Here is a 72089-nt window from a genome sequence, read left to right on the forward strand (position 1 = left end):
AAGTGAAAATGTGATTAATGCTGGTTTCATACTTCCACTTGTGCGTTCTATGCTACGATTTTCGTTGAATAAGCTGCATTACGTACGTGTTGAATGCCGTTGGTGCGTATTGCTATATCTGTAAAGCATGTTTTGGTGAGAAGATTTGTCATAGCTCGAATCCGCATTACTTTTCGTCTGACTCTTTTCAAGAGCCTGTCGTGAGAACAAAATTAATCTAAATGTGATGGCAAGCTTTTGAAGGGCAAGTCTGACGAAAAGAACAGCAGCTTCTAGCAATTAAAAACCTTCTCTTCGCCATGTTCAAGTTCTGTACCACAAATCAACTCTTCAAAACAAGTTTTAGTTGTTTGGTGTTTGATGCTGCCAACAAAACTTATGATTACGCCTTGCAACATTGAAACGACGTAAAGACGATAGCTTCTTTCAGCTGTGTAGTTGCATCTGTAAGTGATTTGCTTTTAATGGGGAAAGTTTTAATTAAGCATATCGACTTGACGACGTAAAAAGTCTTATATGTGTCGCAAGTTTGCGTTTTTGACCCCAAAATACTTGACACACTTTGAAGAACTGCAGCTTTAACACGCCACTTGAAGTAAATTCATTCCATAATGACCAGTTCTTTTTGCACAGCAACATGGTACTGCCGATAGTGTAGCCAGCAAAACATAACAATTGTCCCTTTTCTCATAGAAATTTTCAAAAATATTCCGATTCTGGATCGTCCCCAGCAGAGCCCGGTACCACCAGCTCGTGCCCATGCGTCGTGTTGTAAGTGACGGGGACTGAGGCGTTTCTAACCGCCTACAACTTCTATGTGGCAGTTAATTCCCAATGATACCGGTCTATAAATGCAATAGCTCACTCAATCTGCTCATGGAAGAACCTACTTGGCTGCTTATTATCATCGGCGAATGAATACCGATGACAACGAAGAATCACTCCGCCTCCATGCTTACGTTGTTTGTCTGCTGCCTAGTGACTAGTTTAGTTGAATTTGGTGAAAGGTCTCTGAAGACTTTTCATGACCGTAAGCGCTAGATTTATTTGCAGCTATCATCAAATTTTCGCGACGTATTTCTTTTTTTTCATCGTATTGTATCATGTTCTATTAACCAATTTCTCTTTGTGTTTAAGAATTTTATCTATAAGTGCATGAAGTCAATTGTGGCTTTTTTGTGCATCGTATTTTTTCTATACATGTATATTTCACGCTCTTTTTTTAACCCAACCCACAGATCAGCCCGTTTTACATTGTAAAAATATAAAATGCAAAATAGACTGATTTGCAGACTGAAAAACGTCGCAATTGCTTTGATTTGCATCTCACGCATCATCTCACATACACCCCAGACAGCAAAATCCGTCATTTTTATTTTGTTATAGTCTGCAGATGTTGAATCAATGTAAAAAGGACGTATGTTGCTGTCTGGGCTACGGTCTCCTGATCGGCACAAAATTTTTGTTGAGAATTTTTAAAGTCCAACTCTCAGCTGGTGTTGTGATAAAATACTAGCATGGTGTCTATTAAATTAAAAGCTGTAGACCTTTTCTCGAAGCAAGGATGCCACAGTCATATCTCCTTGTTTTCAAGCGAACTTACCACCAAAACTGGTAATATTAAAAATCTGCAGTAATTTTGCTGGCTTGAAACTAAGCACATGCCCAAGGGTCGTTATTATTACTTGAATTCTATTAAACTGAAGTAGCAACACAAAGGTGATTGCACTAACTTTTTTTCCGATTTATGATGCCACCGTATATTTTTAATAAATATATTTCAATTAGTCCAAATGTCTTTTGTTTGCATGTTATTAGCGGTTTCTGCTCATATTGAAAAGGAGACTTCAAACAAATGAGCAGATACTCATCTGCAAAGCAAAGTTGTTCTCGATTATTTTAAAGCAGTCAGAGTTGCGGTTTCGAAACCCTCCATGTTATATTTGCTTCAGCATGAGTTCGAAAAAGCTCCGATTCAAGATCATGTGTCATAACTTGGCATTCGTTTCTTAGGTACAAACATCCCTCCGGTTTATTTTTTGTTGAGGTCGTTTGTTGATGAATATCACGTTCTAGTGACGAAATTTTCTATTAATTAAAAATACCCTTTTGACTTGTTTTCCTACTTCTGTGATAGTTGTTCGAAGTTTCGTCCAGACGTAATTAATCCAATAGACAAATCAAAGCTTTTTTGCCTTGATTCAACGTCTGCAGACGCTAGATCAATGATAAAAAGCACTGATTTTCTTGTAGGAAGTTTTTCCTTTACGTCATGATTAACTGAAATTTCGAAACACTTTGGTTTGAGTTGAATCTCAGACATAAAAAATCCGATGCAAAACTCACACGTTTGCGTTTCTTCAACGTGTGCAAACGTTGATCCTACAGAAAGTGAACTTTGACACCTCGTTAACGTATATTCGGTTTAATGTCTTCATCCCACACAGCAAATCAGTCGTTTTTTACATTGATTTAATGTAAAAAGCGACTGCTTTGCTGTCTGGGGTTCCACGCACAAGTTCCACTCTCCATTAAGGGAACGTTCAAATATTACGTAACGCTTTTTTTCCGAATTTTTGACCCCCCCCCTCCCCCATGTAACGCCAACGTAACGTTTTTTTCAATCCCCCCCTCCCCCATGTAACGCTTTTTCACTACGAATTCAGCACAAAAAACTACCATTCCGTACTCGAAAGCGTTACGTAACGTTTTGCTTGAACCCCCTCCCCCCCGATGTGACGCTAACGTAACGCTTTGCATAAACCCCCCCATGGGCTCTATCCAAGGGGGGGTGATCACCCCCCCACTAATTGGAGTGGGGGGGTGATCAATGCAAAATCACCCCCCCACTCATTTGGCTTTGAAAAGGTTTTGTGATATTTTATTGATCAAATTTTGAAAAATATATTTTCGCTGTTTAGCACATTTTGAATTTTTTATCAATATGAATATATATTTCATTTCAATATGATTTTTTGGTTTGGCAACCCTGAACTACGAGCCAGGCGTTTACACTGTGTTTTAACTTAGTTTGCTTGGTAGCCACTTTAACAAAAAAAAAATTCTGCCACTGCAAATGACTAGAATGACACCGCCAACCAATCAGAACATGTTGTAAGAGGCTACCGTCCAATTGTGACCTTTCTCGCACTTAGCCAGAGACTTAATCTTTGTTTTGAACTTCATTTGGTAATTACAGAAGAAAAAAGAGCAATAGCAGTTGTGAGAATCGAACCCACGTCAATGAAATGACTACTTTCTAACCCTAACCCCTAAAAAGCCAACCAGCTGCCAACTTAGTCGGCAGCAGTGGCCGAGTGGTTAGCGCGTTGGGCTCGCAGTCGAGAGCCTGCATGTTAGACTCCACCCCCCCGCACTTGCTGTTGTTTCTCTGGGGAACAAACTTCACTATAAGTATAATTGCCTCTACCCAGTGATCGATTTCGAGTAATGGGTAGTACCAAATTTAAGTCATAAGTAGAGTAGACAACCGAAAACAGACATTGCCGTCGGCTGCAGCGTGGGTCAGGTGTACGTCGGAAGGCGTACACCGATGCATAGCGCTCAAGTCCGCTTTCTCGCAATGCAGGGTTGAAAAACAAATAAAAAAACAAACAAACAAACAGCTGATAGAAAATCCAGCACTTGATTTGCTTTGTATCATCTTCTTTTCGCCCTTTTTCACGTCACGGAAAACGTAGTTTATGATTGGTTCGAGTTTTCATTTGCAGTGCCAGAATTATTTCTTGTTAATTAAGTGACTACCAGTTTGCTTACCCAAAAATGCGCTTTCCGAAACATACTTTGTGAAACGACTTCGAAACCGAACATGCTGCGGACAGAAAGAAGCTGATACTGCGATGGGGGGTCTGGGGGGCGCAGCCCCCCAGAAGTTGAAATGACTATGACGATTTTAGCCCACTGTTCAAAAATCACCCCCCCGAATTCTAAAAGTGGATAGAGCCCCTGAACCCCCCCCTCCCCCTCGAAGGCGTTACGTAATATTTGAACGTTCCCTAATGTAATTTCCACGTGGTGTGACTTCCCACTGTATGTATGCTGGTGAGGTTTGTCTTCATATGTTGATGCTACATGTGGTTCACCGGCATTACTTTTATTAGAGTCGTGGACCTCATTCGATCGTGTGTAACTGGTTTCAAACTTCAAATTTGTCTGCTTGAGTGAAGTTTAATGTTTTTCGCTTGGTCTTAACATTGAAGAAGAAATATTAACAAAACCAAAAGTTAACGTTTACTGTGGTGGGAAGTCGGGATATGAAACGTTTGGAAAAATATGTTTTTTATCTTTTGTTAACTCTCTACACCAGAAGGGGGTCATCTCACCTTGTCATTTCTACATATCGGTAACTCGTGCGGTGTTGTATATTAATGCCCAATTAGCAAAAGTTGCCTTTTTTAGATTTAAAAGTGTCCTTTTTAACTTTGGCGATGTTGAAACAACGTAAAGAAGTCGGATTTTCTTCGTTGGAATACACACAAAATTTCCTCGTTTGACGCGAAGGTTACAGTTCGTGTGTGTTTAGTGCTCATGGTCAACGGGTTGTGGAACCTATGTAAGATTCAGAGTGGAACTTACTTTGAACAGGTCACGCAAATTTGCTCCTTGTCAGTAAATGCTTCATTCTAATTGACACTGCACGGTCTTGTAAACCAGAAAAGACTTGTAACTTAATGTTATCGTCTTCTTGAAACTGCACAAACATGCTGGAACGCAATAACATATCTAACAGGTAGAACCTTTGAAAGCGTTGTAAGAAGGTTGTACCAATACCACAAGATGCCGTTTTTATTCCGGTAAGGCGACAGAACGACTCTGATATCTTTTCACGGGCGTGATAAGTTATTTCAAGACCTTGGCTACTTTTTAGTGTTGGTTCATGGCCACCTGAAGATGCGGCCTGATTTGTCACATTTTGCAGATTTTGATTACAGCTACTGCTAGTGCTTGACTGACATTTTTTCAAATCAAATTGTCTTTGTTTTTCAACATGTGAGAGTGTTAAAACCTATTGTGTCATCTGGGGAAAAGAATAAAGAAAGCGTAAAAATCTAATTTTTAGAAAAATTTATTTAAACGTTCGCCCAAAGTAAGAAAAACCTGGAAATTTCTGCAAAATGTGACAAATCAGGCCGTATCTTTAGGTGGCCATGTGTTGGTTTAATAAAGAAAAAAGTAAATTTTCGGGACAAAAACTTCCAACGTTGCTTCGAAAGAATTTTGATTCGTTTCGAGATCTTTCAACAGAGAACACCTTGCTGTAAATTTGACGCCATGTTAATGGAAAAAAAGTGCTTATTATAAACGACCTCACAGCTCTATTTCCAGCGCACCGATGCCAAGCATATCTGTGCTATCTATACACAAGCTTCCGGCTTTTGCTTGAATGAGTTGTGACTGCGATAATTCAATGCATCATTCGCTCATGTTTTCAATTACTTACTCATTTTACAGCCATTTCGTTAGGAAACACTTTTGATGACATCACACTATCAATGTATGCGGTATACCGATGGGATAGCACAAACGAGAGTGGTGGATGTATGGTATTTTTGTTTTCATGGCCAACCTTAGCTATGCTTGCATGCAGTTCACCTATTTGTAGCTAAATGTATTTTGTTGTTTTGGATCCCAGTTTTTTTTGTGCAATTTAATAAAATCACATTTCCTCATGCTCTTTTCCAGCATGTGACAGCAATTCTGCTGATATCGCTGCGAACAAATTCGAGATATAGAATTTTTTGCAGTTTTGTGTTTCGTTTTCACATCGAAACAGGTTAAATAAATATCTCGGCTTACAAAAGTGCAGGTTTACGTCAGTTCAACTTTCCTGGCGTGAAAAAGTGACTTTTGTCAGCTGAGATAACAGTTTTTTTTCTAATGACACGTGTTATTTTCACTTGTCTTTCACTATTACAGTTTCATAATTACTGGAATATTTCTCATGCAATTTAATGTTTTATAAAAATATTTCAATTTACGTGAAATTTTTAATCCAAATTATATAAAGCCAACTTATTGGCCTATCTAAAAAAATTGCATGAAGTGCATGGATGATATAATCAGTTCAAAGAATATGCCAAGCAGCAAAACGTGGCTCTTTTACATTGATTCAATGTTTGCAAACGCTGTATCATTGCAAAACAGACAAATTTTTGAGTTTGATAGGATTTATAATCTGGATGAAAAAGCTTCTGAAGTTTAATCCTGAAATGTTTTGCAACGTTTTCTTGCAAGCTTTAAACCATCAATTTTATTGACCCAATTTGTTGAATTTTGTGGAGGAAAACGACATTTTTAAACATCCTCTGTGGATAACAATTTCCAGTGTATTGCGCAATGCGCATTCATCACCCATTCACTCTTGTGCTTCCATTCCCAAATCATAGCTGTTAGTTTTTTTCGAGTTTCATGCAGTGATATTTTTATGACCGATTATGACGAAACTTTTACTTTATTCCCGTTGATTGAGCGTTGCTAGACGTTTTGTTTGACATCACTGTTAATCACAGCACGTTGAACGCAAACAAAGTTGATTCTAAATGTCTCAGTAGTTTGATGCTTGTGTTTTTATTTAACATTGTTTTACTATCATGTTTGGTCATTTTTTGCTATTAGAAACTTTTTATGCTACGTGAGGATACGTCCAAGGCACTGTATGCAGAGCTCAACCGCAACTCGATCTCAATCCTAAAGTTTTGCGCTTCAGGCCTGAGCTAGCTGTTTTTTGACAAGAAACTGTGGATTCGTCAGATCAAACCGACTTACAAGATGATGGAAGTTATTCGTTTGAAACTTACACACTGTCTGCAAGCCTATTTTATTGCATTCAATTAGGAAACTCTGGTGCCTCATATCAGCTGTGTGGTGAGGTCTTGCGTGCTTTTAAACATTGAACGCAAATATTTTTGTATATTCTACGAAAAATGTTCTGATAGAAGCACATTAAAAATAACTGACATATTTGATTGTACGTACGTACTATGAAAGTTTACTGATGAGAAAGACATTGTTTCAGCGCATTTCTGGTGTTCTACTTGAAATTCCTTTATACGCGAGATGGCTTCAATTACCATTTGCATCATTACCCACCACAGCATGGCGAAATTGTTGGACACAACGCGCAATCTTCTTCAGGCAAATGCAGGGCCGGATTAAGGGTTTATGGGGCCCTGGGCTGAGCTGAAAGTGGGGGCCCTTTATCAAGCGACATTTTTCGGTAAAAATGAATGGTGGAGTGGGGTTACTACACGGGCCCAGTTGTACTGTATGTATTCTGTGGCACCGAGCCCCAAACAGCGGACCAGTGGCGTAACCAGAAAATTTTTTTTGGGGGGGCCAAATATTTGATGAATTGAAGAGAACAACACAGTGTTTGATTTAAAGCCATTGCCACTTGATGTGCAGTGGCGTATCCTGGTGGGTTGAAGCAATAAAAGTGGTAGGGGGGTTAGAGCGTGCCGAAGGCACGCGTATTCTAGGGGGTCCGGGGGCATGCTCCCCCGGAAATTTTTTAAAAAATTACACTCAAATAATGGATTATGGCGCTTCCTGAAAACACTTTTAGGGTAATATTTGCATGAAATTTATTAGCAAATAAACAGCTATTAACTTATTAAAGATAGCTCTTACACACGAACGGGCAAAAACTGCGGCTAAAATTAGAGAACACTAAAAACTCAGCTACACAAAAACTCAATAACTACACAAAAACCCAACAGAGTAAGAATTCTGAAATTGCTTCCACAAATTAGTTCAAAGAAACGTAAATCGCGTAAATTTTGCGCGATTTACGATTTGCAAAATTTATTGGTGTCTTTCTGTGTGTCTAAAACAAGTCCTTGGGGGTGTTAATAGCCAGATGTCTTGGAAAACGATATAAATTTCTACAAACTTTATTATATTTTCAACAAAGGGTTCAATTTTGGAATCCAAACTTGGAAAATTGAGGGGGGCATGGCCCCTTTCGCCCCCCCTGGCTACGCCTATGCAGCGGATCACCTTCTTGTTTGCCCTCGGCTTGCCACCCGGTGCAGTAGGTGGGACCCGTTAGTGTAAACTCCGTTGCGGAAGAATGTGTCAATTTGTGGTGTATCAACGAACTTTATAGAAGACTCAATAGAAGAAGAACTGCATCATATCTAACTGACCATCTTGTATTAGATAATGTCTTCATAACAGGCAAACCACCTAGGAATTTTCGATGGACTTGCCAACGATGAGTAGACGAGACGAGCCATGAATAAAGGCTTTGCAACAATTCAAAAAGCTCAGCGGTAGAACGGCATGTTTCTAAAGGACATTTAGGCTACCGATTAAATTAAGTGAATGTGCTGTGCAAGGGACATAATGAGCTACACTACATTTCTCGCGCAGAAGAGCTTGAAGACTGTTATAGCCTACTTGCCACTCACATTGGCAGCATTATCATAACTTTGACCCGTAATCCGTACCATTTTCGGATATGAAAGTATCAAATAAATATGTTTTTTGTAAAAAAAAAAACGAAGAAGAATTGAATAACTGGGGTTGGGCAGGGGTGCTGCAGCACCGCAGCACAAATGGGTGAGCCGCCCTTGCTTGTTTGAGATACGAATTAAAGCAGTAATCTCCAGCTGTGCAACTAAAAAAATTAGTAGATTTTTTTCTTTGAGGTGGGGGCCCCCAAGTCCGCCCCTCCTTAATCCGGCACTTGGCAAATGTCACTGAAGGTCGTTCCAACATTCTCACTAGTGTGCGAGGTTCTGTTGGTTCGGTTTAGGAAACTTCACTGTTCACTGTACGTGCCATACATTCAGCTACGAGGAAGGATTACAACAGTCGACGTATCGTAGGTTCGAGACACGCTATATGGCCCTCTGAAAGTGGTTGTCTCGTACAAGAGCACGAGGCTGTGTTTTTGGTAAGACACTAAAAGTTGGTTGGATATCATTTTCGCGGACTATTTTTTTCCTCATGCACCAAGCGTAATCCTATGTAAATTTTACATTAACTTATACGCAAACGCATATCCTCGATTAACTTAGCTTAATCGGCCGCTTGAAAGATCCGCTGTTGGCGGATCCAACCCTTGATGACATGATTGAAAGTGGACACTGGACAGGAAGATTGCCTTCCAATCTTCTTGGTCTAATCAAACTCTGAAACCAGTGGACGTAATCATGGATACGACGAGTGACTTGTGTAACCCATAAAAGTGTCTAAAAAGGTGCAGTTCTGTGCGATATTTTGAATCAAGTTAGAGAACCAGCACACGATCAGATTTCTAAAATGATTTAATTTGTTCAATATGATCATATAGCGTAAGAAAAGCAGTAAAACTTTAATAAGAATACAAGCATGTGCCAGTGGCGGAAAGTGTGATACACCGCCAGGTGTAGATGCAAACAAGACAAATAATGCAGTAAAGAATTTTCCGTCGATCCGGCAACGTTGAGTAGACATCAGAGGGTGTTCAAATATATTACGTTGTTTCACTTTTCTGTATGACGCTTTTTAGTAAACCAATAATACGTAATATGATGGCTCAGACAACTCCGTCAGCTGTCACGTGTTATTTGAACAGTCCCATGATAATGCTGCGCCAAGCAATTGGCAATAGTTGTGACATGCGTTTACGGTCTCTCAATGAAATAAAACAAGATTCTGTAGATGGAAAAACAAATGATTACCTTGGACTGAGTCTTGCTGACGTATTGTACCTATTGGAAAACCAAACATCCCGTCAAAACAGAAAAAATACGACGGCCAAGAACTATTCAAATCGTTTATCCGATAAAAGGCCTTTAATAAACCTTGTTCTTTTTTATATATAAAATCTATACTTTTGTTTAACAAATTACAGCAGTCGTTTGAAGATAAAAGTTAGTTGTACTCTTCTTGACACTGGTTTCACATTTGTTCTTTTCAATAAGAAGTTACGTCTTTCCATGATTGAACAAACGTCGGGTCAATTTAGTGAGTGAGACAAACGTTTAGTTTTGGGATGAGTTCTGACAAGCAAGAGATGCGCGTTGTGAGCGGACTGAAGTGTCTCGGTCAGCAAATACATCATTTTTACGTTGATTCAATGTAAAAAATGACTGATTTGCTGGCTGGAGATGTGGTGAGCAAGGCACTACTGGCAAGTGGAAATTGCTTGTCCAGCCGAACAAATGCTGAAGTTTTTACATCGTTTCAACGTCGACGTAAAAAGGACAACTTTTGTTGGCTGGAAACATGGAAGCTAAATTACAAGGGATTTTAAGGCCACAAAACCTAGCATTTTTTATTCAACGTCTATTAGACATTGAAATAATGTAAAAATAACCGATTTTATGACTTTGTTGATAAACCAAACAATAATAAACGTTGTAGGCTATTGACATCCATAGCCAGACAGCAAAATCCACACAAATATTGCTGTCTGGGCAGATAACAAACCAAAGAGTCAAACGCCGACAACCCAAAAGAATTTCACAACAAAGAATAAAACATGATTTTAGATTTTTTAAAAACACAATAAACAAAACTAAGATAGTTTCAAAAGATATGTTGTTGTTGGAGAAAAAACTTGGTGCAATTTAATGGTTTGCACCAATTCTGAAACGTACTAACAATACTCTACGTACTAACATTGAAAGGGAAATACACGAATCGGTACTGCAATGAACCTGGAGTGGAGGTTTCACGAAAAACGTGGTTGAAACAAAACTTACGACGTGCTGCAGCATTTAAGTGAGTGCCTGTTGAGAGATGTAACAACAAGTCAAAAATCTCGTGTTTTTTCGAGGCTTCAAAACACTTTCTTCATGTTTTTAAATCACTGGAGTGTCAGTCATATCACAGCTAGAACAATCGGTCCTTTTTTTACATTGATTGTCGGCATGCGTTGAACCAATGCAAAAAAATACTTATCTGCTGTCTGGGATCAATACCACTTTCTGGTCTCTTCTTTTGGAGCAAAGCATAGTAACAAACGAGCTAACAATGGCAGCATTTGAGGTCTTCACACACTACACGTTTTCAGAAACGTCTCAAAAGTGTACACTTAAGCCTAAACTGTAAGCCCTTGTATTTTTGTTGATCCAACATAAAAATGCAATTCATTAACATCAGGCTTTTGTGTACTGGCTGACAATCTATCATCTTCCATCGCTGAAACGCTAAGTTCCCGTAAAAATAATGAAATTTGCTGAAAGGAATAGGGAAGTGGAGTCCATGCAGAAGTCGCAGCCAACGAGCAAACCACTTTTTTACATTGATTCAACACCGGCAAATGTTGAATCAATGTAAAAAATGGATTTGCTCGCTGGGAGCATATTGGCAATGGGAGAGTATCACAGCCACCAACATGAGCATAAGACGGACACTGTGATCCGAGTATTGTGAAACTGCTTTGTCGTTGGCCAGATCAATCAGATGTCGTTTCTGTAACCGGCATCTCCAAGCGTACCATTTCTAAACTGTTAAAAATGTAGTTAACAATGGCTGATCAGCCGTGTCGAAATTGAGTGCTTCCATTGTGGCGCGCTTGCTATGCTAGAACCATGCAACATGAATCATGCGATCAAAGCAGTTGGAACGATCCGATACTTAAAACAAGGCCACCGATATACAGAAATTCAACCAATTGTTCATAAAACGTTTCCTGAAGCAAACTACTTTCATCTTCATTGTATTAATTTTACCAGTTTCGTTTTTGAAATGTGACTTTAATTTTTGCATTCTGGGATTTCATTTTTGTTGCTGGACTGTTCGTTGGTCCGTGGCGTCGCCATTATAGCATCTGGACTGGAAGCCAACGCTAGGTCTCATCTTGCACGGCAAACAGGATTTCCATATTGCCGGTTTTAACGCCAAATATTACAATTTTGAACGTTTTTTAATGCGTTTGGCAGGCTATTTTGAATTTAGCATTTTCTAAATTTTTTCAGCATTGTAAATAGTTTAAAAAACTATGTTTTACCAATGCGCAGTAGCCTATTTACAAAACATTAGGTTTGAAAAGGCAACGTTTTCCGAATCTTGATTCTTTTCATAATATTGCATTTTGGGTTGATTTTGTCAACAGCATGATTACTACCATAGCCTAAGGTGTTGCGACCGTGCCACATTTTAATCTGAAAATGTATTTAAAAAAACGTCAAGTTTCTAAAATTTGTCGTTAAAACCGCTAATATGGCAATCCTGTTTGCCGTGCAAGATGAGGCCTAGCGTTTGGCTTCCAGTCCAGATGCTATAATGGCGACGCCCAAGGTTGGTCGAATGAAGAAACACTCTGCGAAAACAAACCAAATGCAAAGACATAAAAAAACTTCTTAAAATGACATTCTGCGAATAGAATTCATTCAACTAGTTTCTGTGTGATCACACGTAGTTTCTAACAAATTCGATAAAGCCAGAAACACGACATATTACTGTACGAGTAAGGGCACCTGGCAAAATCCGTCATTTTTAATGTCCGTCAAACGTAAAAATGACGGATTTTGCTGGCTGGGCGTGCGGCAGCCCCTGTTGCACCTCTGCAACAAACGAAGCGCGACCGGTGGACCTCGTCTGTTCATCATCCTCACAACATCCAATCGGAAGATCGCTCTCACAAACAGTTCGTTCATTTTTTGATGAAGAAGGGCGTGAAGAGCACTCAGCCTATCGTCACCGAGTGTGCAAAAAAGAAATTTCACTTTGACAGCTTGCTTATGACACGGATCAAGGCTCCATTTTCATCTTTCAAACGTTGATTATCCGTCTTAAGTTCTGTAAGAGCCTGGAAGAACAACACTTCTTTAGACTTTGATCTACCAAATTGTCAGCAAATTAGTCCTTCTTTACATTAAATCATAAAAAAGGTAAAAGTACTGGTTTGCTGCCTGGAAAGACATATTTGATCGATTCAAACAATTTCTGATTATACCTGTTTAAGTGTTTTTTGTTTAAATAATCGCAGAGTTTCATAAAAATGCGTTAAAATAATGTAAAAGAAAACACCATAATGAAGGTAATAATAACAAGTTTCAAAAAACGAAAAGAATTTCGTCATCAACAACATGTCAATCAATGTCCAGTCTGTTCTCTATACCACCATTGGTTTCAATGTATGTGGGTGTTTCTGTACATCGAATCAACGTTGATACAGAAAGCTGTTGCAACTGGGATGCAAATATCATCCAAACCTGCAAGATTGTTCCTTGTTACGTTGATGTAAAAAGGAACAATTTTGTTGGCTGGAATCAATCAACCTTGTTAGTTGAACGAAAACAGCAAAATCATATCATTCAATGAATAAATCACGAAACATTGCAGACAATTCTTGATTAATTATTGAACAAAATTTCAACTTTCAAAAAAAGTAGAAAGTCTTGATAAAGTTAACTGAAAAACAGACAGCATCTCCTATTACAAAACTTGCTGTGCAAAAATTTTGTTTAAAGCCCGAGAAAGATATATTCTAACTTTCACCCAAACTTCTTCATCTTTAACAGCTTGACCATGCTTGATCAGCTGTGACCTCCCGTATGAACTGCTCTCCTAAACTATCACACGACAAAAAAAACGGTGTCCTCAAACATCTTCCACGATCATCGACATGTTTTGGAACCGCATTTAGCAAAATGGTTAAGCCCTAGAAACTAATACGGAGGAATCACGGCATTTGTGAAGCTGGAAATGCTTTATGAGCAAAACCGTTCTACTAATGAAATGTATTCATCACAAAAAAATGCGCAGTTAATAATTTTCTTTGATAGAACAATGTAATTCCGTTAATAAATAAGCAAAGGCCGATTAACAAAAAAGACTATCTTCAGTACGTTGGATCAATGGAGAATAAAACCAATGCCATAGCTCACTCGCGGAAATTTAGTTTCTCGCAAGCGATTGTTTTGGGGTTGCAGGCGCTAGCATCAATTGTGACGCGCAGAGTGATTAATGAGATGTGCCTTCGAAGCAAAAAGTGAAAAACTTTTATCAGATGGTCATTTCCTGACCCCGATAGATGAAGATATCATTACGCATGCATAATTTGCCTTTCCCAGGCCCATGCAAACATCAGAAAAACTTTTAATTAATGGATACAAAACGTACACAAAATGGCTTCCATTGAGATTGTGTTGAAGATCACTATTGAACGCGAACTCCCAACCGTTTTACTGCAGCTCCATGCAAAAATATAAGTTGTCGCTTCTTCTGAAGACTGAATTGTGCGTCAAATTGGGAAAATCAACGCAATTGACACCAGCTATTGGTAGAGGTACCCAACAAATTGAACAAGCAAAACGCGGTTCCTTGTTAAATAAAATCGCCAAACTCATGTCATGATTCTTGTTGAAATGAAATTCAAAGCTCACAAAACCGATGGCCATCGAGTGGATGGAAAACCCTCGCTTTTACATCCACTCGATGGGGTGCATGCTGATGCACAATTTGCGGTTCTTTTGTGCTATTGATCAAGATAAACCCAAAATGAAAGAAATGAATTAACTCTCCACACTGAACCGATGCGAGCATATAAGTAACTGGTCACCTTCGTCCTGTTCCGTTACAATAAGGGCGGCTGTTTGTAAAAACGGCTGATTCCAAACAGCCGCCAAATGTCTGACTGCTAAGGCTTGATAGTACCCCGGTATGTGTCCATCAAGTTACCAACGCGCTTGGATCCAGCGGAGGAGAAGGAAAGTGGAGGACGGTTTTTCGAAAGAGGATTAGACTCATAACCTCGACTTTTATACGCTGGCGATGAAAAAGTTTGTTTTTTGTTGCTCGCTTCTCCTACAAATTTGTCAGATGCTCGACTCGGAGAAGATGGGAGTTTACTCCTGCTGGAAGACGGAAAAACGCTGAAATTGCTGCGAGATGAAGGTCCAGGAACAGTGTTAAACTTGGAAGAATACGAAGGGATTGATGAAGAGACTGAAGATTTTGATTTGTTGCCCTTCAAGGAGCCAGAATAAGAGGATATAGGACGAGATGGAGACCAGTCATGATGCTCAGATGATCTTCCACTTGCTTGGAGTCGATCAGAAGAATCAGATTTGTACGAATAAGCCGATTCAGGAGGATATGCAGCTTTCGTGAAACGAGAGGATGACGAGTAGGATGATGGTTTTTGAAGACTGGGATATGAAGACTTTCGTTCAGAATTGTAATTTTTGGCCAACTCTTGCGAAGATCTTCTGACTGACGTTCCCATATCCTCTCCTCTTGGAGTTATACTATCCTCCTCCTCTTGCTTATTGGAAAAACTGATGTGTTTTTTAGCACCTTTAAGCCCATACTGTTCAACGGGGGCTTTTTTATTACTGTTCAATTCAGACATAGACGAGGTGATGTTGGACTTGGAAGAGTCAGTTTCACTTAATTTGTTTACAAGTCTCGTCAAAGAGAGATTTTCTTGCATCAGAGTCTTGTTTTGAGAAAGAAGACTTTCTCCTTCTTCACTGTTCGCCTGAATGAAGAGTTTGCACAGTAAACCACATTAAAAAGTGTAACAAAAACACGAAGATCCTTTTGTAAGCAAAAACATAGGAGTCAAGTGAAGAGCAATTTGGCAAGCCAAAAGTCGCGCAAAAATTACATGGCAATAGTTATTCGTAGGGTTGTAAAGGGGTAGAAAGTTTCCGGGAATTTTGAAGGACCCGGGAATATTGGGATTTTTCATTTGGCATTTATTATGTTTAAAACATTTGTCAAATATTTCATCAACCAGAAACAATATTAAAAACCTATCTTAAGCATTTCTTATTTTCTTTAATTATTATAAACACTAATTTGGTGTTAATTAAGAATGAGGCTTATGCATACTTTTTCAATATTTAAAAAAACACTGATCATATTTGGGAACACTCACACCAAGGTCCGCAATAGGCTCGCAAATGAAAGGGTGGAAAAACTAATATCAGTCAGGTCAAAGTTGGCATTGTTGGAGCCCTGTGAAGAAAAGTCAACTAAAATTGAAGTTGACTCTGGGGTCCATGACGCTGCCAGCACAGTAGATGATGTCGATGACGCTACATCCTCTGAAGAAGCTGAGCAGGAGGAGATGGTAACTGGCAGCAACTAGAACAACGACTTTGTAACTGACTCAGTATTGTTTTTCTTTGTAAAAAAACAGATTGGTGATGATTCATTTTTGGAGTTATTAAACTAAACAATGTGTTTGTATGTTCTTAAGTATTTTTTTATACATATTTTGTTATACTTTTAATCTAAACAGTATAAGGCCATTATTTTCCTGTTTCAACATCAAATTAAGATTGTTTTGAAAGTTTCCGAAAATTCTCCAACATTCCCGTTAATTCCCCAAACTTCCATAGAAAGTTTCGGCTTTGAAAATTCCCGGAATTTTGCAACCCTAGTTATTCGGCTCTAATAGACAGAGTCACATTGAACTTTTACGAACAGGCTCAAAGTAATTTACAAAAAAGTCAAATAGAGAGAAACAGTGCAGCTCATGTAATTATAGTAACAAACAATTCAAATTCAAAGCAGTATCTGTTATATATTGTGACGTTATAAAAAGATACACTGGTTTGAGATATTCAAAAGATTATTAAAAAGTTTGAGATATTCTATGAAATTTACTATAACCAATAATAATATGTAGTAGAAAAATAGTTAATACAGTAATCACATACTACTAATACATACTGGTGTATTATCAATTTATAGATGACACACAGATATCTATTAGTTTGGAATAAAATATAAGTTTAGATGAATAAATCTCTTTAGTTTTATTGTAATATACTATTTTATCAACAAAATTCATACAAAATACACAGAATTGTGGGTCTGACATACTGATGAAACAGAACAGTATACTTTGGTGCAAATCATATAAGTGAGCTTGATGCTTTGTGAAATTGGCAAGTCCGCAAACGTTGCCAGTCTTGTATCGTTACAAAAGGAGCAACATTCATCACCTTCGTAATGTTACAGCAACCAAACGATTTTTGACAAAATCTTAATGTTCACTTGCGTTGTCAAGCACCCCAACCGAGATTGAATGAGCTAAGCCAGTGCTTCCCAACCTTTTTCAGTTCGCGACCCACTTTTAATGCAAGTTTTATTGTGCGACCCACAATGAGATATGACGTCTTTATTATGGCATCTTTGCTACTGGCGTACGTACTGAAATAGTTAATGCGACACCACGCATCTAATTGTTACATATTTGTTACATTTGTTGCATAATTATTACGTAATGATAATGCAATAATTTCTCAATCTAATAGAAAACAGGGTGCACAATTCATGAGAATGGAAAGTCAACAAATGAAGTGAAGATAAGAGTAGCGAAGGCGCAGTACTGTTCAAGAAAAAACTGCGGCTTGTAAGATCCATAGTAATGTCGGTATTTTTTAGAAAATTTTAACATTCAGTAACATTTAGAAATGCTTCGCGACCCACCAGTTAGGAAGTACTGAGCTAAGCTATTTGCGTCCGACCCTTAGCTAAAGTTGTGTTAACATCAATTGCAGAGAAACTTGTTCAGGGCGACAACACACAAGATATATATAAAGTAAAATCATACCATTAATTTTTTCTCGACTTCGGCGAGTTTTCGTTCCACGGCTCTTCTTTCTCTGCGCTCGCTTTCAATGGCTCTCCGCTGAGTGGTAACGTCATCAACGCGACCGAGTTTGACTTCAAGTTCGTCAATGAGCCGTCTAGCTTCCGACAAGTCGCTTTTTAGTTTCGTGGTTTCGGTTATTTGTTCGTCATAGAGCTGAAATACATCTCAAAGCAGATATTTTTCTGAACCTATGCCGATGCATTGGTAAATCGGATGCGTGGCCGAGTGGTGAACACAACAGAATGACGCTAGTAGCAAGGTCGACGCCTCTTGAGAGCATGTGGCTGACTTTCAAAAGACATTAATGACATGCCTAAAGGTGGAAACGGAAATGGCTATTATGTCACATACTGTAAATACAAATCGAAGCACATCTGATATATGCATTGCAACCAAGGAGCACTGTTCATTAACAAACAAAGCGTAAAACTCAACGTTGAGTGCAATTGTGAAGAAAGGAGCGTTCTTCCCGGCTATCAGCACAAGGCTGATCAGTGTGATCACTCACTAGTACAGCGAGCAGTTGCGATTCGCTAACCATAACGGTGTAGCTTCCACGCTAGCCATTTAGACCATCCAATCAACTGTATGTTTCTCGGCAACCGATTGTAGCAAGAATTGAGAGCGGTGTCTATCGCAGTCCAATCGGCTGCCGAGGAACATATAGTTGAGTTTGTGAAGAAAGAAGAGTCTCGTCTGGAGTTTTCCACTAAACTGCAAATCATCCACCTCTTAAAAACACAACCACACAAGGGCGATCACTTTCAGATAAACATCTTGTAAACAACTCACTTTCTTGTAATCTTTATCATCTTGTTTCTCAGAGGTAGTGGTGGAGTATCTGGAGAGGTCAGAGTCGCTGTTCTTAAGCCCGGAACGAACCTTGTAAGTAAAAAAAAAACTTTTAACGCACTCTGTACAAGATAAGTTATTTTTAGTGATATAGGAACTACACCGCTACCAAATGAAGTCATCCAGTTTTTAAAACAAGAACTAAATTTAGCTATTTCAGTTCTGTTGATTAAACGGTGCCGCTAACGAGCTTCTGACGGTAAAGTTACCTTCAACAACATGTTCTCATCAGAACTGGTGGGTTTTTCAAACAGTCCATTTTTGTTGCTGCAAAGATTTAGTTGATAATGGTATCCAGTATAGGCCTATAGGGGGTAACCCTACTTTAAACACTTTCTTAATTCACCTATTAACTCTGGCATTTAGCCGACTAGGATCCGCAGAGCGGCCACAGTGGTGGTCCCAGGAGTGATATTACATAGTAAGTGGTAATCGGAACTAAACCTCGTGTTCCATTAAATGAGAGCTTTCCATCAAAATGTAGCCAAAGCAAGAATCATCTTAGTGGCTGATCGTAAAAAGAAAGGGACCAACAAAAGTGGAAACCACATATTTGTGTGTGTCTTTCATTTTTCGAGTTTTGTCTTAATTTTTTTTCAAAATCATGCAGAATATGATGCATTGGTTTCTTTTCTTGAAAAAGGCACTGAGTTGTGCCGAAAGCGTTTCTATTTGTCCTCTTGTTATTTTTATCACATGTTTGAATAATGTTATTCTATACAATTATTGTCTTTTATGACACTTTTTTTTCAAAGATACAGAATGTGAAAGTCATATCAGCATATTTCAATGCCCCGGATTCCAAAAACAATCCTGGTTTTTACAACTGCAAATAGCCGCGTTCCACTTCTTGAAAGTCACAGCAATGGTCACATGAAACACATAAGATTGTGACATATTTTGTACAGCACGTTGTTTTGAATGCCAACAACTACATTGAAACTAAAAATGCTGAAAGCTAAACAAATGGCTGTTAACTAAAAATCACCTATCAATTATAAACAATTGCTTTGCTTGATAAACACAACAACGACTGAAGCAAAGAGAAACAGTACGATAATAATTACAAGTACATGGTGCAGAGTGCATACCTTGACAGGGTCTGTTGTATCATTGTTGCTTTTCGGACCATCCTCATCGCTTATGTTCTAAAAAAAATAAAGCATAAAAATATACGACAGTGAAAAAATGACAAGCAAGATTTAGGGTACGGCAACTGTCTAACTAAAATTGCTTTTTTTGCATCGTTTCAACGTGTGGCAACGTTAAAACGATGCAAAAGAAGTAGCTTTTCCAAGTTGATGATCAATGGGAAAACCACATTTCACGTGTTCTGTTTGCTTACGGATCGTGCAGTCTTTGTAACGAGATTAACCTTTTGTACTTGAGTGTGTTGAAATGACAAACACTGCCTTTTCACGTTTGATAAACGTCTGACAACGTAAAACCAACGTTGAAGCAACAGTGTTGAAGAAAGCAAACAGTGACAAAGTCAAGTTGTAAGCTTACAAATTAGCGACAACTGAATAAAATGAACACGGTAGTTGGCGATAGGGCACCACAAAAAACTTTGTCACGAACTAAAAAAGCGCGGGCACGGTCATGCTCTGACTGATGCGAATGCAACGACCCATCTGACGTCACTTCCTGTCCTAAACTCCATCGTAGTTTTCCTGTTTACATTTACTAAAGCTTGCCATTGCGATTAATAAGCTATCTGTCTTATCAGTCGCCAGTACAAGTCCGAAGTGGACATAGCTCACACACAGCTGAGGACTAAACTGTCTCGATTATTTTGCATGAAAGTACGTTGTGTTATTGAAGTCCACACTCAATTGGCATGTTTGATCAATAGAAAGTATAGATGTGGTATTGACATGAACAGTCTGCAAAACTGGCTTCGCGTCATCTATGGTAGTTGTGTGAAAGTTTAGAAAAACATTATGTTTAGGTCCAGTTATTCAGTTGTGCAGACGCAATAATGAAAAGTTTCAACCAAGTTGGAAAATAATTAGAAAGTATATTGAAAAACGAGTGGCCACCATAGAACGACTCGTTACCGCAGTCATCTTTTGGTTCAGTGGAAGCAATTGCAGTTATTGTCGAAGTTCTATTTGTGAGAGTTGAAGTTGGCACTCGCCTTGTTCTTCCTGCACGAGCAGGCAGTGACGTAGCCAGACAGGCAATAACAGGGAGGCAAAAACAAGATTTTGTGAGGAATATTTTCATAAGCGATAAAAGTACCAAAAACGGTGGATTTAGGTAACCGGATCAGGATTACAGTAAAACATGAGTTTCTGAAAGTGTCAATTTTTTTTGTATTGGCTTGTCTGTTTTTTGTATTGTCTATGTTTACGTCGTCCACCACTGTAGAGTAGCGTACTTTTTAATTAGACCTATGTACATGAAACCCCAGGTCAAACAGCAGTACACCAGCGCTGTTCTCAGCCGAAACGTGTTTTCTAAAGCCGATAATAATTGAAGTCGGTGTAGAGAAACTAGAGTATGTTTACTCTGAGCGTTACTATTTCCCACTAACATTGAGGATTCAAATTTGAAGTGATTTGTATTCTAGAGTTTTTATGTCATTACAGATAGTTTTGTTCATTCATGTGGGTCTATTGTCATGCCAGTATTTCAATTCAATTTGTTTGCTTTTGCAGCCTATATAGCCACCTGTCTGGGTTACTAAATAAAGTTTATTGATATGAAAATTCTGTACACAACCTTGGTCCAAAATGCAAGCAAATAATGTTTGAAACAATGCGTGTTCTTTGGAACCGACCAAAGAAATCGCAGCTACATTGGAATCGGGAAAGTGTGAATAAGGTTGGCTTGGTTACAAGAGAAGAAAACGTTGTTCCGGTGACTGGATGGTGCAAGAAAAGACATGCAACTGCTGCCAGTATGAGCGAAAACAATCTGGCTACCACGTTTTCATCATCAAATCCGCACAGGCGAAGCAAATGTTAAGAACCGGATTATGTATCAACCAGAAAGCTTGATGTGCTCGGTGTACGGTACTCATCATGTTCTTAAGGTTCCCAATGGTGTTAAAATCTCAATATATCATACAAGTCCACTTTGAAAGTATGATTGGTAACTTGGTCTCAAATATATGCAAATCTTTCGTAAAGAAACAAAACACACACAATTAGCAAGACTTGCTAATACTAAGCGCTGATTGCAAAAATATTGCAATTGTTTGGTATGCAAAGTTGAAAATTAAATCCCTGCCCATTGTCCAAGAACCGGGGTATGGGTTGTCATAACTGATTCGTCAGAAGACACAAACTGAAGGGTGGTAAACAAAATCAAAGTGGTTCATTTGTGGTAATACGAAATTACAAAATCTAGTATACTGATCTGAATAACATTAAAGATTTCAATTGCTGAAGAGAGAAGTCACTTCACGTTTGCAGAAGAATAAGATCAACCAAATGTGAAGTTATTTGAACGCGGAAGAACTTGGTTAAGATCTCGAAGCTCACAAGTACTTAAGGAAGTAGTACACCGTATGAAAGCTTTCATTGTTGCTTGATAAAGCATGCCTGGGTTAATGTTTTGTAAGGTGTGTTTGCGACATTGAATCAACGAAAAAAGATGTTATTTATTGTGCTGGTGAAGTGCAATGGGCGGAAATGATTTATTTGTGATTAAACCACACAATGAAAAAGCTCACTCAGGCAAGCTTCACAGAAAAGATAATTTCGAACTCATTTGACTGATGCAAGGCCAAAGAGCTGACAGTGCATGTTTGTGATCGACTCTACCTCGTTGTTTGTGAAACAAAGGCTTGAAAGATATAGGCTGCTTCGCGTTAAGGTTCCAGCATGTAAACGAAGTAACATGTTACTTGATAATCATAGTTTTCACTCGTCACAGAAAGTTTCAGTGTAACTACAACGTCTTGCAACGGTATATTAACATAAAACTGCAGGAAGATTGGTGTATGACGCGGCTGTACGTATCCAGACAACAAAATCCGTCATTTTACATTGATTCAACGTTTGCAGACGTTGAATCAATGTAAAAATCACGAATTTTACTGTCTGGGATATGGATAAAGTCTGCTCGATCAACATTATTTCTGTTGCTGCATATTGCCACCAGCTCACATCTGTTTGGTCTTGCATGACAGCAAAATGCACATGTTAAAGTTTACACACAGTTTAAAGCACAAGCGCATCTAAGTATAAGATAAATAACAAAACAACCTGATTAATGTGGCGGAAATTACGTCGGCAACATACTCCAAAGAAAAACTGCGTTAATTTGGGAAGATCACATTTCAAAAACGTTAAAATTACTGTACAGTGAAGCAGTGAAGAAACTAGCAATGTATTAAATTTACAAGGTTCTCATATGATTTTATGCAAGGTGCAAATACAGCATAGATTTCAATCGATCACTCGCAGATACGTTTGGTCACAAACTAAAAATGGATGCAGATGGAATTTGATTCAAACAATTTGAAATAATAACTACTTTGTGTGTTATTTTCATCAAACTGGCTTTATGGTGCGCATAGTGGGCCCCCGTTAATATGATCATTAGCATTAATGCCAACAAGTTATAGACCAATGTCAATCATTATCACTTTTGAACAGAAACAGGTTCATTTACAATTTTCCAATACATTTTTCACCAGTTGGTCATGTTTCAACCAATGTCTTCAGAAACCATGTCGCAGCAATTTGATTTGAACATAATGAAGAGATACAGCAAAAAAAGATCATGATACTACCAACACTAATAATTTCTTCAAATGACGTGCTGCAACACACATATGACATCATCAAATGAACAACTACTGATGATGATGCATATCATGAACCAGGCAAAAAACATCAGTATTTTCAAAACCACTGTACGTTGATGCTAAATTTCGTTGTATTAACGTGACGTTACAACTTATAATTTCTTAACTGCAAAATCTCGCATCTTTACATTGATTCAACGTCTGCAGACGTTAAATCAATGTAAAGATGTGGGATTTTGCTGTCTGGGTTGTTAGAATGATGCACAAAAGTGCTGATCATACGGTGGCATTTGTGCACCGCTGTGGACGTTTACAGTTTCAAACACGGATAAATGAGTGAAGAAAATAACATCACAACGTAGTAGCTCAAATGAGAACTTTTTGGGATCCCAGCTAGAAAAACTCCCCCTTTTACATTGATTTAACTGAGACGTCTTGTGGACGTCAAATCAATGTAAAAAACAAGAATTTGCTGGCTAGAATTACAGACCCACTGCAGAGTGCAGGGCTGCAGGCACAACAGTTCAATGGTCTTGACGCTGAACAACACCAACTACTTGCTCAAAATGTGGCAAAAACTTGGTCCAAGTGATACCGGCTAACAAACACCGCGTCCATAAACGAATTCAAAAACTACACTGGTGTTTTGTTTTACGTTAGTTCAACAATTGCGGCAGTTAAATCTTTACAAAAAGAGTCATCATAAAAGTGTACAACGCGCCCAAGTGCCAGCCGACAATGCATTGCGTTTTTTCAGCAATTATTTTACGAGCACAACTTAAGATTTCTACAAAATCTAAACCAAACTGAAATCATCATACCAAAGATCAAATACAATTAATATTTTTGCATGAAAAGTGGTGTCATGAGAAATTTAACTTTATCTTTTCAAAGTCCAAGATTCTATACACATAAAATTCCACCACAGCCAATATAATCACATCAAAAAACATTTACCTGGAGTACAGAAGTTTAAAGCAAATGTACTGTGCAGCGAAACAAAACAAGGATAGAACGCATTTTTTTGATTTAACGATTTTGAACTTCTTTTTAGATACTCGGTGTGCACCACTGCATGCTTGTTGACAAACTATGTGCAGCAAATCGCCGCTGTTTAAACAAAAAATTTCATATGTGATTTATGAGTTGTCAGCGCAATTCCTATATTTTGGTCTCCAACTTACGTCAATGAAAGATGAAAAACAATACTCAACCAGACAGGCAGCATGAGGATTAACAATGGTGGCCAGAAACACGGTGGAGTCATACTTCCAGGCATTCTTTGGCTACGGGAATTATTCACAGCAACACAGCGTCGCTTTTGTGAGAACAGTTTCTGATCATAAAGTGAATAAACGACGTACGGCGACGTTAAATTAACGAAACATTATTTGAAATTTCGAAAACAGCGCACAACAAAAGGCAAACTTATTTGCAAACAGTCACGAGTCAAAAGGTTCGTGTTTATTGAAATAAAAGCACTTCACACCACCATTTGCTACCTGGCTACTGTGCTACGGCTAGGTCACCTCCACTCCAGCTGGAAAGCAAGAGATATCAATTTCAAGCCAACCAATACATCCATATTCCAATTAAGACAACCAGACTACTGAGAATCAAATACTTCTGCCAGGGTATAATATTGTTCGAGTTTCCAACGTTGTCGTGACTGCCATTGGGAAAAGTCGGGCTGTCATTTGGATCCCCAATAATAGATTTCTCGGTGATATCACCAGTATCCTCCTTGAACTCATCAGCTGGTTGGGAGGCCATTTTGAAGCTGTCCTTGTTCTCGCCGATATTGCTGGATTGCTGCTTGGAATCGGTGCTGGTGTCAATGTCTGACTCAACAAGGTGCGACACCGCGGCTGGTGGGCTGCTGGAAGCAGTTGGTACAGTTTCAGTTTTTGCAACGGGTTCTTCCATCACAGGAACAGGTTTCGCAAACATGTCTACAAAACTCGGTTGTTTTTTGTGCGTTTTTACCTCGCCACCCTTCTCTTTGCCACCCTTCTCTTCAGTCAACTCCACCCGGTCTGCTTGTAATCGCTCTTTATCATCATCTAGTGGAAGGTTTTTATCACTAGGTTTTCTGTCCTCGACCTCGGCTTTTAAGATTTCTTTTCTTCTAATTCGCTGATGCAAACGGTTCACCAAAGCGGTATATTCTTCGTCGTCGTCAAGTGTCTTCAGACATGCGGTGTTTTGCTTCGTCGCGCTCAAACTCTTGTTGAATCGGTCTCCGCGGTCGGACTTGTCGTGCAAATGGTGCAGCTTGAATTTGCGGCTTTCAGAAAGCCTTGGACTCCGTGGCATACCAACAGAACCTTCTTCTCTTTGGGATAAAGCAACATCTATTTCACCTATATCTGGCTCTTCACTCTCATCTGTTCTCACATACTTCTTCAGCTTTCTAACCCTCTTTTTCGCTTTATCATCTACGCTTAACCCTACGCCAATTTTAGGGCGCGTTTCTGGACAGATACCACCACTTACATCAATCGCTGCTTCAATGGCGAGACCGGAAAGCTGGGAAGCAGAACGTTGTTCCTCCTTTCGTTTTTGCCTACGTTGTTGCGCGCTGGATTTGCGTAAGTACATGGCGTTCCTGTCATCACTCCGTGTGGATGAGTCCTCTGTAACAATAAAGTATGAAACACTGGATGCTAAAGTTGAGTGTACGTTTTCAACCAGGGTAGCCGATTTGCGTGCAAACATTTCCGCAATTAACAACATATCAATTTTCTCTTTTATTCAAACGCAATAGTTCTTCTGAAGGACTAAACAAGATCCTAACATTAGACCTTAACGCAAGAGTTCGGATAACCACCAAACATACATTTGAACCAGATTACCTGTTGTTTGTTTGTCGGGTTCACTAGAGCCGCTGTCAGGGGCATTAATAGAAGGGATACTAAAGGATGTGTTTAAAGGGGCGGTCTTAGCAGTGCTTCCGACTCTTTTGTCAGAAGGGATATATCCAGATGGAAGGTTCACCGTTCTTGAACTGCCTGTGTTTGAAATGAAGCTTCCTGAGCCCATTCGCTGGTGCAGAAGGTTAGCAGAATCCTGTAGTATATGGATGTAACGTAAATATAACGTAGGTACAATGTAATGATCTGTACCGTGCGACTTTTTCCCACGTCTGTTCCACCACAAACTTGGCCTTTCGAATTACATTTGATATCAACACCAATCTTAATGTGTTGTTCCAATGGAAGACGAAATTTATGCGTGGACAGGAGGAGGAGTGGGAGTGTAGAGAAATTTATGCGTGGAGGAGGGACACGAGGAGGAGCCGACGAACGTAAACGGGTATTTTTAAAAATACTTTTTGACGTAACACGATGACGTAATAATTGAATTGCCAGAAAGCGTTTTCGATAAACTGGCAGCCCTTGGCATTTACACCAACATCTGGTTGGTGAAGATTTAGATTAGACTACATGTTTTACTTGGTGAACTTCATCGAATATATGCCATTTTGTTGTAGACCCCGTTAAAAGATGCTCAAAATCACACAAACCTTGCGCAATTGAAATCAGACAATAGCGAAAACCAAACACCCATGGTACGTTGATTGCTGATGGATATTTTCATAATAACTGTTTGCTTTACCGTTATTGTTTTGCTATGATTTTATGAGAAAAAAATTAGGCTGCAATCAAATAATCAGGTCTAACAATCACAAAAATCAAAGAAAACCGCATAGCTACAGGAAAATTTAAAAGAATGTAATACCGATCAAAGTTATTGCATTCTAATTTGGCGGTCTGAAAAAAGGTTAAAAAAACTTTCTTTCGATGACTTACATTGTGAGGGATGGTACTGGTTGGTGTGGATAGTTCGGAATCAAATTTCTTGTTAGCAGCTGATGCAGAGTTGTCAGCTCGTTCTTTTTTCTTCGTTTCGATCGTTTTCTTCGCCTCCTCGTAGACGTCTGCAGATGAAAGTAATTTTAAACCAATCCGTAGGAGAAAAAACTTGATGGCTAAATGATGAAAACAATCAAGAACGAGGCTCATGGTTCGAAATGCGCAGTTGCACAACGCGCAGTCAGTGTTCTTTTTTATACAAAAACGCAAGTAAGGATTAACTTTGACACCGCTGCTATTCAATATCCATATCAGCGAGCTACCATGCACCAAATCAAAGCAATATGGTTATGCCGACGATTTAGCCCTACTAGCCACTAATAGAATCTTGTCCAATGTGGAACACTTTCTGGAGTCCAACATGAAAAAAAATCTCAGAATACCGTACGTAATCATGTTGTAGAGACCCAAACTCAGTGCTACAAAGACTACTGCCAGTACCTTTGATCTCAGCAATCATGAAGCAGTCATGCAAACGAAAGTCGAAGTCAATGGCTGCAGGTTGCCAACTTACCTTGGGGTAATACTAGATAGGCAACCGACCTACAAGCAGCACATACAAGGTCTGCGCGCAAAAATACATGCGCGTGCCTAGAAAAAAATTACCCTAAGAGAAAACCATCCACCTTTAGCATCAGTGATCTGGTACTCGTCTACAGTGTTGCAGACTATGCAAGTCCGCGTGGTGTCGCAGCAAACAGTATGTCACACTCAACACCTTTGTATTCTTGTTCTAACCTTTTTCGATGAACATCGTGAACGTTTTGCTTGCAAGAATATTCAGTCAAAGAAGAGTCGACATCACATCGTCTCTAATAAGCTGAACTATCGTAACTCCAAAAATGCAGTTTTGAGAAAATTGAATTTTAAAGTTCACACTGTGTTTGCTGTACATTCATTTACGATAGTTCATCGTTCTGTATCATCAAAACTAAAGTAGATAGAGTTACGATGCTTTAACAAAATAAACTGTAGTCTATAAAGATACCAAATCAATCAAAAACGCAATTTTGAAAAATTTGGACTTACGATAGTTCAGCTTATTAGAGACGACATATACACTAGAATGCACGTAAATACGTATACTATGTATGTCAAATTGCTTCACGCATACCTAATGTGACACCCTGAGTCGATCTTCGTGTTTGTCGCTCACGGCGAGAGCGGGCTTTCCGTTGCGCCTCCGCTTCTTCATCCCGGACTGGCTGCAAGTGAGATCTCCTCCGATCCGGTCGGGTATCCCTGGAGGATGCGAACGTGATGTTAGTTAAATTGATTAGGAATGATAGTGATGTGTGAAATGTTGCAGGTAGAGATTCTAAACTTCTTAATCAAACAAATGAAGTTAACAACCAGACATTGATTGACTGGAGTGCGTGGCGGTGTACGTGATGTATGTACAATGTACACTGTACAATGCACGGTAAATGCCGGCGCTGCAGACATATTTACATCTAGCGGACTTTCAATTTACATTAGTACGTTTGACGTGGCGTCCGCTGGGAATCGACTGGTTTTATTGGCAAGCTTTAGTATTCCAATGTCCTTGCTTGACATGTTTCGAGAGTTAATTGACTTTATATCATTTTACCGAAGTTTCATGTGCATTTTAAATATGAGATAAAAGGCCAAGTTGTTACAAAAAAAAAACTTTTGCGCAATACGCAGCAGATACCAGGCCTCACAAGAATGTGTTAGATATTAGACTACAGAAACTAGATAAAATAATTGGGTGTGAGTTTATTAGCAATGTTTAGAATGACGAAACACTGACGTACATAGAAATCGTGCCACGTGACAGTAGTTAAAATGAGCACATGTAAAAATTGCTCCAGTTTTTCACAAACAGTGACCTAGTTTAATGTGCTGTATTCTTGAAGAGCCTGGTGAATCTACGAATATCTTTGAAATAACGAGAGTTGGTCGTTTTTCCCCAAACATAAACGAAGTAATAAACTGAAACCACTGGCGTAGAACTGCATATGCTCTGCACGTGCTATGGACGAGACGCAGTAGCAGGAAAATGATGTCCACCGCCGACTGTCGGAACGACACCGTTGTCTTCGTAACTTAACCTGAGTACCCAGGCAGCAAATCAGTCGTTTTTACATTGATTCAACGCCTGCAGACGTTAAATCAATGTAAAAAGCGACTGATTTGCTGCCTGGGTAGTGAGTACTGCCCACAAACTAGTGGACAGCACGAAACTACGTGTTTTGAAATCAGTGCCCTGCTAAATACGAAAACATGTACTATCATGGAACACAGACTAAAGTAAAAATAGTTCCATGTTCAGCTAGAAAGTGTCGTAAATAAGATAGTGTTCTCGTTATACGATGCACGGCTGTCGAAAGTATCTGCATCTCAACGTGCCGCCTAACTTTCAGTGGCTACACAACCCGATTTATTCCACCCTGGGCAGAAGACAACCAGCTTAAGCCTAGCGTCGAACCAGGCTTGTACGATTGAAAGCCTCCTGCCTACCTGTCTACGGCATTTCAACACAGAGTGATCTTGTTGACAAGTAAAGCTTTGATATCCTCAAATAGAGCAATGGCATTCTAAGATGTCATGTGCGTAAAATAGAACATGATATAGAACTGATGAGATTCGTTGTGTCAACCTTGGAGAACGTTTCATCAACGTACTTACCCTACAGAAAGCGTTGACGACGTTGAAGTTGCAGCCTCTGATGCCTGTGGTGTCTCATCGTCAAATGGATCAGAGCTTTCGTTCACACTGTTTGAAAAAACACTGCTCAAAGATTTGAATCAGTAGATGTGAAAATCAACTTATTGAAAAAAAAACACCAAAACCTGAGAGCGAATAGCTGACACTTATTTTAATGTCAATCTTGTTGTGTACTTGTTGCGTCAAACTGAAATAAAACATGTCGTTCCATGTCCAATAGCTACACAAGCATGCAGCAAGCATAAGCAAAAAGCAGATAAATGCATGCAATGTTATGAGGTGACTGCTACCACACCAACCAAGGTACAATTTCCAGTAAATGCAACCAATCAAATGATTTCTTGATGCCATGACCGTCTGTTGAAGAAGCAAGCCCGCATCATTACGGCTCGTTATGGCAAAAAAAGTGTATTATATTTAAATATGCATGGTTAATCTCATTGTTACATAGGGTTTCAATTGGGAGGATAAACTTCGTCAAGAGAATTCACTAATACGAAAAAGAAAAATGAACGTGAAGCTCTCAACTTCTGACCCGACAGTAGTTGGGGGGTGGGTAAATTATATCTTTAATTGGCAAGGGATAAACGAGAGTAAAAAGCTTGAGGATTTCTGCAAGATGAGATACAGTACTGTTTCATTTTTATTGTTCATAAAGCTTTCATAATTTTCAATTCATGAACAAGACATGCAAAAAGTGACTAATATATTTCGCCATAATAGTTGGCCAACAACGATCATGGATTAGGAAATATTGTACTAACATGGCTTTTGTTGTGTACGTTAGAAATAACGGAAATTACTCTATTAAAGTGTGCTTCCTAATCTTGTTTTGTGTTTTTGAAGAAAGATGTGAAATTTTAATCGGTAGTGTGGAGTGCTATGTCTATTGTTGTGATTGCACATTGTCCAGGATGACATTAGGAAAGATCATCCCTAAATTAGTGATATTGTGGGGATTGGTGAGTAGTCTTTTAAATTGTGGTCATTAAAAATAGAACATCCGACATGGCCCATGCAGAGCAGGAGTGGTTTCAAGGGAAAGATTCTTGTTTTTCATCCTGCAAACTTATCATAGATAAATAGGAAAATAGCAATTACAAGCAGTAAAAACATTTTTGTTCGTCACTCAGGTAGCTTTAGAACTAATATAAGTTCCCATTATATCAGAAGCACCGCTATCAATAAGCAAGGCGCTGATTTGTGTCTTCGACGAAGAGAACGCACTTTGTTCACAGTGTCGACAAAACTGCTCGGAGAAACTCTCGTGAAATCGCATTCTCACACCAAAACTATTCCAGGTTGAAAAACTTTTCAAAAGTACTATCTCACAGGCCACAGCAAAACAAAAATCACCATGCAAAAGCAGTGAACAATTGATGTTGTTAATTGGATACATGCACAGCACACACTTCCATATAATTTGGAACATCGCCAAGTCGCGAGCGAACTCCACCAACAAAAGCTGGCAAAATTGGTGTTGGCTCTTACAACAAAACCTTGCAATTGATACAACACACGCAAGGTCTGCACGTGCAAATTTTGAATCAATGAAACAAAATTAGATTTATTACTTTAGCTGGGTCAATGCCTACCATCAGATTTGTAACGTTTAAAAAAAAAGTTAATTTGAACCAACAACCGCAAAGATTTCAAATCGGTTACATTGTTGCAGTTATCGGAATGAATCACTTGCTCAACAGGTCAGTTTCATTTAGGTACCAAACTAGTAGTTTCTGTTGCGACGATTAATTCATTGTACGATCACGTATTTTCAGGCTATTTCCTGTGTTGCAGGAAAGCTTTGGCATCCACAAATGTGGTATTTAAACACAACAACGCAAGACCAGTACTGGGAGAGTACGTTCTTACACAAATGTAGGTGAATATGGCACAGAGAAGAAACAAGAAATGAAAAGCACAAGTAATTGAGTTTACTATGGAAATTACTTTAATGTGAATCGCTCAGGTTAGCTAATTAGTTTTTGAGTTGCTTAAAAATGTCTTCAAAGTATTGTTAGATTTTCACTTTGCTATTTCTTCCCGATTCTCTTCCTGGGTCATATCCACATTCCCCACAGACGCGCACAATAACAATCAATCAGACTTTAGTTATGAAAGATAGAAATCAGTGAAGCTCATCAAACATTACTGATTACCGAGCAAACAGAGTTAGATGAGTTACAACTTCTCCCACTTAAATACCTTTGAAAGATTGGAGGTCTGGATATGGACGCACAAGCTTGGTCAGCACTAAGAGTGCGACCCACCGCTTTTTTGTAAGAAACGCTGCCAATTACGAGCGAAGGAGTTAGGAATTGAAAAAACGATATTTGACAAAATAATGATTGTAATGCACTGTATGTTCAGAATATTTGTTACTGACTTAGTTGGAATAGATGCATGCAATTGAAATAATAATAGGGAAAGATTACTGTTAAACAAAATTAACTTGTATTAACCAGAATCTTAAAAATTAAAAAAAAATAAGGCGTAAGTAATTTGCAGGCGTAAAACAAAAACCATGAGGATGCAGGAAAAATAAAGAAAACGAAACGTGTGCAAAGTCACTTCAAGACAGCATGATCTCAGGAAAAAATTACATCGCCCAACATTGCTTTAACGACGCCAGACGTTTAAGCAATGTTGGGTGATGTAAATTTTTGTGCGGAGACCTAACCTGCGCTTGTAGGTCATCGGAGGATTGGCCGCGGTTTTATTTGCGTCTCCGCGTTGGGAAGAGGACGACTTATGAAAACTGTTGAAGGGAATGACAAGTTTACATAATATCCTAAGTCATCTGAAAGGTTGAGAAAAAGTATAAACGCGTCTTTTCTGAATAGCGATCGGGAAACATGACTCGGCGTGCACTGCAAACGCTTCCACTTTAACTATTTATGTTTGGGATGGGGTATCGCGAAATCCACGAACTAAGGAGCAAAGGTTAAAAAGGAATTTTTAAGTAGCCATGATCCGCCGTTTTAAATAATAATCCGTCTTTGCATAATTGAAAGGACCATGTAAGCTTGCCGCAACTTGAAATTGATGATAAACTGATGTTGGTAATGATGCTGCTTCTCTGGAAGTTTGAACAAAACAAACAAAAAACATGGATGTCTGCACGCGAATTCGCATGCAACTTCAAACACTGAAATCGGTGATGAAAGTGATTTAAGGAAATGTTTTATATCTCATTAAAGCTAATCACCGAAGGAAACATTTTTTTGTTACTGCAACCAAAAAAAGTTTGAAACATAGTCAAAGAAAAGAAACAAAGCGAAGCATTTGAAACAAATCAAAACGATGTTTACTTTAAAGTAAACCACCACCCATGGAAATGAAAGAGAAAAACGGATTAATGGACACTTAAACCATGAGTTTCAAATTTTCAAAAATATTCCGGTACGTTTCTTACTCGGTAGATTATCGAAAACTCCATTCACAATAAAAAGCATGATTCTCAATATTTGTAGGAAATAAAACAAAAAGGCAAACGATATAGTTATTCAGCTAAATCATATTCACATCCGATGTCAACGGCCAGTGCAATGTATCGCGATCTTTGTAGCATTCTATGATGCACACGGTGGCTTGCCACTGTTTGACATAACTGCAATTCTTTTGCTGGCCGACTATACAAAATTTCTTAACAGCTCAAACTAGTGGCAGGCAAAATAGCTTATAAATATGCAACAAATAATGGAAACCCTTGCTCATGAGTGCATCCCCTGGGATGTTGGCATGAGTTTAAAGTAAGCATCAAAAATATGCACTGCAACAAAAATCTATGAATCTTAACTAATTTAATAGAAAAAATTTGTTTTTTACTACCAATTTGTGATTTATTTTTAACTACAGTATCTATTGAAATAAAACTAAACAATTAAAAGCGTACGTTTCAAAAAGGTTTGAATTAACTCGTTCTCCAAGTGAGCATTAGTTTTGTAAAATGTGGCAACATTGTCTTTGGCATGCAAAGGTGCAGTCTTCAGCTTCACCTGGCCAATCCAGCCTGCACACCTGTCTTTTTTTTACATTGATTCAACGTCTGTAAGCATCGAATCGATGGAAAAAAGGAGCGATTTGCTGGCTGGGAAAATAGCGTAAGCAGCAACACGTGATAAGGTTGTAAATTGAAAGGTTTCTTCGAAGACACAAGCCGCAGCAATACCTGAACCGCTCAGTAGTATCAGCAGACTCTTCGGTCTGGTATTTACTGGAAACTCTTCCATCCTTCATGGGAGCCACTCGAGCCGTTCTTGAGCTATCAATCTGGAAAGGGAAGGCACAAATGCAAAATTAATAAACCATGAGTAAGATTGCAATAATTCAATCTTTGCAATAGTTTTTTGATGCAGTTTCCTTTCTTAAACTGTTTTGCTGAATATGGGCAGCAAGACAGCCATGAACTTTAAGCTTTTAGAAAAAACGTAAGATGTACGGAGTCGGATATGCTGCACTGTCCTGTTCCTAAACGAAACATCGTTTTTTAATTGCGATAAGAAAGTGAAAAGAAAAAAAAAAGAAAATGACTGGCACCGAATTTTCTTCGGACAACATCATGGATGATCTCTCGTTGTCGGTTGGCTTTGAAAAGTTGTTTCCACTTGCCCCGCGCTGAACGGCCCGCATTTTGTCATCGAAGCTTCCAGTCTTGCGCAAACCTGAGACGAAATCACGAGATAGAAAATAGAACAATGTCCGCCTGACGTTGGTACTGTCTGACGTCATTTTGTAACAACGAAAACGGAAAAAATTCAAAAACGAAATAAGAGAGTTTAATAGAACAACGAAAAGTGTTAAATATCGGTAAAATAAACCGTTTAAAATTCATAACATTAAAACAATAAATTGTAAACAAACTGTTTGGACCTATTAAAACACCTTAAGTTTCTTTCATAACTATACTCTGAAATGATTAAAACAATGACATTACAAAACACTGCTATAAACGGAAGTTCATAGAACACGTACCGGAACGCCATGATCCCGGAACTGCTTCTTTAATGTCGCTGTTTCGTTCGCCGACCGTGCCTGGAGTCGAACCCGGCCCGCTTGATGACGATTTCTAACAAAGATGGAACATGTCAGCAACGTAGAATATTCGGTAGCATGGCAAATTATAACACCTTAAAATCACAACACATCTTTTAATAACGGTTTGTTTTGGTCTAATTTGAGCTTGTTGAAAAGGTGTTTCCGTTCAGCCCATTTTGATTCTGTCGTTCTATGACGTCATCCTTCAATATAATCCGATCCCTTGCAATTTCCTTCAAGTCATCGTGTTTATCCCAGTAAAAATTTCTATTGCAATTGAAAATTAAAAACTATAAGTCAAATTTAAGAAAAAATTGGAAACTTAGATGATGCAGAAAATTTTGCATAAGTAGAATTCGTCAGTTCGCTTTATTCGTCACATTTTGTCAGTCCCGGCAGAAGTCGTTATAGTTTTGACCTGTTTGCATAATTTTCGTAAGTCCTAATTCGTCACTTTTTTTTCTAATTCCCTGGAGGTGACAAATTATGCGAATTTTAATGAATTTGTCATATGAAGTTATTTGGCAGTTGGAAATGAGCATAGACGTGCTCGAGAAAGTGCTATTTCAACAAGATTGGAAGTCAGTTTGATGTCGCAATTAACGAGAGGCTAATCCTGGAACAGGCAGGCAGGGAGCACGAGTTTTTGAAATGGTTTTAAAAATTTTAGTATAACTGTAAAAAAAAATTAGAGCTTACAGATGCTTGTATTGGTTGAGTGGTAGCGACAGGGCGAGTGGTTGGGAATTCCACAGCACTCATCACATGGGGACGGGTCTCTTTGGGCTGCGTCGATGAGATGTGTAATGATGCTGGCCTGGTTTTATTACGGCCCGAAAGCCCGACCGTTGAGGCCACATTGCTTCCTGAAGAGCTTTGCCTCAATCTTGGAACGCTATCTGACTCTGTATCAGTTCGTCCTAAACTGTACGGGAGCTTGAACGGATCAGAGCTGTTTTCTTTGGAGACTTGCTCCTTGCCGATTTGAGGATGTGGCTTGGAAGACGCAAGCTCGCTGGATGAAGTCGAGTCAACATCTTCACTATCGGAAGAGATGCTATTTTCTTCGTGATTAGATTTGTGAATCTCCTCCCGAGATTCTATTGTGTGATTCTCAATAATTTTCATCGTCTTCTTAGTGTGTGAGTCTTTGTATGTAATCGTCTTCACCGATGATCTAAAAATGCAACAACATCATGAAGCTGCAATATACAACAGCAAGATTCTTGAAAACTAGATGAAACATTATGATTGAGGAAAACTGCCAGTAATGAAATGAGCGCGACATCAGAACATAGCACTTACCGTACCTGCCAGATTTAGCAACAAGTTTCAGCATTTGTCAGAGTTTGGAAGTTTTAGATATACCGTAGGCTAATTTTGCACAATATCATAACACCAGGCGTTAGAAAAGGAAACAAAATCACTCACACTTTGGAAGAGTTGTTGGGCATAGCGGGGGGCTCAATCAATTCGGTTTTCTTCGTTTCAGCACGCTACAGTAAAAGAAATGTGTATGAACCACGATATCATAGCACACGGCAATTACATACAATGTACTTAGCAGAGAATGGTGCAGTATCTCACAACGAAAGGTTGTACTAAGCAAAAAGAAGACTTAAAACAAAAAAAACTATTTACCATTTTCTCTTGATCTCGCTTTAACTCCCGTAGATACTCCAGCATGTCTTCATCAGCAACATCAAACGGAGTTTGACCCTGAAGCAAAAAACAGAACTGTTAAACACTTTATCACAAATCGTAACAGTGCAATAAATACGTTTGTTTGTCTATTTCGTATGATGACGTAGTGCCGGGATAGTAGTAGATAGCTTTCACATGATAGTATGTATCCATATTATCGCAGTTCTTATTTATAAGTGTAAAGCGGATTGTGGATAGCTAGGTCAGTGTAGTTTCATCCGGTGCTTCCATATCATGCATTCTATTGGTGCTTTGTAGATGGTGTACTCAAGAACCCAGACCCTACTTGTACACACTGTAATGCAAGCGGCCAACTTTTGCTGGTAATTGATTGAGCTTGAGCGAAATGGAACAAAACTGGTCCGTTGCTGAAGCCAGCAATACTGGGTAATGCATGAAACAACGGAGTCTGGTGAAGGTGGTACACCTTCTGCATTCTAAGCATCTTCCAGAATAGGTCCGCTCTATGGGATGGTATTTTACTTCGCGATAAAGACTAATCTCTCTTTACAAGGGTCATTTCATTTATTTTCAACAAACCAACTCCAACTCACCAACTTGCTTCTGAGGGTGAACTCTGCATCTTTGTCGGCTAACAGCTTCGCCGCTTCCTCCTGAGACCAGTGGGAGGCAGCGTGAAGTGGAGTCCACCCATCATTATCCCTCAAATTGACATCCATTCCAGCTTGTAAGAGAATCCTGAGGCAAGAAAAACACTTCAGAAAACTCTATTTTCGAGGCCGAACGAATAAGATGCAAGCTATTAAACGCTAAAACATTTCTATAGTAATTCGCATGCACTTATAAGGATACTTCCTGTTCCAATTAAATGTCTCATACAGCTTTATGTCATAGTAGCATGAAAAAATGAACAAGATATAATAATACCGACACCAAGAATTGACAACGGAACATAGATAAGGATAACAACTTAGCTCTGAAGTAGTAAAGCAATAAACCACCAGCTTCAGTCTGCAATAGATGAAACTACAACGAAGAAGGGGCAATGGAGTTCATGCAAACAAGGAAGTGCCAAAGCTAACATCTACACTTGTTCGGATACACCACAAGACTGTCAGTGAGATTCTTATGAAATGGCATTGTTCTTCTGTTGCAACCCGGATGATACGAAATTGTCTCACGTCCTTAAAATTACCATTAAATCATAAAATTCAGGGTTTCTAAGTAAAGAAAACAGCATTGATCGTTTTTCGGAGTCTGATTCTCAATTTTGTATATAGTTACTTTTGCGGTTGCTTTTTCGGAAAACCGATTTAATTCATGACTTCGTTGTGGTAATCAGCAAAGAGGATTGGGTTGGATGGCGTACGACCAGGCGTACCGTATGTAACCATCACCCCAATTCTAAGAGTCACTTATCCCAGTCAAAAATCAAGTTTACGAGGTGAAGTAAAAAGTATATTCAACTGACTTGATCACGTCAATGTAGCCTTTGGCTGCAGCTACGTGCAAAGCTGAGGCGCCTGACTTTGGGTGGCGATAAACGTCAGCAACATTTCCACTACGGACAGCATTGAGCTGCTGCTTGGCATCTGCGATCATACTCTCCCGTTCACTATTTCTTGCTTTCTCTATGTCAAACCCTGCAACAAATATGAGTGCTTGCTTAATATCGGCTGAACCCGATAGTATGGTATTAGAAATGCATCTGTAAAATGAAAAAATAAAGATAAGGCTGACATCCCGTCCGCACGTGAGAGTTTCAAAAAAACATGCACGTATCTAACAAATACAAACATATCAAACATTTGCGATAAGCCAAGGCGTTTACCATGCATAAGATGGAGATAGATCCGCCTATATTATTTTAGAACGTTTAGTTTGAGCTGAAAAAATCGTAAAAAGAAGTAGGATTTTATGGTTTTGAATTATGACAGTTACGGTATGAATTTTACAAACAAAGGTTTGGAACCAGTTTCCATATTACCTTGATTTTCAATTTCTTCCGTTAAAAAGTCAACCATATCATCGTCTTCTGCAATATCCAAAGGGACTTCCCCTTCGCTGTTTACAGCTGCGACATTTGCTCCTTTTTCGACCAAATAACTGCAAATAAATGCAACGTTAAGTAACGGATGAACACAGCTCTCTAAAAAAAATTACACGTTATCTCAAGGCAGCATCGAGTATTCGCACTCACAGACACATGATTATATCACCAAAACGATGGCAAGTAGGCATTAAGTGAAGAGAAACCTCGCAAAATTCTCATGGGCACAAGTAAATCTTTTAAATTCAACATGTTCTATAGAAAGAATTCTGATAACAATGTGAGATAATGTGTGAAGGGTAATGTGCAGCATGCTGGAAACCATCGCAAGATGCCTGCACTGTATGACTGTATGTGGTCATTACACTTTCCAGTCATCAAATCAGTCTTCTTTTTCATTAATTCAACGTCTGCAGATGTTAAGTCAATAAAAAGAGGACTGATTTGATGACTGGGTTATCTGCAAATCTACAAAAAGAAAGATAAACGAGACTTGTTACGGCAGGTCACTCAGGCGAGGAAGATACACATTCACAAGACCAGTCATAAACCTGGAAAGTATGTGAATGGAAGTGACTTCGCCACAGTATACTACTATACCAGCCGATCATAAAGGCAACAATTCATATTTCAATACCATACCACTGCTTCCACAAACACGTATGCAATCAATGAATGTGTCTATGAACTACCAAACGCCTTCTTTACATACCACTGGCAAGCAACAAAGCAAAAACATGTCACTTCTGAAACTTTTTAGGCCAGTTTTGTCATACACAGAAGATGAACGAAAGTCAAACTAAAGGCAATCAAATCAATTCGTTCAAATTTGAAATAACTTAGTCTGTGCAAATATAAAAAATGCCGGCCTTGCTTTATGAAATATTTACAGAGGGAAAATATAGCTGTGTCGCTTGTACAGTAGTGTATCAGAATATAATGAATGCATGATAGTGAAACATTAAAGCCATAAAATCACAATAAAAATCTAAACTTTCAAAACAGCAAACAAGGTTCTGCAACAGATGACCAATAAGTAATATAGCAGACATATTGAAATGCATTGTTTATATTATAAGGCTGCAAACCCCAAGTTTGTCCCACAGTTTATTGTTGTCTACAGTATGCGCATAAATAAACAAAGCGCAGATTTTAAGGTTCATTGCATTTTCTTTGTCTGCATCAGTCGCAATGAGTGAACACAAGTTAGTTTTGTCGTCAAAAATACGTTAAATTTCATTGAATAAATGTTCTCTTTTACCCATCAACACCCATCCAAAAATTCATAAAAACTGCATCTCCAATTATAATAATAGTGATTTGAAAACCTTTCTGTGACGTAGTTGCACCTGTCACTGTCAGTCATAGTTCTATATCCGGGCATGAAATGACAGCCTCAACAACATAAGGATATAAGAATGAAAAGTAACTTGTTGTTACCTTAGATTTAAGTGAGCAATAGAGTATGACGACAAAATGAAAAACAACAATTTGAATAGAGTTTGAGATTTACTAGCAATATACGACTTGCTCCTAGCCGGTACGTCGGTCACGTTTACATTGGTTTAACGTTATACAAAATTAAAAGGTGTGTAGACATTTATCAACAGTAAAACACCCAACTAATTTTCTATCACCGAGAATTTCACCGTATTACCAGACCATGGAGACCCATAGATCGCTGTACACCAGTTAAATGTTCAGGATGGGCAAGGGTTTAAATTACATCGTTACAACTACGCTAAGCTTTTAGATATTTTCAGTAGGTAAGATTTAGAAGAAAAAATACGTCAACCTTCCAAACGATGCCAGGTGGTTAGAGGCTTTAAAACGTCGTGTGTCGTGACAATAGAGCCACCGCGTTGGTTGCTTGATCACTGCAGTAAAAACGGGAGGAAAAATGCTATCAATAAAAAAATCTATGACAAAATTGCCGAGCAATGCATGTTAGACGCCGAGATTTTGTCCCAGGCATGGTGCATGCACCTTCATTCTTGGCAACAATCTACCACGCTCAGCTATTTTTACCAAGATCTGACACATTTGCACCTTTACATCAATAACCAGGCATAACAGAGCAACAACACAACATTTAATATTACAAAAACTAATTAGCAAACGTTTTCAGTTATGCATATAGCCCTTAACAGGCCATAAAAAGAAAAATAATTTTAAATCGAAGAAAATGTAAAAAGAAATAAAAATAATTTTACACAAACATTTACTTCAATGACATGTATAACGGGAGATGGCCTCTCAACTCAATCCCGGTTACAAAAAATTAGGCTTTTTACGTTCATGCAGACGTTAATGAATGTAGAAATACTATTTTTACTAGTTGGATGCTGATAGCCAGCAAGACATTATGCTATTGCTGTATGCATTGAATCTTTGATGAATATGGTGAGCCGATGGATTTGGATAGGAAACCAGTGACAATGTTGTTGAATTGTTGCAGCACCCAGTATCGCTTTGAAATGAACGATGTCATGCCTGTAAATCACATCTGACGCTCTTCTGCTTCTTGAAGTAGCATCATTTTTGCTTTAAGATGCTTGAAAATATCCAAACTCGGCAGCTACGATTAAAAGATGCATGCCAATGTACAACAAAAATAACAGCTAGTTTTCAGACAAAACCTATCTTCCTAGCTCGATAAGTACAGTAAAAAAACGTCAGATTTTATTTTATCAAAGGTAAGATTTTATCACCTAGTTAAAAAGAACCTGTTTGCTTTGTAATGACCAGTGACCCAAAATTACCCAAGAAATCGACCAGTTTGTATTGTTCCGTTGTCAAAGTTCGTTTAATTAATAGAAAAGTCAACGATTTAAATTTAAGTGCTTGAGTCAGAAGGAGTGATAAACACCGAAGATTGGCTTGCTATATACAGACATGACGTCAAACGGCAGCATCGCTCCATCAGTGGCTGATGCAAGCGGCTGCTCTCAAGCAGAGCTCCCAGCGGAATCGCAAAACTCACTACTATGAACGTCAATTAGACGTAAATCTTGAGCAAAAGAACGTCGAAAATGTGTAGTTTTCCAGAGATACGATGATGACGACGTGCTTTTCACCACCAAGTTGGCATGGTCGTAATCTCAAACACTCCCACCCAAGTAGTCTATACCACTCCCCAGCTGGCAAAATTGGTTCTTCTTACACGGATTCAATGTCTGCAGACGTTGAATCATTGTAAAAACGATTAAATTTTGCTAGCAGAAACCGGGGTGCATTTCAAATCACATTTCCAGCAGCTAATGAGGAATGCATATCATAATGTCTACCTTTATTACAAACAATTATGATAATATGAAAGCTTATTTTGCATAAGAGATAATTTAGAGCTTCAGAAATATAACACAATGGCCATACGACGCTTTGTCAGTTCGCATAAATTAAGAACTTGGCTTTCATTTCACAATCCCATAAAATTTACTACCAACCAAATAGCATCCGAAAAACCACAACAATATTGACTTAATACCGAAGATTGACGTAGCAAAGTTGCACCAAATAACTAGAAGCTGGCATGAAATTTTCTTTGACTGTGGTAAGGTGGAGAAACTATCTCAACATTGAAAGGTAGTTTTCTTATTAGGGACATTGATAGTAATACAATAATACATCACCATCACCACACATTGCAATGCAAGAACAGAATTTTCTGTAAACATCCACCATTTATTTCTGCCTATGAATGACATGGTTCAACAAATCACTAAAAGTTTTACTGTCCTTCGACTGCTCATTAGTATTTACAACTCTATATCAAATGCACTAAAATCACAACCCTTGAGAGAAATGACAACGAAATCCTGTTCAATCTATATGCAATCAACAGGCAGTATCAGGTTACCGGTACTTTCATAAATCGTTAGATTTGGATTATTGAAGATGCAAAGAACATCATTTCACACAAAATAAGCTTGATCATTAAAACAACCAAAATAAAGCATTTATATGGTACTTTTATCAAACGCAATTAAAAAGTTGTCAATTTTATCACCGTCATTACTTGAAGCAGTTTCACTTGTTCCCACACATCAATTTCGAATCGCTTGCTGCAAGCTCAGGGTCATACTCAGTGATGTCAGGTTTTTAACTAAAGAGGAACCACATGAAAAGAACCATTTCCAGACCATTAAAATTGCTAGGTCACATATTTTTCATTAAAAACCCTTACTATTACTGTACCGTATATATTACTTCAGGACTGGGAAGAAGTTAGGCCACCAGCATGGCTATAGAATAAAAACAAGCTGGCCATAATGCTGTTGGTAGCCTGGCAACCCTTGTCGAACAAAGATGATATTTTTTGAATTCTGCAATCACTTGGAGTGCGAATAAAACTCTCTGATAACTGCATGAAAGCTTTCCAGTTTAACGAAATAGAATAACAGATTATAACTCATGAAACTGTGACTGTGAGTGATTTCGTTTAAAGTTTCATTAAACCAGGGAGCTCAAACTCAAATTGCTCTGAGGACAAAATGAACACTGGTTGCTCAGTTTGAGACCCTTGATAAAGTTAGAAAAATCGCAACAGATAGCCATCACAGAATTGCATGATGAACTAAAAATGAACTTTCCATGACTTTGATGGTTAACTATTCAACAATAAGTATACAACAAAGAAGGAAAAGGTCTCATGCTCAGTAACTGATCCTTAAGGAACGATAAGCTAAGGTTCTCTTTGTACAAGGCCTTCGACACTATTCAGAGTAAGGGGGCCAGTACCTTTCTCTTGGCCACCTTTCATTTAGCAACTATGACTAATCAATTTATTGCATCATGGTAAGCAGTGTTTTTCGAAAACCAACTAAAGCCTGGTGTCAACCTAGGTTTGCACTATTGGTAAGCAAACGCCTTCTCCGCTGCCCCAACCCACTGCCATGTGGAACAAGACAAAAGTAAAAAATACCAACCACAAATTCTCTAAAGTTTATACATTCAAAAGTCTCTGATTTATTTAGCAGAAGGAAAATGTTTTGATCCAAAATTGTGCATTTACGCTGATGAACCTGTTGGCTTTCACTACTACTTGTGTATTGTGGAATACCGGTAAGTATTACATATCTGATAAGGGAGTATGACTGACCTAGGTAAACTTCCACCTTGCAAATGTAAAACCTCTTTTACTTATACAGAATGATGTTTGAAAAATGTAGTATTAGCACAAAAAAGTAGGATTGCCAAGTGGCTTCATTTAACAAACTTCATGTTCTGGGATTTGAATAAATTTTTAAGTGTAGACTAATTTTTTAAAGTTAAGTTCTAAAATATTGGGCTTATTTTCAAATTTAGTGATTTTTATTACAATTTGTTAAAATATAGTAAGACGTCTAACAAACTTCTCAAAAGTAACTTCTGTCATAATAACACTATCGTTATGACTGGGAGACTTTTCAATTTTTTTTGCACTAAAGTACATTTGCAGTTTGGATTTCAAGATTTACTCTAGCAACAAAAAGTTACTGCGTGACACCACAAGCAAGGAAAGTTTCTTGACAATAACATACATCGTACTTGACTTCACATAATTTACAGTTCATGTAGGACATATACAGTGTATATGTCCTACTGTATACACATGTAATCAACTAATCACGTATACACATGAGTGTATACAGTGTATGTATATTATACAGGGGGTGTCACCCAGGTAAGCGGCACTAAGCGCCCACACTGTGCCGCCAGGTAATTTAGGTGCTGCTTACTCATTTAATTTAGGACATCAGCAATGGATGACAATAGTTTGAGATATCAGCATTGTTATGAGGCGAGGCCTAATAAAACATCATAAATACATACGGTACCAGAAATAAAATAATATAATCACATGTAACCACCAAGCATCCAACAAAACACACTTTACTCAGAATAATAACTTCATCATCTGACACAACAGTGAAGCAACATTTAAATTATTCGCACCACAGTGTGGGCATCCATATGGCATGTGCCTATGTGTCTGTGCCTACAAACTGTGCTCTCAAAATTTAAGCTTTATTTTACGTTACATACGGTGCTATGAATATGTAATTACACCACACTGCCTGTACTGCTTGTTGTCACTATGGAACTGTTGTTGTTTTGCATGACATATAATACATGTTCAATGTTTATCTTTAAAGATTAGCATTCAACCTAGAGATCACTGTTACATTGGTTGGATACATAATTTTCTCTTATAAGCAGGATTACTGGACATTCCAATAAATAGTTTTGAGAATGAAGCATAAATAATTATGAATTGAAGAAATAAAATGCAAAAAAGTGTAAACTAAGTGGAAGCAAAAACGTTGCTTATTCTCTACATAGAAGTGGAACTGCGGCATACTGGCACAACATGGCAGAATTTTTCTCAGCAAGTAACAATACTACTGTTAAAGGCATATTACATGAAATTTTCAAACGGGAACTAAGCATTAAAATGCGGAAACTGAACATTCAAGAATACATTTCAAAAAAAAATTACCTAAAAAAAATTTGTTTTCAATGGCGCTGGCAAGGCCCAAAGTCCAATGTTTCATTTATTTCTATTTTTTTCAAAATGACCAAAAAGTGCAAACACAGCTCGAGAATACGTCACAAAAGACAGCAATAACAAAAGCCACGTTAAAACATCTGATGTTTTAACATCAGATCTGAGGTTTTGAGCAACCTGTCTGATGTTTTGACGTTGAAATCTGATGTTTTGATATACAATACATACATAGCCTACAGTAAATCGCCGGCAGTAACAACTGTTGCGTGATCAGCTGATTGCTCGTCTTTTATTACGTAGACTGTACAGTCACACGCTTCGCTGCTCAGGCCCATTCTGGTTTTGAAAGGTCTGACAAAAGTACGTGCGGAATGCTGATCAGACTGCAATGGGGCAAAATTTTATTAAAAATTGTTTTATGGTAGCATGTTAAACACAAAGAACGTGGAAAATCGCCAAGTTAGGTTTTTCCTTTAGTGTCCCTTTAAGACAAAATCCTTCTCGTTGAAACAATTGCATTGAACATCGTTTTCAACTTAAATTACTTTCCAACAAACAGCATTTTAAACTACCCAATGTGCATTGTGCAGGGGTGTTAGGCTGTGGCATTGACAGTTTTCATTAAGATATTAGATAAACAAAATAGCTTACAAAATATGGACAATTGCATAATTCAAATAAATGTATTGTATGTCTTGAAACATTTATTTACAAAATTTTAACAATATTTAAATAATTGTTTTTTGATGGTCTTGATGGTAGTTATTACAAAATTGCAGATTTTTTTGAGAACCTTGCTATATTATAACCTTTTATGACTCAACTGCAGATTAGTGTTGGGCGATATTGAAAAATACAAAACGATACGATATTTGAAAAAATACTCAATATTTTGATACTTTTCGATATTTTTGTTCTAATTAAGAAAAGAGTTTCTCAGTCTTCGAAATTAGGGGAGCAAGTCTTTTAGGCGCTGACAGTTAGGCGCTGGTCTAATAGGCGCGCACACTGTGGCGTCTGGATATTTAGGTGCGGAGCACTGTGGCGCCCGGTCATTTAGGTGCTATTCCTAGTAAAGTCTGTAGATTGTATCAGCTTGGCAGCTTGCCAGAAAATTATATCATGGCTTCAGTGAGTGAAGCTGCTAAAACCGGCAATGCTTTTCACACAAAATGTTACATTGAACAGAAAAATATATTGTTGTTTTATTGATTTATTATTGTTTTATTTGTTGTTAGTCCAGGTTTGCGTTGGTGAAAGCTTTATCAATAAATTATTGAAGCTTCCAACATTATTGAGTTCATTTTTAGTTAACTCTTTCGCGACCACGGACGTATACACACGTCTTGGGATTTTTGCCATGATGACCAAGGAAGTATCCCTACGTCCAAGGTTAAAAGGTAGCCTATTTCAAGCAAAAAAATAATGTAAATGATGGCAGATCCATCGTCTTTGCCTGTCCTTTTTTGGCTAATTAAAAAAAATATTTTGGCGGTGCAGTTATCAGATGAGGACTTCTTAAAGATGGGGACACAGTGGATTTTTTTTCTTTCACTCATTGGAATTGGCAGTCAAAACTGGCTAGGCAACCCCTTACTTTGGAATTTCTCGATCAAAAAGACTGTAGGCTAAATTACGTAAACTTTTTGCGTAAAATTTTCCAAATTTCTCCATAATCATTCTGCTGTACCTCCTAAAGCATTGCGCGCAGAAACGAAGTAAATTTTTTCTCATGTGCAGAATTGTTTTGGCATTCGATTAAACTACATATGTTTTCATATTATTGTATCATGCTTGGGTAGTAAAAATTATAATGAAGTACACTTTTCTGCCAATTTTTAATTTTTTTAGAAATTAGAAAAAATACCGTTTGGAGTTGCTAGTTGTACATAGAATGTTTTAAATTTTATTGCAAAGCTTTGCATCTTCGGATAGCTGAAGATGTATGCTTTCATTTGATGTCAAGATTGTGCGTCTACGTCGATCACATGACATGTTTTTACCGCGTAAATACAACAGTTTTGTGTGAAAAATGTCTGGTAATTTAGATTAAATATAAATTACTTCTGTTCGGGATGGATTGGCCATGTGACGAGAACGCGTAAGACGCTCTACTACTGTTCACATGAATACATTTCTACAGGGCATATAGGCTACACCTTGGCTACAAGTTGCAAGCATAATGGTGAGACTTCGCTCGTTATTAAACCTAGTCCGGGTTTTGACGGAAAACTAAGTTACTCTTCACTCAAGCCTACCGCCCGCTTGAGTACAGCCTGCGGTACATTTTTTTACTGATGTTTAGTTGCTATTTGACCTAACTAAAAGTAAACTCATACATGTTCGGTAACTTGAATAATTTATTGATAAAGCTTTCGCCGGCACAAACCTGGACTAACAACAAATAAATGCTGAACACGCGCATTAAAAAAAACAACATATTTTTCTGTTCAATATAACATTTTATGTGAAAATCATTGCCGGTTTAAGCAGCTTCACTCACGGAAGCCATAACATATTTTTCTGTTCAATATAACATTTTGTGTGAAAAGCATTTCCGGTTCAAGCAGCTTCACCCATATATTTTTCTGTGTAATATAACATTTTGTGTGAAAAAGCATTGCCAGTTTAAGCAACTTCACTCACTGAAGCCATGACCAACAACGCACACGCATTAACAAAACAATATATTTTCCTGTTCAATATAATATTTTGTGTGAAAAGCATTGCCCTACGCCCCTACCTGCCAAGCTGATACAATCTACAGACTTTACTAGGAATAGCACCTAAATGAACGGGCGCCACAGTGCTCCGCACCTAAATATCCAGACGCCACAGTGTGCGCGCCTATTAGACCAGCGCCTAACTGTCAGCGCCTAAAAGACGTGGACCCGAAATTAGTGCCGGCAATTGCCGACGCAGATGCATGAATGGCGCATTAGCGTCGGCAATAAAAATGCCGGGGCCAAACGAGCGCTTGTAAGGTTAGGGTTAGACATTCCTCCCAGTCGTTATGCCACAGCCATAGATTTGATCCTTAGTCAACACCCTGATGGAGCTCTGCGAAAGAGGCGTGTGGATGAGTATTAAAGCACGAAAGCAGCAAAACGTAGACGCTTCATTTTGAACTGCGAAGACAGTGTAGATTTGCAGCCAAGCGATGAGCCTCTTGATGTGTCCGATTCCAGTGATGACAGGACAACCTCATCCTCTGATACAGCATCTGATGATTCCGATTCTGACAGCTAGTTCTTCATCAAACAGACTTTGTATTGCCTGCAGTATCCCAATTGTGCCGAAACTATGTTAGTGCCTACGTAAATCGAGGCAATCTTCTCGCTGGGACCTATTAATTTGTTACCGGTACTTGGTTGAGCAATTAACGTTATTTTATGATAATTCAATGTCGCTAGATGTCCAATTCATGTAAAACAAACGTAAATTTCTTATTGGGCATTGTTGTTACGCAATATAACCGGCCGGGAAGATTAAATCGATTTGTGCTGACTCGAACGTTGAATCAACCCAAAATTAACTTACTTTTCCTCCCCGTGAGTTATTCAACGTGAAGTACCGCAACAGCGTGCGTATCGCGTTGTTCGCTACTTTTGGTATTATTACATCACAACAAATCAAACAGTGCGGTCGGGACAGACTACTCAAGTATATTTTTCGCTTCTCGTTTTACATTTTCGGTACAATTTTTTTTCGTAATAGGCCTAAACGTTCACAGCAATTGCCGAGACAATTTCAACTTTTGCCGTTTGGCCTTGGCAACGTTTTTGTAGGGGTTTGCAGTTAAGAATTAGGGCTGTAATAGTTAAAATATCGAACGATATTGAAATAAATATCGATATTGAAAAGATATCGTATCGAAAATTCGATGTATCGCCCAACACTACTGCAGATTAGCCTACCTGGAAAATAATAAGCTATATATTTAGACCTTGCTTTGACAGTGTTTCAAGGAGTATCAATAAATACTTTGGAAGCTATTATGTGCAATCAATATGGCTGAAGAGTCAGATAAAAAATTCTTTGTTTGAGCGAAAAAGATAAAAATTGTTATCAGACAGTGATACCTACAGCAAGAGAAAATGTATCTACATAGGTTCATATTTTACAAACATTCAGTCCATTCAAGATTACTAGCCAGTATCCAGCACTTTGAGAAAAAATATTGAACAGTAAATAATGTCATCACCAAAATGACATGATCATTCAGGCAGCAATGAGTTATGTTAATGCTTTTCTCAATTATTTCATTACCAACAAAATCAGTACAAATTTTTCTGAATCCAGGTATGTCATATTCAACTTAAAAATAAAAGGTTAGTCTTGAAAATCGAATAGTGTATCCTACTCAGCAACTTACTTAGCTATGTCCATGAATCCACATGAGGCAGCTGCGTGTAGAGGAGTCCATCCCTCATTGTCTACTTGGTCGATTTCAGCTCCTCGTTCAACAAGAAACTCAACAACTTCAAAATTTTCATCGATGCATGCCTAAATGAATTCAAGATGAAAACACAATCACACAACAGAGATTCATTTGTATTTTAATACTTGCAAATTTTTAACTAACATTTAAAAAAGAAAAAACTGCCTCTTGGTTGCCCTTGTGATAGAGATCGGTATTTTTAAACAGTTAATACTTGGAATCTATTCTAAAATAGATTAAAGAAAATGTAGAATACCTAAATCTTGTTTTAATTATTTTAGTCAAACTTTAAACAAGCTATTTGTATGATAACTACAGCCGAAATTTAAATAAATTTTTTTTATTGCAATGCTGTTTATCAAGTCTTCTTAAACTTGCATTAGACATCAACTCAAGTACGGTACTTAGTTTTGGGTGGAGCTTACCACTCCAACTATTTCATTTAACAAATGAGAACAATATGTTAATACTGTACTTTTATTAAAATGAAAAAAGTGAACATTTAAGAATGTGACTTGTTTTACCTTCAATTAGTTTAGTAACAAATCTACTGGGGAAATTTACAGGTTTAAAACTTTGTTTATGATCCATACTACTGTCTTGTTTTTAAAAACCAAACAAATAAACTTCATTATATATGTGCTTTATAGATATCAGAGAGCTATCTTTCACTATATGACAACAAGTTATTCCAAGTCTTAGTTAAAACAAATAGGATGATCTTTAAATGACTTTTGATCATTTCAGTCAAAGCAATCTACATTATATTACTTCACTATTATCATTGCAAGTTTGGCAGTATTAGTAAAAAATATTAAACATTCAAAAGAAGTGCGATATCGAACAAAGAACTGTACCATAAAAAAGAACAATGTGTTAAGTAAAAAAATTTTTACACTTTTGTCACAACAGCATTAAGCGAAATATTTACCGGTTGTTGTATATTATGCTTAAAAGGCCTCTAAGGCCTTTATTTTTCCGGCGGCCAAGCATGACCTACCAGAGCTTCTTCCGGACGGCCAAATTCTGTAGCGGCAGCCAAAATACAAAATTAGTTAAAAATTTGTGTTTTTAAAAATCCATTATTGTTGTGTTTTTGCATTCACTCGAGTAAGAACAATGTAAACAAGGCCCTAAAACATATTTGCCGTTGTAAAACTTATTGCAAAACTTTTCAACAGCAATATTTCTTGTCGGCGTATGAGAGACTTTGCATTGATTATGAAAAAGATTGCAAATGCAAGTGAAGAAAAAACAGTTTCACGCACAAACGCGAGTGGAGTTTAAAATACAAACGCAAGTGAAAAAAATGCAAATTCAACGGAGTGGAGAAATGTTAGCTTAAGAAGCCGGCGACCAAACACCTACCGTCGCAGTAGTTTCAGAAGCCATTTAACGACTTCTCGCCAGGCAAGGCGACTAGGAGCTTAGCAAAATTAACATATGTGACTTCTCTGATACTACTTTCATTCAAAAACTTGATATTCCTGACATGTGAGAATGCATGTGCAACTCTTTAGCCTATTGCTCTTGAGCACATGGTTATGTCTTGGCAAGACCATTCAATGGCATGCCAAAATAATGGGAGCAGCAGACTCGACTAAACGTATATGTCCTTGGTTGTTTTCAGTTCTCTGTTGTGTTATATTTATAATAGCATTATACTGTATGTTGGCAAAACAACTGCAAAATAAAATATCTAAACGTTGGATTCAATTGTGCTCCTCTTGTTAAGATACTAGCCCATATAATATTAATTAATAATAATGGTGTTGCAAGCACAGTAGTGCTTTTTCACCTTCGTGATAACTTACTTTTAAAACAAAAAGTTAATTAATTATAATATATTTGGAAGTTCTTATGCCCAGTTATGAATTTAGGTTTAGGGGGCCAAAACAAGGTTTACAAGGGGGCCCATTTCGGAAAACAATGATTACATATTAATGTCAAATTTTGTGTTGGTGTCTGATCACTTGGTTTATAAATTTGTATAAATTTGTTCTGTGACAAACCTACCGGTACGTCTTGGCAAGACCATTCAATGGCATGCCAAAATAATGGGAGCAGCAGACTCGACTAAAGGTATATGTCCTTGGTTGTTTTCAGTTCTCTGTTGTGTTATATTTATAATAGCATTATAGCCTACTGTATGTTGGCGAAACAACTGCAATTTAGGTTTTATCGGGCCAAAACAAGGTTTACAATGGGGACCATTTCGGAAAACAATGATCACATATTATTGTCAAATTTTGTGTTAGTGTCTGATCACTTGGTTTATAAACTTGTTTTAACAGAAAAAGTTGCCAATGAAAACCATGCGTTCAATAACTTAAGATTGACACTACTCTATTTAACAAGTTAAAAATGTCATTTTATTAAATAGATTAAGTTCAATGTGTTAAAGTAAGTACATAAACTGACAAGGGGGCCCCCAAAGTGGGGGTCCTAGGCAATTGCCTCATCTGTCTAAATCCACAACTGCTTGTGCCTAGGAAAATATGTAGGCTACCGTACCGTACATTTGGCAATAAAAAACATTCCATTCAATACCTGATGCAGAGCTGTTAGTCCATCAACGTTGGCAAAATTTATATCAGCGCCTTTATTGATTAGACTTTGAACTTCATCTAAATCTCCACTGGAGCAGGCTGCTAAGAATACAGCTCCATCATGAAATTTTACTTTAGGTTTCACATTTTGTAACATGGGAGACTCAACATCTGTTGCTGAGTTTTCCCATCGTTTCAATTGTTCTTGTCGCTTTTCCTTTGCGGTTAGCGGCCGACCGCTGTCTTCCATAATTGAAACCGCCTAGAATTCAGCAAGATCTTCCTTATCAAATGCAGCAGATCTCGGTAAGATAGAGTACCTCCTACGTCATGAAAGTTTGCCCACACCCTACCTATATATACAAAATTCATAAGGCTTTATCGCCACCTAGTAGTTGTTTGTCTCTGCACTCCTTTCAAAAACGGATTTGAGTTGAAAAGTAATTACAGTACTTTTTAAAAATTTGATTTGACATGCAGGGAGGGAGAGAGAGTGAAAAAAGGACAAGCAAAGGTAAGATTATTTTATTATAAATTCAACAAACATTGCACACAAGAAAACACATAAAAAATATTTTGGCTGCAGTTTTGAGTGAAAAGAGCGCTTGCAGTTAAAATATTCAAAACGACATTGGTTCTTCGTCGCAAAAGTGTTATAAGTGGTTGTCAGGGGCGCCGGAAGCGGGTGGGGGCAAGGGAGACGGATGTCCCCTGCCCTCAATTTTTTGTGGATGAAGTGGCAGGGGGCAATGATGCCCTTTTAAGGTCATGTGAGCTACTGCACTGCACATTGCAATATAACAATTTATGCTATTCCCTTTTAGCCTAATAATAATCTTTCATTTTTGCCTCAAATCGTTTTCGCGTAATTCAAAATCGTTCCGGCGCCCCTGGTGGTTGTACACCGTCTTTTTTGCTTCCACTTATTTGCTGTTTTGAATTAATATCTGATTGCAATGGCAGATTGAGGCACCAAACGTTAGAAGACTAGCTCAATGGCTGAGAGGTTTTGTCTTCGACTCTTGTAGGCCTACCTACTGGTAGATCTGAGATCGATTTAAGGTCATACCGAAAGACTTTAAAAACAGTAGCCTACCGGTTGCATTCTCGCTTCCGTCACGCAGTGAAAATAAGTCGAATACTGTGGTGATGTGGCACAAAGCAGCTAAATCTGTTTTCGGGATTTTGCTTTACTTCGTTACGTAGGTGTTTCTACCACAAACCTAAGTTGTTTCTGATAGAACACAAGGGTCGACTTGCCTTCGCTGAGTAGCCTACCCCAACTTCGGAAGCTCCCACTCTCGCATGTAAGGTAACGTCGACCAACGGGTGTGAGGACTAGCGACCCTCCCCCGCAGTGACATAAGCCCTGTCCAGGGATATCTAGAGAAGGGGATATGAAGGCTCGCAGCGATTGCCTTATTCTCATAACACTACCAGGGCGATAGTTTGTAGTGCTTTAAACATGTGGTTCTTTTTTAAATGGTAGAAAGTTTTGTAGTGCAGCTGGTACAATGAGCTACAGAAGACAGTTAGCAAATGTTACGTAGAGCACATTTAAAGAATACGGTACTTCTTTGGAAAGACAGTTGAAAAGTTACCAGTAAGCTGTTTTTTTAACAAAGCCTTTGCAGTAGGCTAGATGTAAAACAAGTATATGGGTAGTTGAATTAATAAGCAACTACGAGCATGCTGTGAATATCCAGGCCTGATGCTAATAGCGCAATGCAAGTTATCATAACAAGATTTATTAAACCACTATTGGTGCCATTTGTCATTTCACGATAAACACAGATTATTTATGATAAACAAAAGCCCTTCTATTGTCAGACGTAATAAAAGCCTTCGTATCCCCTTCTTTAGATATCCCTGGCCCTGTCGCTAAAAGACGTTGATATAGTAGGGCTAGTTGTATAGTAGGCTAACAATAAATAAACCAAGCATACCGTAGGCTAACATTCAATGGCGTACATGACCATTTTTTGGGTGTTCACTTTTTTCAGCAGGTTTTAAACACATATGCCTATTAGGTTTGCAGTTTGTTCAGCATGTTTGCAGTTTGTTTGCGACCCGCTCCTTCCAAAAGAGCGAGCTGGGTTTCGGCGCGGAAAATCCACCGTAGATTAGGTCACACTCTTAACCCAAGACATCGAGGATTGCTTTGAGGCAAAAAAGAAGGCCGGCGCTGTCTTTCTAGATCTTACAGCTGCCTATGACACCGTATGGCATCGCGGTCTTACTTGCAAGCTGCTTCGCCTGCTTCCTGACCGACATATGGTTCATATGATTATGGAACTTGTCAGGAATCGAAGCTTTACCCTCACCACCGGTAGCTCACGGCGAAGCTGATTGAAACGCCTGAAAAACGGCGTCCCACAGGGATCGGTCCTGGCTCCACTTCTTTTCAACATCTACACCCACGACCTGCCAACTACGGTCTCTGCAAAATACGCTTATGCGGACGACCTGGCAATTCTCCACTCCACAAAGTCGTGGGAAAATCTAGAAGACACCTTGAGCCAGGACATGAAAACTCTCTCAGTCTATCTCCAGAACTGGAGACTGAAACTCAGCGAAACCAAAACTGTGGCAGCAGCTTTCCACTTGCATAATCGGGAAGCTAATCGTAAGCTACACGTCCAGAACAACGGAAAATCTCTGTCCTTCTGCCCCGAACCAAGATATCTTGTGGTGACACTGGACAGATCGCTTACATACCGCCATCATTTGGTGTCACTGCGCAAGAAACTCACATCCCGCGCTGCGCTACTCAAGCGCCTGGCAGGCTCTAGCTGGGGGGTGAGGGCTGACACTTTGCGTATAGCAGCCTTAGTCTACCCTTCAGCAGAGTAGGCTACTGTGCACCTGTTTGGTGCCGCAGTGCTCACTGCCATAACATCGACACTGCCATAAACAGCGCCCTGCGCACAATGACCAGATGCCTGCGTCCCACACCATTGTACAATCTCCTCATTCTCGCTGGTATCCAAACCGCTGAGCTTCGTCGCGAAGAAGCCACTTTGTCCCTCGGTTGACGGGCACTGGAGCCTAACCACCTTCTCCACCACAAGATCTCTGCTCTCCCAAACGAGCACCCCGTCGACTGAAATCAAGACACCCATTCGTGCCAGCCGCTCAACTTCAATTCGTGCCAGCCATGCGTGCCAGCCGCTCAACTTCAACTCAATTCGTGCCAGCCAGCTCAACTCAACGAAGCTGATGTACAAGACATCTCTGCGGCTGCTTGGGCGGACCATGAATGGAGTTCTGAATGGAAGTCAACCGCCACCAGACTCTATTCGTTCATCTCCGACGCCGACACACGCCCCATCGGTCTAACGGTTATAAGTGAATTGTTCGTAAACAGTTTTTCGTAAAGCAATTGTTCGTAAACAATTGTTCGTAAAATCAATTCTTCGTAAAGCAATTCTTCGTAAAGCAATTCTTCGTATACATCAATTCTTCGTATAGGTGAATTGTTCGTAAACAGGTGATAGGTGAATTGTTCGTGAACAATTTTTCGCAACAGCAAGGTTTGTCTTGCAATTTCCGATGAAGGTGCGTAATGCAAATTTTCCTGAATAACCAAGTTACAACGACACAAAGAAATAAGCACAATGAAAAAGCGCATTTTTTGTTATTTATTAGAATACAACAATTGTCTGTGTTTAGCAATTCTTTACTTAGCCTACACTACCAATACTATTTTGAGTAACTTCGTACAAATTGTCCACGAGCCAAGTTTAGTATGAAGTATTGTGTGCAATTCCACGCGAGTAATCACAAATTTCATCATCTTGAAAGTCTTGACGCCAAGTTCGGACGACTCTAGTTAGTCTTTCTGCTTTGTCCTTGTACTTATTCTTTGCAGGGGGTCCTGCCTGGCCACTGACATACTGTTCAATGCGAACCTCATTTAGGTTTTGCTCTCGCTTGATTGCAGATATGAACTTCCAAATATCTGGATGATTTGCAGATACGGGAACATGAACCCTCTGTGCCATCCTTCAATGCTATTATTAGTTTTGGGAAGGCCACTGAGGACGCCATCATAGCAGTTCCAGATTTGAATTGCAAACATTGGAGGACGCGCCCTTGACGACGATCTGGGCGCCCAACCCAAGTGTCTTCAAAGTAGTCAATTACTGGCTGAGCAACATCTGGTAATAAATTCCCATCAATGAGAATGTCAAAGGCCCGGCTGACTTCATCAATAGGCACAAAGGCCAGAGACGACAACATGCGCAGCCTCAGAGCAAACTCTGCACTTGTCTCGTACTGCTCCTTCAGGCCACTTGATTGCGTCTTTCCCCAAATGCACTGGCACAAATGGAAGAAACAGCCATGGTGAGTTGAAAGTGGGTACTCTCTGCTCACTGCATTAACCATGGCCATCTCAAAGTCACTCATGATTGTCTCTGGAACAGCAACAGCAGGTAACAACTCCTTGATCTTTTGCAGCAGATGAATGTATGTCCCTCTCCTTTTGTCCCCCAGCAGGGCATACACCAGAGGCACTGAAGTGTTTTCCTTCAGTCCGTGTATTGTGTAAAGCTGTTCAAACAGTGAAGGCACTGTCTTGAAGGTGCCGTCAGCATACCAGTGCTTTGAACGGGCAAGGAGCTGCAGATTTCTTTCAGTGGCAAAGAGGACCATAGGCTACAGTTATCTCCAGGCCCAGAATCATAGGCCAAGAATGTTACACCAGCAAACGTTTGGTTGTACTCTACTGGAAGCACAATGTCACGGAGAGAATGTGGGATTGCCGGGCCTGCATTTTCTTTCAATCGCACTTGGGTGACTGCCCTTTTCATGCTCTGCACACTTGGCAGTTTTGCTGCCATGGCTTGACTGAGTCCAATAGTTTTTGCTGAGACGAGGTAACTTGGGGCATCACGACTGTCTTTTGCTGCACAACGAATATTTTCCATAACCTTTGCTGCTTCGACATGACCAGCATCTCCAGCATGATTGTGCTCACCTCTGGATTGTAAAATGGCTGCCATAGCAGTTGTTACTCGTGCAGGACATTTTTTATTAAAATGCTCACATTTCCAATAAGTAGTTTCTTGCCTTTGTGCGTTAAGTGCACTATAATCTTTGTAATAAAACTGGCCACTATACAAAAGCTTTGGCTTTCCTTTTTCGCTGCTTACAAACTGTAATGCCATTCTGAATCAGGGACTCTACACTCTGTCTGCTCGTCTACACTCTACAGGTACAGCAGGTTTTTAAGCACAATTAGCACATTTCTAGCATATAGGCTACTCTAATTGATTGTTCGTAAACAATTGTAGCTTTTTTTTTGAAAAAAAAGCTGTAGCCTAACTTTTATGAACATTTGTTTACGAACAATTAGTATTACGGTCAATTGCATGCCCGAAGAATTGCTTTACGAAGAATTGCTTTACGAAGAATTGATTTTACGAACAATTGCTTACGAACAATTGTTTTACGAAAAACTGTTTACGAAAAAAACGTCGGACACCGGTCTAACATTACCAAGACAGGCATGGGTGCGCCTCAATCGTCTCCGTACGGGCGTCGAGCTTTTCCGCTCAACCATGCACCAATAGGGAATGGCCTCTTCCTCCTCCTGTGAATGTGGTGCCGAGGAACAGACCGCAGACCACATCATCAATGACTGCTCCATCTTCAAGCCACCTAACGAAGTGGAAGGTCTGCGTGTCATGGATGATGGAACCAAAGACTGGCTGCTCTCTAGTAGCCTTCCTTCCGGTGTAGTCCGGAAACATCGTGAATCTGGAGTGGTAAAAGGATAGACCCTCGGCCCCAGACGCTCACACGACGACGACGAGCCATGATCGCAAAAGTCTGTAAAATGTGGCAAATCAGGCACGACCTCCAGGCAGTGCCGGTGTATTCAAGTAGGGTATTTCTGGCCCTGTGCGGAATATGCTTTGCCTGCCCCAATCACAATGATCCAATTCAGTAGCGTAGCTAGGTATTTTGAAAGGGGAGGGGAGTGGTTTGATGGTCGGCGGGCGAAGCCTGACGGCGTGTTCGCCGAAAGGGACACCCAGCTGCGGGGTCCCAGAAAATTTATAAAAATTATTTTGAATTTGGGGCATTCTGAGAGCATGTTCAACAAAAATTTGGCTATGAATATTACTGTAAAATGGTGCTGTCCGGTGGCATAGCAAAAGGATAAGATCATGTTTTCTTTGGCATTTTTTGGAAATAAAGCTATGTCTCTATGTTGAGTCTGGATGCAACCTATTTCGTCCCCTGAACAATTCGTACCTCGATTTCGTACCCTGAAATCTGGGTACGAAATAGGTTGAATCCTGAAACATTTCTAACCCTGACGTGCTTGCATAGTAGGCTACGAACAATCTTTAAGACTGAGAGGATATAATTTCCAGCGCATTCCAGGGCTCATCTAGAAAATGTTAATACTGTATCCCTTAGCTTCCATTTAAGCAGAAAAGCTTTGGATATTTAGGTTGCTTCAACGATTGATAACATTAAATCAGCGTAATAACGGTGAATTCTTCGCTAAGAATGGATGGGAAGTCTTACTGTACATCACAATTAGGGTTGAACGAATAGTTGTAAAAGCTTGATATCCGGATAACGGAAAAAACATTGAAAGCTACCCTGTCGCAGCATATCTAGTCTTTTAACCACTAAAATACACACGTTATCTTACAAGCAACTCAGTTACAAGTTAATGGTTCAACTCTGTTTCATTTTTATACAATAAAACGAAAACTATCGAATGCTTATTTTTTCTGTAATGCATTTCGAATAAAGCACAACGCATCAATAGTTGAATCGTTTAGACGAGACCGGAGTTTTGTAGCAAAAAGCCCGCATGCACTGAATGCTCTTTCTGCTTCTACAGAAGTGGGCTGAATGGTAAGCAGCGCTTCATAAAGAATTTGAAGATTGGCCGGCCGTTTCGCTGTTGCTTCATAGACTTCTCATTTTTTTCGGATTGTTCTTCTGCTAAGTTCTATGATATTGGATTTGGAAGGTGGAGTTGCAGTAGCAGCAACAGATGCTGACATGATGGCTTGCTCTAGTTGTTCCTTCAAAGATGTAGGCCCTTTTTCTACCCTTGCAGAAGTAGTTGATACCAAGTTGCTTTCATCTTCTACTCTAGGTTCAGGATCTCTTGCAACCTCTCCAAGTAACCTTTGCACTAGGGTTGCTGCGAGAGTCTATACCTTGCTTCTTTTTCCGAATTCACCAAACGTGTCAAGTTTATCATCCATCAGAAATCTGGGATCATGCAGGTATTCAAGTAGGTGAGTGAGACATGTGTCTCGCCTTTCTTTGATTCTGGTCTGAAGGAAAGATCTGAGGCATTCTGAAAACGCAGAATCAGTATCAGAAAGAGTTTTAAGTACAAAATCGTAAATTCGTTCAGCTGTCAGCAGCGTGGAATCTCTTCTGCAAAGTGCATCTACTGCGTGTTTGACAGGTTCAAAGACATTAGCCTAATCACAGCTTTGAGGATCTTTGTTTCCCTCTTAGTGATTGTAATGGGAGAATTAACTTCAACAAGAGCCAATCTGATGCATTTCTCCACTTTTACAAACCGTTCTATCATTTGTAAAAGGCTGTTCCATCTGTTTTTTGAATCTAGATTCTAGAATTAACTTCAGCTCGGTATTGAACTGTCTTTGAACGTGCTTTTGCAAAATTTCATTCTTAAGAGGACTTCTGCGAAACAGAATTACCACCTTTCTAACCTTCTTTATCACGTCAGAAACAAATTCTTGAAGGTTTAAGCCATTACTTTCACCCTCCACAAAATCTAGACCTACTTCTTCCATCTCCTCTTCTAAATGTTCCAATCCTTCATCATTTTCTCTTTCTTCTTTTTCCAGTTTATCAACGTTTTCTTGCCTAGCATACAAGAAATCCATGACAGCTAAATGATAACCATGTGCAAAGCAAAGCTGGTGGATGCAACAAACCAGCCTTCCAAAACTTTTCATCACACTATAGCTCCATCTGTGGTGGCTGCAACCTACAACAATATCTTCCATCTTTAGGCCAAATTCGTGCAATTTTTCTTTCACCAAATCCTCTACTTTTTTAGCTGGCATGGAGCCTTTTATCCTCGCCATTTCAAGATTAATGTAGTCTTCGTGATAGTGAAGGTTTAGATTCATGTATCTTTTGTTTCTTGTGCTTGTCATCAAGCGTGATAGAGCAGAATTTTGTACTCATTTTTTCCATTTCGATTTTATCTTTCGTATTGCTTTTCAGTTGGTGGTAGAATGTCATGACAAGATTTCTGACAGTTACCACGCTTTGTGGTAACTTTTGCCCTCCCCTGTAACAGTTTGCCCTCCCCTTTCAAAATATCCTCTGGATAAAAATGCTTGTCTCATTTGATTGCTGGTAGCAATTATGCTGAAAGAAATTCTGTCAACAGATGCTAGCTCTGCAACAATTCTCTCTAACGAATCTTTAGCTGGTTTAAAATAATTGTCAATCCTGCTTGTACCAGTGGAACTGCTGTCTGTCATTGCCAAAGAAGAACTTTGCATTTTTGTCGTTTTAGCCTCAACCTGAATCTTGTGTTTCAAATGCAACTGGTTTCTCATGGCCCCTGTAGATCCTTCTTTGCAGGAAATAGTAGTTTTGCACGTTTCACACTTTACCTTCTCGCCATTTCTTGAACGTAGGAAGTATAGGCCCACACAGGATTTTCACTTTTAAAACGTTTGAACTCCATTTCAGTCTTTGTTATACACTCGAAGTAAGATATAAGCCTACTGTCTCACGCTTCTTTCACTGCGTTTTGTGTTTATCTAACTTTTGGACTGTGAGGTGAGGACGTGTGGTAATAGAAAACTTGCAGACTGCAGTGACGTCATAACAGCGCTAAAAGCCGCCTTCTAGATCAATCAAAACTTCTAAGAAATATTTCTTCTAATGTTGCCGACTTCGCAGTTTTCACCTCTTGTGGGAAGTCACCACACCACGTAGCCTACGTTTATCACAGTGTAAATAACTGCGGGATGCTATTGGCCACCCATAGCTAAAATATCGGATTTCAAAATTTGAAAAGAGGCGTAAAACACTCAACACACAGTAAAACTTTCACTTTTTTATTACACGGTTAACCAACAAAAAACTATCCGGGTATCAGATAGGCAAAAATGCCTTGGTTAACCGGTTAACCGATATCCGAATATTTCAACCCTATATTCACAATGTCTGGCTTTGATCTCCCAGTAATATTCATAAGGCAAGGTTGGTTACAAAATTAAATTATACGAGTAGGCTAAGTTTTGGTGTTACAGTAAGAAAGAAAAGGCCCAGGGAAAATTCTATAAGTGAGAATGAATACGATGAACCTACTTGCTCAATCACTGTCGCTCACATGACACGCAAAAATAAACCAAAGGATAAAAGCCTAGTGAAACGTTGCACACCAGAAAACAGTAACGTTAGTGCAGAAGATTTCCGACTCGTGCCCAAAGCATTGTGACGCAAGAAGCCACACGACCTCGTTCGGTGGAAGTTAATCAGTTATGTTGTGTATTGAGCAGAGCGCTTTGACTCTTCAATTGTCTGGTCTGATGAAATCCTTTCAGAGTGAAGAATTATCAACATACAGCGATTAAGCATGACGATCGAAGTTAAATCTGGTGTGTCCGCCGTGAGACTTAATTTGTCCGCCGAGGTAGCTGCTCAGACTGGACAGTGGACACGTTTGTCCGCTGTCAACAAAATCGAATTTCGACCTATTTCGTCCCCTGAAAAGATCGAGAGAAGTTTTGAAATGTTTGCGGCAACTCCGATCAGCGACTTGGCTCTGTTGTTTTTTTTTCTCGATCTTTTTAGGGTACGAAATAGGTTGCACCCCTTGAGTCTCTATGTTTTCTTGTTGCTAATTCTTTTGTTGAAATTTTCCATTGGAAATGATAAAAATTACTGCATTTTCTGAGTAAATTGCGGGCCCCCTAATTTGCGGGCCCTGTGCGATCGCACGGTTTGCCCACCTCAAAGACCGGCACTGCTCCAGGTCAAGCCTTAACTTTTTAAAACAAGGAATGGTCAGCCTAAACGAAATTGTTAAATTATTTGCAAGAAATATCATTAAAGCACACAGAACCGGTCACTGAGGTTGACAGAGTTAAGTTTCTGCTTGTAGAAATGGAGAGGTCTGTGAATTCGTTCATTCATCAGTTGCTCCTAAACGAACAGCGTTGGAGTGGAGCACTTTTAGACATTCGTTTTGATTTGTTTCAAGTAACAAACGAGCTAAACTCAATTGGTAATCAACAACGTCTACAAGCGTTGTATCGTATACAAAACAATATAAAACGTTGATGACGTTTCAGGGACGGCTTGTAGGCTATTTGTTTTCTAAACATTTTGTATACCAATGTAACATGCTGATTTATAAATCCTACAAGAAATTGGCGCATTTTATGGAACTTTTGTTGAACGTTCATTGTAAGATATAAAACGACATTTTATCGGCCATATTTGTGAATAATAAATGTGAATGCGTTGTCCTAAGAATGCGTTGCTCAAGCGCGCACCCTGAAAGTCGAACCAGCCCCGCTTGATGTTGAAGCTTCTTCGTTCACGAAGTCACACGCTAACCAACTGAAACTACTGGCTAACTTCATATATAAGTGGTTCCCAACTCCGAACCGATGCTTGGACCAATTGCTGCTATTGTACCGCTCAAAATTATTCTGGTTAGGAATAGATCAGCAAACCATTCGCCAATAACAAGTAATTGATCCGTCGAGAAGGTCCGCGAAGCAGGAAAATCTACAAAGCTTGTGCAGGAAGATCAAAAGTGGCTGTTGTTAAACGGAAAGTTTGATTTTTCAGCTTTTGCGATGTGCCGGTAGGAGTCGTTTTAACATGATGAAATTCGGTCAGATCTCAATGACACCGCAAACCAATCAGAATATGTTGTTAGTGGCTACCGTCCAATTGTGACCTTTCTAGCACTCGGCCAAAGAATTGATCCTCAGTTTGAATTTTGTTGGGTAATTAAAGAAAAAAGAGTAATAGTAGGCTAGGTGTCGGAATCGAGCCCAGATCATCGAAATGACTGCTTTATAGCGGTACCAGTCGTAACCACAAACTCAAGCAGCCGACAGCAAAACCATCACTTAATTTACAAGAAGCTTCCTATAAGCTGACGATCTGTGTATAACAACGCAACACAAACATTGTATCAAACCCACATACCTCGGCGTCAAACTAGATAGGTCCCTAACATACAAATCCCATATCGAAAAAGTAAGAGCTAAGGTGGCTTCTAGAAATAATGTTTCACAGAAACACAGATTGGGGTGCCCACCCTGATACAATACGGTCAACTACTTTAGCTTTATGCTGTTCGGTTGCGGGAACGCTCAGCAAATGCCAAAAAAATTGACTCCATATTGAACTAAAGCTGCCGTTTGATTTCATGTTGTCTCAAACCAACCAACATCAAGTCGCTGCACAGTGCACATTCTCTCCGGAATTGCTCTCCTAACATCAGAAGCGTGACCAGCAGAAAGGATCTTGCCAGGACATGGATTTGAGACACCCACTGTATGGCCAAACTCCAGCACACTGACTTTTTCTGAAGTCGAGAAAAAGTTTCCTTGCCTCAGTTGCCCCATTAGGTCAAGACAATGTCGCCGCCAATGTGCGAGTTCAACTGTGGCAGCGGACCGATATTGGCCAACATGGAACTCTCACCCGGAAAGCGTGAACCGTGAAAGCATTGGCGATGCCTCAACCGCGAACTGGCATTGGCAGGTGTAAAACTTTGATGACAATGGGGATGAAACCATGGGGAGCACAAGTTGCAAATGTGGACAGGAGTAAACGATGCAACATCTACTCGAATGCCCTGTCCTAAAAGCAAGGTGCTCTGCACAGGATTTGGCCGAGTTCAACGATAGAGCAAGAGCTTGCGTGATGCTCTGGACTACGGCCGTGTGACACACGATGAAGATTTGCTTTGCATCATCTGCTTTTCCGCGTCACAGAAAAAGTAGCGAATGCTTGGTTCGAGATTTCAATGGCTGTAGCAGAATTTTGTCATGTTTGCCCCAAAAGCAAGGCAAGATCAAGCACTTTACCGAAAAAATATGTTGCGCTTACTTTTCGGCGGCAGAAAAAGTTCCTAGCTCAAGTATCCACTGTCAACGTTACTAAATGCAGTCAACCTAAACTAGCACCAGCTCAATCCACTAGCTAGTAAGATACAGCGTGATGTACGATATTTAAACCCTTTCCCACATTTTTACAAAAAGTTACCAATGACAACTTTGATTCTATCTCTGACAACAAAAGCATGTAGTGTATTGTGAATTCCGTATAATTTACAGTGCAGTATTCAAACCAGTTTGGTCCGGTGGGATCGACAGCATTGTTTTCCTATACCAAGAAGGTTAGCATCGAATGTTGAAAAAATCTTTCGGATACCACAGCTTGCTCCTAAGTGAGCATTGCAATAATAGACAAAGGCGAATAAAACAACTCACATTGGGCTCACACAAAAATTTGAGATCATATTCTTACTGAATATTTGAAAGACGTGACCAAGTAGCCGTACGAGACCTGCGTAGATTTTACCTTATTGCCCAAGTCAACTTCAAATGACTTAAGTGAGAACGAAGAGAAAACATGCAAAATTTAGAATTTTATTTAACCACGGAAATAAGATACGGCGAATTGGTAACAATATTTCAACACTCAGAAGTGGACATACAGTACATTGGCCTGAGCGAGTTTTAAACTAAATATATTTGAAGGCCAAATAACAAAAAAATAGTTTGACCAGAAATTCTTAAGATATCTTAATCCAAAACCTAACACATACGTTACCACATTGATCACTTTTAGTGGACTGCTCGAAGACATTTTAAATGACGGATATCACAACTGTTGAAAATCGAAGAAATCGTTCACTGGACTGTTACCTTGTGACAAACTTGAAAACAAAGTAAGTTAACATTACCACATGGCTATACGAGCAAAGAAAAAAAAATGGAGTGGCAATTAGTTATTTTTAACAGCAGATCCAAGTATCTAGCCTAAGACTTACAATAACTTGCAAAATCGAAAGGTGATTACAAATAAAACTAACGGTTAACGCTTGTGCAAATTTTGGACATACTGCCAATTGCCACGGCTGATTTTCTGAATACGCAAGATATGACAGCACAACGAATACATAAGGTACACCTTGCAAAAATGAAACGGCTGGCCGAAAAGTTTCATTCAAATTATGTCGCCAAAAAAGAGGTTTTGTGGTTTCTTATTTAAACATGTTGCAGCGTCTAGCTAGATAATGGTAAGTCTCGAAAATACGTCAATGGGATTGAAAGGAATTTCAAGAACGATATATCAAGAGTAGGCTCATTTGCTTACGTGAAGGTAATTTTTGTTTTCTCAATGCAGCCAGACAAAACAATTTTCAGACATTTGAATAAAAATTCTACTTAGTTTCACCAGCCAAGACAAGCGAGGCTACTGCACCAGAGCATGCATTACAAGCAAGATCACATTTACTAACAGAAGCTATGAGCCAAACTAGTTGATGTGCCCTCGTTTAACCTTTCTTGTACAACAAATCGGTTCAACCCAAAACTGGTGTGATTAGTAATGACCGGGTTTGAAGGTAACGGCTTTACTTCAAATATTTGCTTATAACAATCGGTCGCTTTTGCCAGCAATTTGTATTCCTTAACTCAGCTCATTAACTGACTAAACTAGCGCGAACATCTCTCTGCACTATGACTTTAATCGATGAACGAGAAAACCAGATCTTGTGATGTATCTGCCGGTACAACATCCGGAACCATTTGATCACTGTAGTGAGGAACGGAGTAGAGTGATGATGGGAGAGAATGACCGCCCGAATGCCTTCCAAACTGATGGAGGATGCTATTGTCTAAAGTCCTGGTGTCACCTCCACTTCCCAGCACGAGACAGCTTCTAGAGGTGTCCCAACATTCACCTGTGCAAAGAAAAATCTTGCTAAAACGTTACAGCGACATCCAAGATCTTTGGTAAAAACGTCAAATTTCTTTGCACACAAACTGTGTGATCTTAGCTTAGCCACACTAATCAAGAAAACAGATCAATGCAGTAAACCACTGCCCTGTGGAATAATTAACAATTTGGCAAATTGAAAAACTTATGCCATAAAACGACAAAGCACCTTTACGCTTCAACCATGGATGATCTAGAATGCATTGAGCAGTCAAACGCTCGGATGGTTGCCTTCGAAGTAAGTTTCTGACAAGATCTCGGGACTCCGAAGAAAGGAACTCAGGGAGCTTGAAAAGACCCCGGCTTATCTTCGAAAACATGATCCTGGGATCGGACTCATGGAACGGATAGCGACCGACCAACCTAATTAAAACAAGATGTTTGAAACCAAGCGTCGATAAAACCTCTCATGGAAAAAAGTTTCCGTGTGTCATGTCCGAAAGCTATCTGCTGTGGACGTTTGCGATTTATACTACACGAAGAGCTTTGTTTCGGGATGAAGACCAGGCTTCTTTGAAGCAAAATTTAACTTTTTAACTTACGTTTTGTGTGTTTATTGTGTTTTTTTACGTAGTTTATTATTTGCAGTATTTAATAGCGCATTTTCCGTATTTTATTTATTGCTTAATAAAAATCTTTATTCTTACTGTTATGTTTATGCTTTTTTTAATGATTTATTGTGAGTGTAATTTGACACACCAAATCGCACCTAAATGACCGATCTTTGCACCTAAATATTCTGGCGAGTGATGTCACAGCACAAGCACCTATTTGGAAGGCATATCAACATATACATTACACAAATCATCAATATTCTGATGAGTGTAATTTACTTGAGACTACTAGCTCACTCAGACAGCCACTTTTTCCCACCTACCAAGACAAACGTACAGTAACTTACATGGTATACAACATTACACCGAGACTCCAGACATCAGAAGCCTTCCCTCGGTATGCAGTTTTTCCAGAAGGACCAGCTTCACTTTGTGACAATTTGGAACCACCAAAGGCAGCAGAACATAATATTTCTGGACTGGCATATGCAGGACACCCATGTCTACAAATTGTATTAAACACAGCTTTGCTATTACTGTATTACGCAATTAATGCACTCCATAAAAGCTACTTTAGGACTTCTAAACGTTTTGCAGTGAATGGTTGTAATAAGTAAAAGGTACAGAAATTAGGACAATGATTCTCAAAGTGAGTACTTATAGCTCCTTGACAATTTTATGCTTTGTTTCCTTGTGCTGAAGCATACTGGTCTTCTGTATATGCAAACAATTATTGGACACAAAAACCTTAATCGAAAGTACAAATTCAATTTTACCTATCAATCATATAATCATCATCACTGTCCAATACACAAGCATCGTCAAGGCTTTCAAGAAACAGAACAGTTCTGAAAAAAGAAATGAGTTTATGAAGCAAAAGTTAGTTGGCAGTACCTTTTCACAGTGATGCTACTGCAAAAAAAATCATTTGAAAATATATTTGTTACCTTTCAAAATCTTTAAAAATGAACTTTCGTAGCTTTAAATCACGTAAAACAATGTTGTTGCTGTGACAATGTGCCACTGCAGCAACTGCTTGAAAGAATAGTGGAGCAGCTATATTTTCTGGAAGTCTTCCTTTTGATCGAACATAGCTATGCAAGTTCTCCGCCCGAAATCCTTTACAAAAAAAAAAAAGATTAGCATTTTGTACAGACAAGTTACCCCAAATAATGACTCAAATGCAACTGTGAACTTACTGAATGCTGAAAAGTTTGGGTGTCCATCAGGATAATTATCGTTTCTAGCACTAGTTAAAACATTGATCTGATAAAAGTGGAAGTAAAAGCAACGATAAACAGGTTGATTTATTGCTTCACTGATGCTTCGCGCACCATGACAATGCGCATCCTCAGAGCGATTAATATACGAAATAAAATTAAAAAAGTTATACACTGCAGTGTGGTTTGAAGGTAAAGGCATAAAAATTTCCAACATTAAACGTATATTTATGTTTAATGTTGGGAGTTTTTATGTAATTTAATGCGGAAAGTAACTGCGGACACATCTTTTGGCCAACATTTAAAATAATGTGTTTCATTTTTTCTTGCCTTCAACCACACTGCAGACAGTATATATATAACTTTATAAATTTTATGTTGTATGTTATTTGCGTCATATCGGCATTCTGTATATGCACAGTAAACTTTAAATAAGTACATATTATTAATCTTTTAATCTGTTTAATGCATAATACTACTAGAACTAGTCATTTTAACTATTGTAGCATTTCATGATGCATTTAAGTTCACTTCACACGTTTGTCTGGACTAGCACTTCTCAACCAATGGGCCATGGAAACATTTTGTGGGCTACAAACCTACCGTATTTAAAAAAAATGTTGAATTTATTGAAAAATTTAGTTTTATTTGTGTCACTAGTGTATAGTTAATTTTACACTTATGAGTTTGTGTAGTAGTTTTAAATTGTAGTAACAATGTTGCTATTTTTTTCTAAAGAATGATACCACGGTAATTTACATTTTAACTATTGAAATAATCGTTTTGGCCACATGATGCAATTAATGCCTTCTATTGCATCATATACGGAGGTTGATTTAAAGCTGGTGTAACAGTGTGGTTCTCATAGAAAACCATTTGGGTTCATAAAAAGAATTTTGTAACTTGAATAATCATTTTGGGAGGAATGTAAATTCATTTAATTAATTGACACGGTATGAGTTAATTTATTATGTCTGAGCATACAGTTTTAGATGCCTACTTGAACTTCTGCATGTAGCCAGTTGAACAGATAATTATCTGCTTTGAATTATGTCCTGCTGTTTTTTGTTTTTAAACTGATTTTCTACATTTGAAACTAGCTTAAACACAAGCTACACTGTGTAACTAACACAGCAAGTACGGTAATGTAGAAAAAGATCAAAAGTAAACAGGAAAATCAATGATAAATACACATATCCTTGAGCATTTATTACCACAAATAAAAAAGGGACATTTCATCAAAACTCTGCAATCATTGGTAGAAAACCACCCAATCTGAAACCTATGGAGTTTGGTATCTGGTCAGTTTTTAGGAACATAGGTATCAAGAAACTGACTTGTGGAATCCTTGGAAATAAAATTTTAAACAGAATGGTCAAAAGTAATGCATGGCTACTGCATCTTATTTTCTAAATATCTACAAGTTGTGAATGCAAGAGCATGCATACAAAATAAAATGTCAATCTTTTTTATAATCTTATGTATATATATATATTTAGTTTTGTGTGTTGATTTTACAGCATACCATTTTATTATGTGGTGAAAAAGAAATGTAACTTTAATTAAAAGCGTTAAAAATCCTGCACTTAACTGTGCATTACTATGCACATTGCACATATCATTTATAATTTCCTTTGGTAGGAAGTAAAACAATGATATATGTCTCAGTTAGACACTAATCACAATGATGAAGTCTGCAATTTAGTTGTTAAGTACACATAGTCTGGTGAAGCAGATCATGGTGAAAAAACATTGTTGCATCACTCTAATGAGCAATTGTGTAATTCGATGATGTCATTCATTGATGATTCTTACAACTTCCACTTTTGATACAATTATGTACTTGCCAATTTGAGTACCAAACATTTGTTCCACAATACAGGGTGGGCCAAAAGTAGGCTTACAGTTATTAAACTTTTTTTGTATGCTGTTTTCTGTTTCTTTTCTGTTAAACAGTTTCTGTGTAAGATATAACGAGCATTCTTGAACTTTAAAAGTACCCACATGAAAACAATAAATTTACTTTACCCTACTTTTTATAACTCTAAGCCTACTTTTGGCCCACCCTGTACGCCACGGTATATTAACAGAAAACCAAAGGCTACGGTAGGTTTTATTGGTTGAATTTTTTAATACCTGGGTGTTTTTTTTGGGCCGGGTAAATGTCATCATTCCCAGGAATTGCCACTTTTAGTAAGTATTGTAGGTGTTCCTTACACCTACCTTGGTTCAACAGTCACCAGCAACCTGTCCTTAGATAAGGAAATCGACAGACGGATAGTCGGATAGCCAGGGCTGCAGGAGTGATGACTCAACTTGGGGCGAGAGTGTGGGACAATAATCTTTTGACACTTAACACAAAACTCAAAGTGTACCGGGCATGTGTTCTTAGTACTCTGCTGTACGGTAGTGAGTCCTGGACCACTTATGCCAGACAAGAAAACCGCCTTGATAGCTTTCACCTTCGTTGCTTGAGGCGCATTCTTGGTATTTCCTGGAAGGACAGAATACCCAACACCACTATTCTGGAACGTTCTTGCTCCCTGAGCATGCACCTTCTCCTCTGCCAGCGACGTCTACACTGGTTGGGGCATGTTTCCAGAATGAAGGATGGGCGCATTCCAAAGGACATTCTGTACAGTGAACTTGCCACAGGGAAACGCCCAGTAGGACGACCTGCATTGCGTTACAGAGACGTTTGCAAACGTGACCTGAAGCTAACTGACATAGACCCTGCCAGCTGGGAACTGATCGCAGCAAACCGCAGCAGATGGTGCTACGAAGTCAGTGCGGGTCTAGCAAAGGGTCAGTCGAGGCGGAGGAAGCAACTAGAGCAAAGAAAACAAAGAAGAAAAGAGAGACAGCAGCCTCAGAACTCCTCTGATTTCATATGTCCAAACTGTGGACGAGACTGCCACGCCAGGATTGGACTTCAGAGCCACATGAGAAGCTGCCGTACCCAGAGTGCTACCATCATCTGAAAAGATGCCTACCTTACAATTACAAATATCAAAGAATGTCAGTGGTCTCATAAATATTTTTAAGAAAAACATTCAAGAAGTATTACTGTTCAACAACATCAAGGCATAACCATTAAATCACACTAACATACAATTACAACCTGCACTAGTGTCATCACATTCAATGCTTTTCTCCATTGAATTTTGTGACATAGGCACACCAGGGTAATGGAATACATAAGCTTTTTCTGAAGAACAAACAATATCAACAACACTATTTATGTTTGGATGTGGAGTAACTCGAGAATAACCATCCACTGCTTTTCGATAATCACTGTTGCTGTACACCTAAAATAAAAGATTAACTTTCAATATAATATAAACTACACTAGAGTACAATTCATGCACAAACTTCTATCTTGTATATTATTAACTTGATAGCAATGGTGTTTATACCATAGAAACATATAATCCGATTTATACCTTCATTTACATTCACTGCACCATGACAATGTGTATGCTCAGAGAATAACACACATGAAATTTTAATATTAAATATTGCAGTATAAGTGATGACAAAAGAAAAGTTACATTAAAATATCTTTCATTACCGGTAACAAAGTAAAAAAAAAACAATTTATGTTTCTGCTTTAAACAATAAATGCTACTACTACAAAAAGTACTCAATACCAAGCAGAGTGAATTACATCAAAATTAGTTAATATATAGTTCACTAAAAACCTTAACAGCCTGTTTCACCTTAATAGGATCATCAGAAGAAACTTATTCAAATAGAATTACATACGTTTCTGCTTTTATTTTTTTATTCATTGAGTATGACCATTGCAACTACACATTGTTAGAGAAGTAAACAATTCTAATAGGCTAAACATTCAAACTTTTTAGTACATTCATTATTGTTTTCAGTTTAAAATGTTGTGTCCATGACATGTTTTATTGTTTAGGCTAACTATCTTTCTATACCAATCATAAGGCAAAACATATTACACAGTTTTGTTAAAAATACAAAGTCAAGTCAATTTATTTTGTTTTAACAGCGCCATATTTTAACAAACAAGCAGAATAAATGTAATTGACAAAACAATGCATTGTACAACTGTTGGTTAGATTATGGCGCAATTAGAATTTAAAATTTTATAATCAAAGAAATTAATGATCTTGTAAAGCTAACAGAATGCACACAACTACAAGAACTGAAAACATACCTTGCAAATATATTCTTTATCAGTGTTGTAGTCAACTGCCCGATAAACATTTCCAGAGTTGAGACCTTCCACATGCTCAACAAGAAGATATTTTCCAACAAGTGAAACTTCATGTGTTCCATCAGGTATAAAAGTTGG

At 38.7% G+C, this 72089-nt stretch overlaps 3 protein-coding genes across 4 annotated transcripts in view; 1 reads left to right on the plus strand and 2 right to left on the minus strand.

The window, feature by feature from the left end:
• The window catches only part of LOC145770001 (ras-like protein RAS2), a 7859-nt gene extending 6041 nt beyond the window's left edge, over positions 1-1818 (plus strand). The window contains exon 6 of the mRNA XM_082581577.1: positions 694-1818. Within this exon, the coding sequence (XP_082437703.1) occupies positions 694-775 (82 nt within the window). The 3' untranslated portion in view covers positions 776-1818. The remainder of the gene's footprint in view (positions 1-693) is intronic.
• A 7463-nt stretch (positions 1819-9281) lies between these two features.
• Positions 9282-52252, minus strand: LOC145769850 (protein phosphatase 1 regulatory subunit 12A-like). Of its 2 annotated transcripts, XM_082581396.1 has the most exons (21): positions 51986-52252; positions 49370-49500; positions 38442-38560; positions 37926-38097; positions 37048-37192; positions 36431-36508; positions 36221-36285; positions 35489-35966; positions 34727-34820; positions 34292-34416; positions 33924-34024; positions 32433-32510; positions 29714-29800; positions 28176-28303; positions 26999-27126; positions 26042-26255; positions 25683-25822; positions 19516-19572; positions 18365-18454; positions 17531-17725; positions 9282-12766 (listed from the first exon to the last, which is right to left on the minus strand). In XM_082581396.1, exons 1-21 carry the CDS (start codon positions 52232-52234, stop codon positions 12680-12682), a joined length of 2961 nt encoding a protein of 986 aa, XP_082437522.1. In that variant the 5' UTR covers positions 52235-52252; the 3' UTR covers positions 9282-12679. The 2 variants fall into 2 exon arrangements, with proteins under 2 accessions (XP_082437522.1, XP_082437521.1); XM_082581395.1 differs by lacking the exons at positions 9282-12766; positions 17531-17725; positions 18365-18454; positions 19516-19572 and having other exon boundaries at positions 22092-25822.
• Positions 52253-64616: 12364 nt separating this feature from the next.
• The window catches only part of LOC145770019 (tribbles homolog 2-like), a 7939-nt gene continuing 466 nt past the window's right edge, over positions 64617-72089 (minus strand). The window contains exons 1-7 of the mRNA XM_082581599.1: positions 71952-72089; positions 70887-71073; positions 67493-67664; positions 67322-67393; positions 66893-67048; positions 66161-66354; positions 64617-65956 (exon numbers count right to left, since the gene is read on the minus strand). The exon at positions 71952-72089 is cut by the window's right edge and continues 466 nt beyond it. Of these exons, the coding sequence (XP_082437725.1) occupies positions 65739-65956; positions 66161-66354; positions 66893-67048; positions 67322-67393; positions 67493-67664; positions 70887-71073; positions 71952-72089 (1137 nt within the window). The 3' untranslated portion in view covers positions 64617-65738. The remainder of the gene's footprint in view (positions 65957-66160; positions 66355-66892; positions 67049-67321; positions 67394-67492; positions 67665-70886; positions 71074-71951) is intronic.

Source organism: Aplidium turbinatum, chromosome 5 (assembly GCF_918807975.1).
Source record: "Aplidium turbinatum chromosome 5, kaAplTurb1.1, whole genome shotgun sequence".
In the NCBI taxonomy this organism is placed as follows: Eukaryota; Metazoa; Chordata; class Ascidiacea; order Aplousobranchia; family Polyclinidae; genus Aplidium; species Aplidium turbinatum.

Coding starts and splice junctions, on each gene's coding strand:
- LOC145769850 (XM_082581395.1), bottom strand. CDS start 52,234: ATGGAAGACAGCGGTCGGCCGCTAACCGCAAAGGAAAAGCGACAAGAA. Junction 36,286..36,430: donor AGCGAGATCAAGAGAAAATG/GTAAATAGTTTT, acceptor CTTTTACTGTAG/CGTGCTGAAACGAAGAAAAC. Junction 27,127..28,175: donor GACTCAGGGTGTCACATTAG/GTATGCGTGAAG, acceptor TTTCATCTGCAG/ACGTCTACGAGGAGGCGAAG.